Source organism: Lonchura striata, chromosome 28 (genome assembly GCF_046129695.1).
Source record: "Lonchura striata isolate bLonStr1 chromosome 28, bLonStr1.mat, whole genome shotgun sequence".
Lineage (NCBI taxonomy): Eukaryota > Metazoa > Chordata > Aves > Passeriformes > Estrildidae > Lonchura > Lonchura striata.
Genome location: NC_134630.1, coordinates 972,415 through 1,028,411, shown reverse-complemented (window position 1 = coordinate 1,028,411; position 55,997 = coordinate 972,415). Strand labels below are relative to the sequence as shown.

General features: G+C 45.9%; 2 protein-coding genes across 2 annotated transcripts; both read right to left on the bottom strand.

Moving 5' to 3' along the window:
* Positions 1-10,062: 10,062 nt before the first annotated feature.
* Positions 10,063-29,584, bottom strand: LOC110484435 (uncharacterized). Its single transcript, XM_077788718.1, is given in 7 exon segments — positions 10,063-12,656; positions 12,659-13,295; positions 15,182-15,233; positions 17,655-17,728; positions 18,552-19,217; positions 27,835-27,908; positions 29,494-29,584. Coding segments are annotated over 6 exon segments (1,590 nt in total). The 5' UTR covers positions 27,853-27,908; positions 29,494-29,584; the 3' UTR covers positions 10,063-12,513.
* Positions 29,585-32,778: 3,194 nt separating this feature from the next.
* Positions 32,779-35,718, bottom strand: LOC144247577 (uncharacterized). The gene is made up of 3 exons (XM_077788717.1): positions 34,965-35,718; positions 33,756-34,352; positions 32,779-33,053 (listed from the first exon to the last, which is right to left on the bottom strand). The coding sequence occupies exons 1-3, from the start codon at positions 35,716-35,718 to the stop codon at positions 32,779-32,781; spliced, it is 1,626 nt and encodes a 541-aa protein (XP_077644843.1).
* Between the last annotated feature and the right edge of the window lie 20,279 nt (positions 35,719-55,997).

Sequence of the window (55,997 nt, the reverse complement as noted above, 5' to 3'; positions counted from 1 at the left end):
TAATATATATTGGATTATTTTATTTGTAACATTGATTAATAATTAATTAATATTAGATTGGTTTCTTTGTAATAATAATAATAAATAATTAATAGTATAGGATTGATTTCCTTGTAATATTGATTAATAATCAATAATGAATAATATAGAATTAATTTATCTGTAATAAAGATTATTAATAGTGATAAATAATAATTAATACTGGATAGATTTCTTTGTAATATTGATTAATTAATCCTTAATAATTAATAATAGATCAATTTCTTTTTAGTGTTGATTAATTAATAATAATTGATATTAGGTTTATTTCTTTGTAATGCTGGTAATAATAAATAATAATGAATATTGGATTTATTTCTCTGTAATATAGATTAATTAATTATCAATTATTAATTGATATTGAATAAATGTCTTTGTAATGGTTATTAATTAATAATCAATAATCTATATCTAATATTGGATTGATTTCTTTGTAATATTGTGAAAAATGCTGATTGAATTATGCACTGCTATTGATTATTGATAACTCACTATTGATTATTGATAACTCCCTGCTGTGGATTATTGATAATCTACTATTGATTATTGATAATCTGCTATTGATTACTTATAACTCACTGCTATTGAATATTGATAACTCAGTGCTATTGAATTGGATGTGGGGAGATGAAGGAACAATGAGGGGGAAATCTCCTTTTTTTTCCCCTTTTTTTCCCTTTTTTCCCCCCTTTATTTTCTTTTTTTTTTCCCTTTCTTTCCTTTTTTTTTTTTTATATTTCCTCCTTTTTCTGCCCCTCTCTCTCCCGTGACAAAATCAAAGATTTAATGAAAAATCGATAAAATGGGAAACGGAACTTTTCTAAAATTGCTTTTTAAAAAAAAATTCAGTGAACAATCGGAGCTGGGTAATTGGTTCTTCAATGACTTTAAATTCGTGCTTTGGGTTTTTTTAATCAATGCTTTAAAAAAGAACCTTAAAATCCAAACTGGAACAAACTCCTCCAGTGCCACCAACCCCACCGGTGTCCCCAGTGTCCCCAAATGTTCCCAAATTCCCCAAATGTCCCCAAAGTCCCCAACATCCCAAAATCTCCCCAAATGTCCCCAAACTCTCCAAATGTCCCCAAATGTCCCCAAACCTCCCCAAATGTCCCCAGACCTCCCCAGATGTCTCCAAATGTCCCCGATCCCCACTCAGGACACATCAGTTTTGGGGGGATTGTCACCCCCCGCCAGTTTATTTTGGAAATATTTGGGGACATTGGGGACATTTGGTGACACTGGGGACATTGGGGAAGTTTGGGGAGCTTGGGGACATTTGTGGTTGGGAACATTTTTGGGGGGGTTGGGGACATTTTTGGGGGTTTGGGGACATCGGAGCTGTCACATGAAGAGCCCCCTGGAGTGAGAGAGAAGAGGAGGGGACACCTGGGAACATTGGGGACACCTGGGGACATTGGGGACACCTGGGACATGGGGACACGGAGATGAAGGGGGACACTGGGGACACCGGTGTCACCTCCCCGCCGAGGGCCACAGGCGCAGGCTGAGCCCCCCGATGACGAAGGCCACCAGGGCCATCCCCACCATGTCCTCCACGCTGGGCATGGTGGCACCTGTGGGGACATTGGGGATGCGTCACCGACACCCCTGGGTGGCACCGAGCCCGTCCTGGTGGCACCAGCCACCCCCCAATGTCCCCAGATCTGCTTCTGATGTCGCTTAGGTGATCCCAGTCCTGTCCCCAGCCCCATCCCCAGTGTCCCAAACTGCATCCCAGCTGTCCCCAACCCCATCCCAGGTGTCCCCAGCCCTGTTCCAGATGTCCCCAACCCCGTCCCAGCTGTCCCCAGGCCCTTCCCTGTGTCCCCAACCCTGTCCCCAGTGTCCCCAGGCATCCCTGGTGTCCCAAGATACTCCAAACCCCATTCCCGATGTCCCCAGCTGTCCCCAACTCCATTCCTGATGTCCCCAACTCTGTCCTGGTGTCCCCAACTCTATCCTAAATGTCCCCAACCCCATCCCAGGTGTTCCCAGCTCCACTCCTGGTGTCCCAAGACCCTCCAAACCCTGGTCCCAGTGTCCCCAGCCTTGCTCCTGTGTCCCCAACCCCATCCCAGGTGTCACCAACCCCATCCCTGATGTTCCCAGGTGTCCCCAGCCTTGCTCCTCTGTCCCCAACTCCATCCCAGGTGTCCCCAACCCCGTCCCTAATGTTCTCAAGTGTCCTAAACTCCGTTCCCAATGTCCCCAGCTGTGCCCAAACCCTGTCCCTGATGTCCCCAGGTGTCCCCAAACCCTGTCCCTGATGTCCCCAGCTGTGCCCAAACCCCATCCCTGATGTCTCCAGGTGTCCCCAAACCTAGCGGATCTCCACGTCCAGCGGGAAGAAGCCGACGGTGTCTCAGCGCAGCTCGGCCGGGAGCCCCGGGGACAGCCGGGACGGCAGCAGGGACACCCGGGGAGGGGCTGGGACACGGGACAGTGAGCTGGGGATACTGGGAGGGACTGGGACATACTGGGAGCCCCGGCCCCGCCCATTCCCGGCACTGACCAATCAGGCGCAGCCGCAGCACCTGCTGCACCTGCCCTGGGGCGCGCTCACGGAGCAAACGAAGGCGCCGTCGTCCGACACCGAGAGCGGCAGCAGCTGCAGCGACACCTCCCTGGCGCCCCCCGGCGGCTGGGGGCACCGAGGAAACGTTCGGCCTCAGTGGCACCCCCCGGCGGCTGGGAGGATCGTGGCCGTTCTGTGCCCAACATCCCACCAGAACCCCCCCAAAAAAACCCCCCAAATACTCCCTAAACCCCACAAAAATCACCCCCTAAACCCTTCCAGAAACACACAAAAAAAGTCCTTAGAAATCACCCCCAAAACTCCCCCAAAAAAAACGCAAAAAATGCCCCCAAAACCCCCAAAAATCACCCACCAAACCCCTCCAGGACCTCCCAAAAAACCCCAAAAAATGCTCCCAAAACCTTCCAAAAAAACATTCAATGCCCACAGCGCCCCCTAGCGGCTATGAGGACCGAGGCTGTTCCGTGCCAGTAGCGCCCCCTGGTGGCCGGGAGGACCAAAACCACCCACTGCCAGTGGCGCCCCCTAGCGGCTGGGAGGACCAAAGCAGTTCCATGCCTGCAGCGCCCCCAGGTGGCCGGGAGGACCAAGGCTGTCCATTGGCGCCTCCCAGTGGCCAGGAGGACTGAGGCCACCCACTCCCAGCAGCGCCCCCTGGCGGCCAGGAGGACCCGACACCCCCCTGCTCAGTGGCGCCCCCGACTGTCCCCGCAGGGCTCCGCAGCCCCTCCCCTCCCCTCACCTGCACGGTGCCGGGGGGGCTCCCCTGGCCCCCCAGGAACAGCAGCACCCCCGGCACGGCCTCGGTGCGGTGCGCAGCGGCCGAGCCGAAGGCCAGCAGGCGCCACGTGGCACCGTGGCGGTGCCACATCCACTGCAGCGTGAAGGGCCCGGCTGGGGGCGCGAAGGTGCAATGCAGCTGCCCCGGCGCCCCCAGCAGCGCCCGCGTCTGCGGCGTCCGCGTGGACACCAACAGGGACACTGCGGGGTGGGACAGGGCGTCAGGGGTGTGGGGACATTGGGGACAACGGGGGGACATTTGGGATGTGGGGACATCAGGGATGTGGGGGGACACTGGGGACATCGGGGACAATGGGGATGTGGGGGACATCAGGGATGTGGGAACATCAGGGACATCAGGGATGTGGGGACAACAGAGAGACACTGGGGACATGGGGACAGTGCGGGAGCATAGGAGACATTGGGGGACATGGGGACAATGTGGGGACATTGGAGACATTGAGATATTTGGGCCAATGGGGAGGGGACACTGGGGACATCAGAGACATCGGGGCTAATGGGTGGACACTGAGGACATGGGGACAATGCAGGAGTATAAGGGACAAAAGGGGGACATCAGGGATGTGGGGATATTTGGGGGGACATCAGGGATAACGGGTGGACATTGGGGACATCAGAGACATTGGGGACATTGGGACAGTGGGGGGACAATGGGGACAATGGGGATGTGGGGTGTCCTGGCTTGTAAGATAGGCTTGTATTCTATTTGCCATCTGTTGGAGGTTGGGCAGTTTTCTTATCTCTTCCAAGAACAATGTCTCCCTCCGGGGAGAGATCTTCTGTTCATGGACCATTGAATGACTCACTGCATGACCAGTAAAGTTACATCATCCCAGTGTGAGATGCTCCACCCAGAGGGAGGAGCCAAGCATTCCTACCTGCATAAAATCAGCACTTTTTGAGACACTGGCAGCCCCTTCGCTGGATTCCCCGAGGAGCATCTTCTTCTCTGCTGGATTCCCAGAGGAAGACCAGGCCCAACTACTACCAGACCTTCAGAGAAAACTCCACCCTTCTAGAGATCACCACTTCAGCAGCATTTCATCAGCCACTCCAGGAGGAGCAGCCACCATTTAACTGGACTATTACCAACACCCTGACTCCTCAGGGTGTCAGGTTTCTGACTCTATCACTATTTTGTTTGTACTAATTGCATTTTTTTAAATTTAGTTTTTTTCCTAGTAAAGAACTGTTATTCCCATTCCCATATCTTTGCTTGAGAGCCTTTTAATTTTGAAATTGTGGTAATTCGGAGGGAGGGGGGTTTACCTTTTCCATTTCACAGGAGGGTCTTGCCTTCCTACACAGACTCCTGTCTTTTCAAACCAAGACATTGCATCAGCCCGTTCAGGGAAAACGGCTAAAGATGTCTCTAGAACTTCACTGCTGCTTTTGTAACTCTGGGTATACCACCTGAAGTAAAGGCAATGGCCCAGCTTATACTTCCTGCTGAGTTGCTACCTTTTTTGCCTTTGGGGAATTATGCACAAAACAGGTATTCCTCATTCCTCAAAAGGCCAATCTGTCACTGAACGGGCTCATGGCTCCCTCAAGCGTCTCCTGGTACAATAGAAAGGGGGGTCAGAGAGGACAACCCTTCCGAGAGACTGCAGAAAGCCTTTTATGTGTTCAACTTCTTTAAATGATCTTTGATGGACCCCAACCCCTGATTGTTTGACATTTTAATTGTAATTCACAATTGCAACAAAAGGAAAAATCCCTTGCCTTAGTGAAGGATCCAGGATCTGGTAAGGTATTGGGGCTTTATCCTTAGGTCACCTGATGTCACCTGGTGTCACCACTGAGTCAGGAACAAGAGTCAGGCGACACAAAATCTAACTCTCTCCAGGAGACTAATACTAATTTTATTAGGAACACATTTCTTTTTATACACTGCTCCAACACTGGTAGACCTGACTGGTCCTTTAATCAACACACCTCACGTGATTGGCTAATTAAGGAAACACCCTTTATTAAACATCTTATAAGAAAACAACTGTTCAAAACACCAGCTGCAAGATTGCTTTAATTCTTTCTCTCAGCCTTTTCAAAACTCCCCAGAACAATACCTAGGAAAGTTTACCTGGCTTTCTCTCTGACCAGGCTGGGGTAGAGGTTTTGCTTGCATGTCCACAGAGAATGGTTCCAAGTGGATTCCAGCAAACAATGTGAAGGCGTTTTGAGATTCTTTGACTGCATCACTTGAAGATTCACCTTGGACATCAACATTGGAGGAGAACCCTTGTGAACAGGACCTCGCCACCACATCAGCACCTATTTAACCTCTAACAGACTTATGCCCTTGGGAAAATGGTTATGATTACCCAGTGGTATCAGGGCTTACAGGGCTAGATCAGCTTCTGGGGGATTGGAGACTTGGTGGATGGATAAGAAATTTAGTTAAAATAGGCTTATATGTATTAGGATTATATTATGTATTGTTATGCTTATTCCTTGTATTTTATATTGTGTGAAAAAATTAATAGACAAATCACTTAAGAGTGTATTTTTGTTTGAACAGATAGGGGGAGGTATGGGGAATAAAACAGAGAGTACAGTGGAACTGATAAAGAGGCCTGATATCTTCTTCTTCTGCCTGATTGAGCAGAAACCATGGGAGAGACAGACACAGAGAAAGTCTCTCTGGGCAAGAAGTGACCAAGAAACATATTGTGAGACATAGTGATAAAATAATGTTACCAGGTGATGTGATGTCATAAAGAAGTGTAACCAATGGGAAATTGTTACCAAAAATAGAGCCCTATATAAGCACCATACAAGTGAAACTCTATATAATAAACACCTGGTACACTCAATAAAATTGGCTTCTGATCCCAACTCAGATGCCCCCGACTCTCCATCATTGATAACCCCTGGTCTGGGTGATCCCTGTTGGGTGGGGGGAAAGTGTTGTAGAGATTTCTTTCCCCTCTCCTGCTGTGATTTGGATGGTAATAAATTCCCTCCCTGTACCCAGGCTGGGACTGTTTTGCCAGTGCTGGTGCTCGGGGCGGGATCTCTCCCGATCCTTTTCCTACTCCCGCCTTCCCTCAGCCAATCAGAGACAGCGCGGCTGATGACTCACCAGTTTCTGGGCAGACCCGCAGCAGCCAGCGGTCCCTGCCGGACCCCGCCCCGCCACGGCCCAAATCCTCCCAAATCCTCCCCAAATCCTCCCCGAATCCTCCCAAATCCTCCCTGCCCCATCACAGGGGGTCCTGTGCAAGGCCACGGGGCGGGGCTGCGGCTGCCGCTGGCTCAGGAGCTCTGTGGGCAGGAAAGGGGGTGACACTGGGACCGGGGGTACTCGCAGGGCTTCCCTTAATGGCGCCTCCTTTGGTGTTGGGTCAAGAGAGAGCTTCTGGAGAATCTCTCCCCACACACAGGACACTCACTGGGCCTCTCCCCGGTGTGGATGTGCCTGTGGGTGACGAGGCTGGAGTTGTGCTTGAAGCCCTTCCCACACTCAGGGCAGCAGAAGGGCCTCTCCTGTGTGTGAATCCACTGATGCACTGAAGCATAGACAGACGACTCCTCAACTAATTAAAGCTGGAAAGAAGGGTATTTTATTGCAGTGTTGGACACGTGGAATCATTTCCAAGTACATGTGCAAGGAGTTGCAGACTCCTGCTTTCTATTTATACAGAAAAGGTTTTACATATCTAAGCTGTTTCTAAGGACACATAATACATAATCATTACCTGCCCGCTTAGTATTATAATCAGCTGAATATCCATTACGGTTGCGCAATTGTGCTTCCTTAACTGGGTCTTTGGGATTTTGAAATAAGGGAGTGGGTGTAAGGGAGGAAGAAAGCTGTCTTCCTCAAGGTAAACTCTTCACCCATGGCCAGTTTGCAGGACTTTTTGATCTGCTGGTCACGGTAGCCTCTCCTAACTGCTGATTATTCTTAAGGCAAGATATTTCTATTTTCTCTGCTCCTTCACAATTCCTACATCTATCCCTGTCACTCCTAGCTTTACTTTTCTAATATATTTGCTACTCTTTAACTAAGGCATGTGATTTTTGCTAGCTAACTTGGCTTCTTAACTAATTTTAAAATCTTAACTAAAATATGTAATCTTCTACTATCTCAGTTATATTCCCAGCTGTCCCCTTGACTCATCCACAGTTTTCAATTATCCTAAATACTTTTCCAGCTGACCCCTCGGCTCATTACGATGAGATTGGAGCTTCTCAGAGACCACTTCCTACACTTGGGACACTCATAGGGCCTCTCCCTAGTGTGAATCTTGTGATGATTGATGAACTTGGAGATCCACCCAAAGCCCTTCCCACACTCCCCACATATGTAGGACTGATTGATTCCCCATCTGGATCACCTGGTGCCAGATCAGGTCTGATCTCTGGAGCTCCAGCTGAAGCCCTTCCCACATTCCAAGCACTTGTGGGGCTTCTGCCCGCCATGAATCGTCTCCACCATCTCTGAGTGCCAAATGGATCTTTGGCTGACTTCTAGGCGCAGAGGGGCTCTTACCTCCTCACAACTCCCAGGGCTGGGTTTGCAGCCCCTCCTTGTGTGGGATCCCCAGGGCTTTTCCTCCCTATTGGGTTCCCATGCTGTGGAGCTGCTCAAAACAGAGGTTCTGCAGCAGCGATTTGTCCTCCCAGGTCTCTGTCTGCAGCTCAGTGCCTGGGGTAAGGAAAGAATAGGAAGGAATGTGGAAGGAAGAAGGATAGAATAAGAAGAGGAAGGAGGGTGGACAAGGAGAGGATGGGATTTGCCTCCATGCCAGAGGGAAGGGGAAGGAGATCCCACCAATTCATCCCTGGCAGGACAGCGTTGGCAGCAGCGCTGTCCTGCAGCCAGGGGCAATGTTGGGCTGATAGGTGGAGCAGAGGGGGAAAGGGGCAGTGAGTTCCTCCTCACCTGCCTCAGTGTTCCATGCTATCTTCCTTTTCCTCACAGCCTTCACCAGCTCCACCTGCACAAAGGTTGGGATGGACAAATCCTGGCTTGGGGGAAAAACAAAGGGTGGGCACCTTGGTCCTGCTGCCCAAGTCCAGCTTGAGAAGTCACCACCCTGTTCACAGTTGGATGGGCCCAGACTCTGCTCATCTCCAGAGTCCCCCACTCCTCCAGGCTGCTGGGATCCCCCAGCTCCAGGATTGGCCATTGCTGCTCTCTCCACTCCGATGCCAATTGGAACCCCAAAACCAATGTCCCCCCCAAACTGTTACCACTGCCCCAGCCAGTACAGAGATCGCTACAGGAACCCTTCACAAGTCTCCAAAGGGGCATCTGCGTCTCACCTTTGGGGCAATGCAGGATCCAAATATCCCTTTCCCTGCAAAAAAAACTCCCAGAAATCCCCCAATGGATTTGGGGCAAGCTCCCCCTCCCCACTTACCTGCAGGATCTGGGGCAGTCAGTGCTGCCATGACCAGGGGAGCTGCAGACTCAGCAGATGAGCAGGCAAATCGTGTGGATCTGCTGCGGTTCCTCCTCCGGTTCCTGCTCCTTTATTTCCCTAACCTCCTCCTCATCTCTCTCTCCTCTTCCTATTGCTCCTCTCCCTGACCACCCCAGATCCCCCTTTCCTACCCACCTCTCCCCCATGGCTGCGGCACCAGCGTTTGGGTAGAGGGAACCTCCCATGAGCCCCCCAGGTATGGGCAGGGGGCTTGGGGACCCACCCAGTGCAGATCCATTCCCCGCTCCCAGAGCCTCACAGAAATCACTCCAGGGATCAAGTGATGGGGACACTAAGGGATCCCCATGGAAGCACCCATTTTTGATCCCATCCCCACCCTTGCCTCCCCACTCCCATTGTTCCCCCAACCCAAAGACCCCTCCCAACTCAATCTGAGGGTCCCAATCCTCTCCTGCTCAGAATCCTCTTTTCCCCTGCTCTCCCACCCCTTCCCCATTGTCCCTCCAGCTCTACCTTTCACCCCTGGGCTTGGATTTGGGGATCCAGGCCCCTCCTGTTCAGTTTGGGGATCACATCCCCCCTTTCCCTCAATTCAGGCAGCTCCTGGCAGGTTTTCCTGGGAGGAATCCCTGAGTTTTGGGACTTCTAGGATGTAGCTTAGGAGGAGAACAGCTCTGTCGGGCTTTCCCCTCCCTGTTGTGGCCCCTCAGCTGTCCCCAACACCCTGGGGGTGTCGGGATTTCCCTCCTAGGGACAAGGACGTTCATCCCCTTCCAGGAGCCCAGTGCCCAGCTGGGGCTCCAGGTCAGGGGTCCTTGAGCAGCTGCCCCAGAACCTCCACCAGAGTCTCCCAGCGCAGCTGGAGCCGCTCGGCCTGGGCTCCCCAAAGGCCTCAGCAAGGTCCAAGTCCTGCCCAGGAACCCTCAATTTCTTCAAACCCAGCATCCCCCTCATCCCCTGCAAGTTCCTCCCATGGCACCGGCCATGGTCATGTCCCCACTTGTCACTGCCCATGTCCCACCATGTCCTCACCCATGGCTGTCTCCCCACCATGTTTCCATCCCTGTCACTGTCCCCCATGTCTCCATCCATGCCTGTGTCTCCCCTTGTCCCTAGGGATGGGCCTGTCCCCGTCCATGTCCATGTGTGCCCATGTCACTCTCCATGTCTAATGCTTTTTCTCTTTTTGAGCCTGGTCTTATAAGCTCTCAGAAATAAGCATTATACCCTTGATAGCTCAGCTACCTCAGGTGGCATAAAACAAGCAGGATGGCTCATGTGACAGTGTTGGGAATAAAAAGTTTTAATAAAAGGCAAAAATAAAAAAGCTTTTTACAGAGAAAAGCCAAGTCAGGGCAAGAGGTTCTTGCTCTTGCTAAAACACTTCACAAAAGCAATTAACTTCTTTTGTTCTCTTCTTTTCTAGGGAATTGCTTAGGTGGGACTTTTTGGCTCCTGTCCAATTAGCTACCCTTAAGTTTGAGGTGAAGTCCCAGAGGTCCTATGAGGTGTCTTTTAAATTGAGGAGAGAAACACCTGGCCTTTTGTCCTTTTTAAGGGAACAAAAGGTTAACTTGTTTACTCTGTCAACAGAGGGCACATTCTTACATGTGTCCCACCATGTCTGTGTCCTACCATGACCACATCCACTAACTTAGTTCAATGTCTATTTTTACTTCAATATTGGATATTTTAAAGGGATAAAGAGAAATGAAAACAAAATCAAGGCCAAAAGAAAAAGACTTTCATGTCTATGCCGGCTGAGGATCCACGTGCTTGGGTGGAGGGAAGAACCTTTTGGTGGAGTTTCTACCCCACTGTCTCCAAAATCTTGGTCTTTTCCCCAGTTTTTCCACCATCTGGCTGCAGAAGACACCCTTGGGCAATAGGAAATCAAAATCGTGGTATCCCTGAAGTTGGAAAAAACCTTGTCCTGGTTCAGAGCAAATTTGGGAGAGAACCTCCAAAGGGATTCCTCTGGAAAGCAGATTCAATTGGCTCCTCCCCCAGCCAGTTTGGGAAAAATATCTCCTTGGAGAACAGTGGAAAAAACTGTTTTTTAAAGAATAAAACCTAAACAATATTAAACAATAAAACCTCTTGCTGCTCTAAAAGAGAGACAAACTCAGAAAGTCCCTCCGTGGGTTGTAGCTCAGCTCACTCAGTCTCTTATCAGTCCCTCCAGTGCTGGAAATGCCACAGTCCAGGCCTGGCCTGCTGGGCCACAGGTGTGAGCTGCCGGTGCTCTTTTGGGTGCTCAGGCCAGAGCAGGTTTAAACAGGTCCAAAGAAAAGGGAAAAGCAGCCACAGTCCAGGGAACTTCTCTGCCACAGCTAGCTCAAACTAATTAACAGCAAAGAAGAGCTCTGTACCTCTGTCTGTCCATCTGCAGACAACCTGGCCCAGGAGCAGGAATGTGGAGGAGTGAGTGCAGTTTTTGAAAACATACTCTGCCCTTCTCTCCCTCCTTTGCTCTTGGAACAAGTCTTAAAGCTGCAAAAATTATAATTCACCATAAACAGAACAGACAATTGGAGATACAAGCATCATATAGTCAACCTAGGACATACCTCCAAGACCATTCAGTATTCTTTGATGCCACCAGAAGATAGGATTGAATGCAAAAGATTTTATGGAGTTGAAAGTCAATAAATCTGCTCTTCCCAAGGAATTCCCATTGTTGGTCTGTGCCCCAATGGATGTTCCTGCCACTGGGTTTATCTAGGTGCCCACAGGGAACGAGGAAGATGTGGAGCCTCCCAGCCAAGTGTCTTCCCAACACAGATGACCAGGCCCATAGATCACCAGGGATCTGCCCAGTGAGGGTCACTGAAGATCATCCAACATGGATCCTCCCATGGAGGATGGAGCTGGGAGGAGTGTAAGAAGCTCTTCCCACCCTTGGGGAACTCACAGGGCTTCCCCCCTTAGTGGCGCCTCCTTTGGTGTTTGAACAAGGCTGAGCTCTGTGAGAAGCTCTTCCCACACTTCCCACACTCGTAGGGCCTCTCCCTGGTGTGGATGCACCGATGCTCGGTGAGGTGGGAGTTTATCTTGAAACCCTTCCCACAGTCGGGGCAGCGGTAGGGCCTCACCTCTGTGTGAAATTGCTGATGTACGAGGAGACTAGAGCTGATCTGAAACCTCTTCCCACACTGGGGATACTCGTAGAGCTTCTCCCCGCTGTGGATGCGCTGGTGTTTTCTCAGGTCTGAGCGCCACCCATAGCTCTTCCCACATTCCAAGCAGGTGTAGGGCCGTTCCCCAGTGTGGATCACTGAGGGAAGAGTATGCTCCTCTGCACGGTGGGGGTGTAGGGAGGCAGAGATCTCTGAAGCTTGCTCTTGAGGGGAGAGGTTTATTCAAAGATTCAGGAATGCCCAAGCCTCGTGCTCTCAGGCGTAGCACATGGTCGGGCTTAGGAGGATGGGGGAGGGGAGAGAGAAACGGAGGGTTTAGGAGAGGGGAAGCCCCAGAGGGGGAGGAAGTCCAAGAGGGGAGGAGGGAGGAAGTCCAAGAGGCTGCATGGCCCCTCGGAGCCCCCTTTTCAGGGGCTCCCAGGTGGGCTGGGACAAGGCATGGGCCAATGGGGTTACAGACTCTGTTTTAGGGGCAGGTACAGAGGTGCGGGATGAACCACAATCTCTTGAGGGGTGGGATGGAACAGTCCATTTCACTCCAGGATTCATCCAAGGGTAGAAGTGACATTCGGCTAGCTAAGATAACAATGATATCTATCTATCCTCTGCAACAGATCACCCTGTGCCAAATCAGGGCTGAGCTTTCTCTGAAACTTTTCCCACATTCCCCACACTTGTAGGGCTTTTCCCCAGTATGGATCTCTTTGTGTTCCATAAGCTGGGAGTTCAGGCTGAAGCTCATCCACACATCCCACACTCGTAGGGCTTTTCTCCAGTGTGGATCCTCTCGTGTCTCCTCAGGCCAGAGCTGTGCCTGAAGCTCTTCCCACATTCCCCACACTCATAGGGCTTTTCCCCAGTGTGGATCCTCTGGTGTTGCATCAGGTAGCCCTTCTGGCTGAAGCTCATCCCACATTTCCCACACTCAAAGGGCTTTTCCCCAGTGTGGATTACCGAGTGCTGCATCAGGCAGCTCCTCTGGCTGAAGCTCCTCCCACACTCCCCACACTCAAAGGGCCTCTCCCCGGTGTGGAACCTCTGGTGAAGTCTCAAGCTGGAGCTCCAGCTGAAACGCTTGCCACATTCCCCACACTCATAGGGCTTCTTCCCAGTGTGAATCACCTGGTGATGGATCAGATCCAAGCTCGGCCTGAAACCCTTCCCACATTCCAAGCACTTGTGGGGCTTCTCCCTGTCATGAGGCTTCTCCACCAGCTCCAAGCTCCGGCTAGATCTCCGCCCGCCTTCCTGGCTCAGGGGGGCTCTTTCCTCCCTGCAGCTCCCTGGGCTGGGTTTGATGCCACTCCTTGTGCGGGATCTCCAGGGCTTTTCCTCCTCCTCCATTTCCTCCATTTTCATTCCTCCCTGGGAATGAAAAATCCTGGTTTGGGGAAAAAAAAGAACAGAGCACCTTGGACTGGGAGTTCCTCCTGTCCCCACTTCATCTCACAAAGTCATTGGGCATCATGTGTCTGTAAGAACCTCCAAAACACCAAGTTCAGCATAAAAATCCTCCAAACTTCAAGACACAGATCATAACCTCCCCAAACATCAAGATGCAGCAAAAACTCTCTCCAAAGTATAAAGATTCTGCACCTTAAAAAAAATAAAGCAACAACATTTAACCCAATAAAGCTGAGAAATGTCATGATTCACCCCTGTGAAAATCGTGGAACCCCTCAACAGTCACCTGCTGCATGTGGGGTGGCAATGCTCCTGGGGCTGAGGGGAGGCTATAGATACAAGGAGGGATGGAACCTTGTGGTGATCCCTATTTCTGCTCCTCCTCCTCCTGTATCCCTATTCTTCCCTCACACTCCTCTTCCTCCTGCTACTCTTCCTTTTCCTGCACAATCCCACCTTCTCCTGCCACATCCATTGTTTGACCATTTTGTTCCTCAAGCCTGCTTCTCCCTCCCTTCTCGGATTTTGTGGCATTGCTCAAGACCTTGGAGACAGCTGCTCCCAGGCAACGATATGTAAAGATAGCACAGGGGGCCAAAGAGTTGTTCCTGCCATTTGTTGAGAGGCTTGCAGCTGCTTTGGAGAAGCAGACTGATGATGAGACTTTGAGACAGGTTTTGTGCAAAACTTTGGCAAGGGACAATGCAAATGAGGACTATAGGAAAATTATAGATGCATTGCCAGGCGATCCGTCATTGACAGACATGGTCGAGGCTTGTTCCAAAGCTGGTACAGTGGACCATAAAATGTCTGTTCTGGCAGCATCTTTGCGGGTAGGCCTGTTGTCCTCAGGGACTGGTTGGTGCAAGAAGGGGAAGAAAAAGGGCAAGCAGGGGCAGGGGACAAAAGTTAAGAAGGGGTCAGACTCTAATTTTCTGTGCTCCAGGTGTGGTAAACCAGGTCATTTTGCAAAGGAATGCAAGTCTGCTTAACATGCTAATGGTAAGCATCTGACAGGCTCGGGAAACGGGGGCAGGAGCGCACAGGGGAACTGCGCGCTGACACAAGTGATCCCCCAGAGCGCAGCACCAGTGCAGGGTGCCCCAGTCAACTCGACACAGGCACCCACGGCTCTGCTGGGGTGGATGTACACACCGCAGCAGCAGTCATCTTAGATTCTACTGAGGTGCACAGGGTCCCTCTGAATGCATTTGGGCCTTTAGGTCATGGACTGGGTGCATTGTTGATGGGGCCATCTAACACTACCCTTTTGGGGGTCTTTGTGCACCCGGGTGTCATTGATTCTGATTTTACGGGCTAGACTTGTGCTATGGTTTCCACACCCTCCCCTCCTGTCGTTATTCCAGCAGGAACCCACATTGCTCAACTTGTGCCTTTCCAGTCGTGTGTTCCCAGGGCAGATCAACTGATGCATGGAGATGGTGGCTCCAGATCCACGGGACTGCAGCGAGTCCTCTAGTCTGCGCTCATTTCTGCCAACCGTCCGCAGATGATGTGCTCTGTGATTTTACCAGGTGCCAGCCTGCCTTGGATCCAGCTGCAAGGTTTGATCAACACCGGGGCCGATGTGACAGTCATCTCTGCCTCTGTGTGGCCTCCTAAGTGGCCTTTAGACTCTGTGGGAGTGGCCATTGAAGGCTTGGGGAGTGCAGCACAGACATTTGTGAGCCGGCAGGCTGTGTTGATCAAAAATGCAGAAGGGCAGACAGCTAAGGTTCGGCCCTATGTTACTGCAGCTCCGGTCACTCTTTGGGGGCAGGATGTGCTGGCAGCCTGGGGTGTGCGCATTGGGATGGATTTTTGACAGGGGTCACTGTGTTGAAGTTTGCAGATTACCCTACACTGCCTTTACGGTGGCTGGTGACCTGACCCGTCTGGGAGAACCAGTGGCCCCTGCCATTTGAAAAATTAGTCACCCTTCAGGAGTTAGTTCAGGATCAGCTTTGCCAGGGACACATTGAGTCTTCTACCAGTCCCTGGAACACTCCTGTTTTTGTGATCAAGAAAAAGTTGGGGAAATGGAGGTTGTTACAGGACCTCCGAAAAGTCAATGCAGTCATGGAAAGCATGGGGGCATTGCAGCCTGGTATGCCCTTGCCTACCATGCTCGCTGCAGGTTGGGAAATCTTGATCATTGATTTGAAGGATTGTTTTTTTACGATCCCTCTGCATCCTGATGACAGACCAAAATTTGCTTTTACTGTGCCTTTTGTCAACAATGATCAGTCTGTATGAAGATATCAATGGAAAGTTTTGCCACAGGGCTGCAAGAACAGTCTGACCATTTGTCAATGGTATGTGGCCCAGGCCTTGTCCGGAATCCGCGAGCAGTTCCCTGACGTGTATTGTTATCATTGCATGGATGACATTCTGGTGGTGGCTCCCACTCAGGAGGAACTGCAGAGGGTTTGGCCTCAGTTGTTCTCCGCCTTGCATTCTTATGGACTGCAAGTGGCTCCAGAAAAGGTTCAGAGCTGACCTCCTTGGAAGTATTTGGGGGTCAAGATTCTGGAGCAAACCATTCAGCATCAGAAGGTGCAATTTCCAGAAACTATTGCAACCCTGAATGATTCCCAGAGATTGCTTGGGGTCCTCAATTGGTTACGTCCCTATCTGGGGCTGACCACAGCACAGCTGTCCCCGCTGTTCAAACTTTTAAAGGGGAGACCGAGACCTGAGTTCGCCTCGGAAATTGACTCCTGAAGCGCAGCAAGTGCTGGAGGAGGTTCAAAAGGCTCTGTCTACTCGCCAGGTTTACCGAGTAGACCCTTCGGTTGATATCACTGTTTTCATTACCTATCCAGACAGTCATCCCACGGGTATCATTGGCTAGTGAGATGAAAAATGGCCTGATCCTTTGCACATCTTAGAGTGGGTATTTTACCCCATCAACTCAAAAAGATAGTGTCTTTGCTGATTGATTTGGTTGCCCAGCTGATAATCAAATGCCATTATCGGTGTTTGCAATTGATGGCAGCCGATCCTGCAAGGATCGTCCTTCCAATGGAACGGGACACCTTTGAGTGGGGTCTCATCAACAATGTTCCTTTGCAATGTGCACTGCAAAATTTTTTAGGGCAAATTGTTTACCATCTGCCCAGTCACAAATGTTGCAACTGGCAAAGACAATCAATCTATCCTTGCGACCGAAAAATAGTCAAGTGCCAGTGCGGGAACCCACTCTCTTCACTGACGGTTCAGGGAAAACGGGAAAGGCCATTGTGACCTGGAAGGAGTCTGGATGGCAAGTGCTGGAAGGCCACATGTCCGGCTCAGCCCAGTTGCTTGAGCTGAAAGCCGTTGCTATGGCATTTCAGAGGTTCTCTCAGGTGCCTTTGAATTTGGTCACTGACTCTGCGTATGTTGCAGACATAACCAAGTGGCTGGATTGCTCACTGCTGAAGGAGGTCAACAATGCCGTCTTGTTTCAATTGCTGAGAGCATTGTGGTGTGCAGCTCAGGACCGGGTTCATCCATACTACATCCTGCACATTTGGAGTCACACCACTTTACCAGGTTTTATAACTGAAGGTAATGCCAGGGATGATACGTTGGCTAACCCTGCGTGGATGGCACCGCAGCCTGATAGAACTGCACAAGCCAAGGCGTCACATGATTTTTTCATCAAAGTACACATACTTTGCAAAATAAGTTTGATTTGACAGCAACCGAGGCTCGTGACATTGTCAGCTCTTGTGCTGACTGTCATGGGTTTGCTGCACCTTTACTGGCAGGGGTGAACCCCAGAGGCCTGAAAGCCTTGCAGCTCTGGCAAACAGATGTTACACACATTGCCGAGTTTGGTCGACTCAAGTATGCGCATGTGTCTGTCGACACCTTCTCGTCAGCCATGTGGGCAATTGTTCACATGGGGGAGAAGAGTCGCGACGTGATTGCTCATTGGAGAATGGCTTTTGCAGTTTTGGGGATACTTTCATGCATAAAGACTGACAACGGCCCTGCCTATGCCTCACACAAGGTACGTCAGCTTTTGCGCCTGTGGGGAGTCTCACACAAGTTTGGCACTGCACATTCACCAACACCTCAAGCCATTGTTGGATGCACGCATGGCACTTTAAAGTGTGTTCTGGAGAAACAAAAAGGGGGAATGCCAGGAGAGACTCCACACAGTCAGTTGGAGAAAGCTTTGTACACAATCAACCATTTAACTGTGCCAAAGAATTCAGAGGTTCCTGTTATTTTGAATCATTTTCTCTCACTGCATTCAGCAGGTGAGAAGCACCTGCCCCAAGCGAAGGTCTGGGTGTGGGACCTTGTCACCAATAGGTGGGAGGGCCCATGAAACCTCATTACTTGGGCCGCAGGTATGCATGTGTCTCCACAGGTATCGGGGTACGATGGATACCTGTGAAGTGTGTTCGCCCTGACTTGAGACAGCAGAAACAGAATGTGGTCAACAGACAGCCTGTGAACGGTGACCATGGTGCTGACCATCCATCACAATCTTCAGATGATGTTCAAGACACCGACCATCAGTCAGCCGGCCCCTCCACAAGGGGAAAATGAACATTTGATTTGCTTTGCTTTTGGACATGGACTGGTGACGAGTTAGACTGCCAGCATTACAAGCAGACTAACAATGTTTTAGTGTTGGTGATGGAGTTTTAGATTTAACAGTTAAATTTGTAAAGAGTTATGGTGTAAGTCAAAATCTCTTTGACTGTTCTGAGTCATCATCCAATGGGGGTTTTGAATTATCAACTAGTGAACCTCGGAGTTGTATTTGTCCTCTTCTTTGCAAGGTGTTCTGACAAACCCCACCTCCTTCTTTAAACAAAAAGGGGGAAATGTGGGTCTCAGATTCAGTCAAATAAAGAAACTGAGAGTTTCTAGCCAGGCAAAAAGCCTGGGAAAGAGCTGGGAAAGAATGTAAATAATTCTTTATCTCTCTTGTTTATCACATTCTTTATAGTTAAGTTCTATCACTATGCGTCAAGCACTCTGCACCAATGCTGTAGGTTGTTTTCACTTCAGAACCAAAGGATTTGATCCTTGTGAAGCTCTGTATAAAAGAGCAGTGTATTTTGAATAAATCGGAGTTTTACTCTCAGCACCTTTCTGAATCAGAGTCTGAATCATTCTCGATCTGCCTAGAGAGAGATAATACAAGCTCTTCCCTTTCTTCCCTCACTCCAAGCTTTTCCCTCACTCGGGGTACTCACAGGGCTTCCCTTAGTGGCACCTCCGTTGGTGCTGGGTCAAGGCTGAGCTCTGTGAGAAGCTCTTCCCACACTTCCTACACTCGTAGGGCCTCTCCCCAGTGTGGATGCGCCGGTGCACGGTGAGGCTGGAGTTGTGCTTGAAGCCCTTCCCACAGTCGGGGCAGCGGTAGGGCCTCTCCTCTGTGTGAATCCGCTCATGTACGAGAAGAGTGGAGCTGCTCTGAAACCTCTTCCCACACTGGGGACACTCATAGGGCCTCTCCCCTGTGTGGATCCGCTGGTGTTTTCTCAGGTCTGAGCTCCACCCAAAGCTCTTCCCACATTCCAAGCATTCATAGGGCCTCTCCCCGGTGTGGATCACCATGTGCCGGACCAGGTCCGAGCTGTCTCTGAGACTCTTCCCACACTCTCCACACTTGCAGGGCCTCTCTCCAGTGTGGATTCTCTGGTGCCGGATCAGGGTGCAGCTCCAGCTGAAACCCTTCCCACATTCCAAGCACTTGTGGGGCTTCTCCCTGCCATGAGGCTTCTCCACCAGCTCCGAGCTCTGCCTGGATCTCCGCCCGCCTTCCTGGCTCAGGGGGGCTCTTTCCTCCCCGCAGCTCCCTGAGCTGGGTTTGCAGCTCCTCCTCCTGCAGCATCTCTGGGGCTTTTCCTCCTCCTCCATCCAGCCACGCCCCAGGAATGACAAATCCTGGTTTGGGGAAAAAACAAGAGGAGGGCACATTGGACTGGATGTTCCTCCTTGCCCAAGTTCATCTCAGGAAGTCATTGGGAATCTTGTGTCTGTAAGAATCTCCAAAACACCAAGATTCAGCCCAAAAATCCCACAAACTTCAAGACACAGAACAAAAACTCCCTAAACATCACAACTCATCAAAAGCCTCCTCCAAAACATAAAGATTCAGTTGCCACATAAAACCAAAGCACCAACATTTAGCCAAAGAAAGCTCAGAAACACCAAGATTCACCCCGTGAAAATCGTGGATCCATTTCCATAGTCACCTGCTGCATGTGGGGGGAGCAGCGCTCCTGGGGCTGGAAGGAGGCTGCAGACACAGGGAGGGGTGGAACCTTCTGCTGTTTCCTCTTTCTGCTCCTTCTCCTCCTCCTCTTGTGTATCTCGTCTTCCTCACACTCCTCTTCCTCCTTTATTTCTCCTTCTCCTGCTCAATCCCACCTTCTCCTGCCACCTGCATCATTTGACCATTCTGTTCCTCAAGCCTGCTTCTCCTTCCCTTCTCCTCCTGCCCCCAGGCCCAGCACCCACTGCCGGCTCCCTCTTCCCCCCACACCCACAGCATCCCAGCGCAGGGGCAGGGATGGACCTGGGGCAGGTCGGGCTGGGGCAGCGCTGGGCTCTCGGCCGCTCCCGCCCGCACTCGGTCCCCACTGCAGCTGCTCCCGCCAGGACAGCGCGGGGGGGCCCGGCCTTGGCGCTGCCCCACTCCCACCTCCCCAAATTCCCCTCGCGGGGGCCCATGGGGCCGAGGGGGGGGCGCAGGTGGGTCCAGGTGGGGAACGCGGGGAGCTGCGAGTCTGCCTGGCAACTGGTGAGTCATCAGCGCCGCGGGCTCTGATTGGCTGAGCTCGGCCTGAGCCCTGGGGCTGCAGCACAGAGGGGACACCCTGCTCCAGGGGGGATGTCCCACAAACGGGGGACCCCATGGAAGGAACCACAGGAAAGTGTCTTTACAAACAGATGCTGTGAATCTGCTCGGAGATAGGGTCAGCAACCTGTACATAAAGGAAGTGACAGGAAAAGCCATCAGTTTCAGAAAATGTTATCAGTTGATGACACAGACTGCTGCTCAGCCAAGGTCCTGCTCAGTTCATGAACTTCCAGAAGAACAGCAAAGACATAACAGAGCCATGAATATCCTTTGCGATATAAAAGCAGGGAGCATATTAAGGGGGTCTGTAGTAGCTGGATTGGGGAGTCTGTACCTGTCAAGTACTTCAGCTAATGGGGAAAGCAGAGGGAGATGTGGCCAGGAAATTTTGGATGAAAAAGAGGCTGTGTCCTCCAACAATTGGAGAGATCCCATGGGGAATGTCCCATGGCCTCTCCCATTTTTAGAAATGAAATTACTTTTACAGAACTCCTCTGTTTGCTTTGTGGACAGAATTCTCTGCTGATGTCAATTTTTCCGCACACCCTGGGGCTCATCCCCAATTCCTTCCACTCTCGGGGGCAGTGGGCAGGGAGTGCAGCTGAAGGTGCCTCACCCACTTTGGGTGATCGGCTCCCTTGGCTGGCAGCACCGGGGATTGATTGGGGACCCGGGAGTGACCAGGAGACAGACCAGTAACACATCAGGGGGGTCTGTGAAGAGTCAGCAGGGAGAGACCACTGAAAATCTCATCAGTGAGTGCCCTGGGATCTTTGGGGAGTGAACATGGCAGGGCACCCATGGAGGGGAGAAAAGGGAAAGGCAGGGAGGGGTCCTGGCCAAAGGGATAATGACCCCAAAATGTCTCTGAAGGGTCCCTTGGGAGAATGCTGAGGAAGTGGAGAAGGGATTTGTACAACAGGGGATGGATGGTGTTGGTGTGCTGGGAAGGAATCAGGTGAAGGGGAGTGTGCAGCAATATGGTTCAGGCAAGAAGCAGCAGGAGGAATCTATGTGGTAAGAAAAAGGATGATGGAAAAGAGGAGGAACAGAAAAATACTCTGGATTGGGATGTTTTTCCACAGAGTCTTAACCTCACAATTTGCCAGCTGATATTTTGAATTCCCAGTTGCCCAAGACAGGAAAAGAAGGAGGTCAGGATGCCAGGGGTTTCTCTGCGGTGGCAGCGGCAGCACCGGGCGCAGAGGTGCGGCACCGGGAGCACGGGCTGGGGGCCTGTGGGGAGCTGCGGGGCCGGGCCAGGGCTGTGGGGCAGCCGGGGCTCAGCGCCGGGCGCTGCCTGACCCCACCAGCCCCGGGCAGGGCCGGCAGTGGCCCCCGGCCCCCAGGAGGCTGCGGGACGCCCCGGCCGCTGCCCGGCCCCGGGGAGCTGCCGGCCCTGCCCGCCGGGGGGGCCGCCTTTGGACACTGCGGCAGGACAGGCACCGGCTCTGCCACACGGGCTGGGCAGGGACCCTGAGCACAAGGGGGAAAACAAAGGAACAGCTGGGAAATGCAGAGTGCACATGGAAGGATCAGGATTTTCTGTTCACGATTTCGTTTGGGTCCCTGCAGAAAGGAAAGGTTTTGCAGAAAGCTCAGCAGCTCTCACAGGATGAGCACCCACAGGCAGTGACCGGGCTGCAGGAGTGGCACAAGAAGGCCCTGCAGCACTTGGGCACAAGGGCACAGCAGCTGAAGGCAAGAAGGGATGAGCAAAAGGCCAAGCTGAAGGCAAAGGCCATGGCAGAGTTCCTACAGCCCCTGAGGGATCAACCCCAGGGCCCAAGGGGGCCCCAGCACCCAGGGCATGACAGGGTCGGCCACAAGCGCCTGGCAGAGGCATTGCCCTCCTGGCCAGGGCAGAGCCCACCCAAACAGCCCCTGGGAAGGAGTCAGGGCTCCAGCTGCAGCCCACAAGGACACTGCAAGCACAGACAGCAGCACCCTCAGCAGGAGCAAGTCCACCCCTGCATGGACATGGATTGTCAGGGCTCTCTGAGCTCCCATCCCACCGGGGACCCACCACACTGGAGCCCTGGAGAACATTCAGGCTGGGCCTGCATCCAGAGGAGGCCTCTCCTGATGGACACAGGGGCCTCTCCATCCACTCTGAATCTTACACCTAAAGGGGGAAAATTGTAAAGGAATGTTTTCATTATTAAGGGAATAAATGGGAAAGCTGAGCTGGTGTCATTTGTTCAATCACTATTAGGAGCTGTGGGGGATAGATTTGAAATAATTTCTTTTTCTTCCTACTCTGATTGTAATTGACTAGGAAGGAATCTGATGGTGGCATTGTAATATTGTAAAAGGTGATACAGAGGTTATTGCTGCTGTACCTTTGTGTCAAATGTCTGGCAAGGCTTGTGCTGAAGTTGAAATGTAAACTTTAAGGAATTTAGAGATTTTAGAGGAGCTAAGATTTTAGTTAGAAATAAGCTTTACTAGAGTTAATTAAAATAATAATAATAAATGAGTAGACTTGATGAAGTCAGGAGTTAGTAGTTAACTAATATTTTATTGCTTGTCAGCACAATGTTTAGTTAGCTGGGTTTATAATGAAGAATATAGAAACTGATAAATAGCTTTTAGGAACATAAGACAATTGTGGGCCTCCTCTGTTCTGAAACTAATTGAAGACAAGGAATGGGAGTTCTACCAAGAGTTCATTTGTCATATTTGCATTGAGAAGGTAGAAAGGTCAGAACGAGGAAGACTTCATTTACTTCCTCCTTTTAAGACCTCTCCCCATGAAAGGGACCACAGACCCATTTCAAGGGACAAACTAAGCATGCTTAATAGCTTTTGGAGTGATTAGAATACGAAGCGGGTAATGGGATGTACCAAAATTATGAATATGTATTTGTATTTTGTGTACTCAATACTTGTATGGATAAAAATACACTGTAATCACCTGCAAGGTGTGGTGTGTATTTGGGAGCGATCCCGCACGATGCCCAGCGTCGAATAAACACACACTTTCTAACTTTAACCTGTTAGAGAGGTTTTTGTCCATCACAGTTCGATATCAGTACTAGATCAATACCCATATTTTTTCAATAAATCAAAGTGAACCCAGAGGTGTGGACAGACCCAAAGGGAAAATTTGATGTGGAGCCTCTCCAAATTACTTGGAAGCAAACAGGACAAGTGGTGTCTAAAAGCAACACTCTGTTCCAGGGGAGGGAAGGAAGGGCTCACAGCCTGGTATGGAGTCCCTGCTAAAGGCAGGGCTCTTGGAGCCAGGGATGTCTCCCTACAGCACTCCTATCCTGCCAGTCAGGGAATCAGATGGCTCCAATGAGGAGGACAAGAACAAGTGGTAGACAAAGACCCTGTGAAATGGCTGAATTTTCTGGCTATAAACATCTTTTGTGTATCTGAAAAAAAAAAAAAAGTGCAAATGGTGGAGAAAAAGGTTAAATATTAGGGATATATTTTGCTAAAAGTTTGTTGTGGTTTGACACAAAGAGGGTCTGGGCAACCTCAGAAGTAACACTTCCCAGGACGAAAAGGGAGCTGCAAAAATTCTGAGGATTAACAGGGAATAACACAACCTGGACTGAGGATTCTCTGTTCCAGCCAGAACATTGTAGGACTTTCTAACCCCAGACAGCTTCCATGCTGTGGTATGGACAGGAGAAAGTGAACAAAACTTGAGAAAATGAAAACCCAAAAATATTGATGCCTTAGCTGTGACTCTTCCAGACTCAGAAAAGAAATTGGAATTGTAGGGGAATGTTAAACAGGGCCATGCCAAAGGAATTCTTGGGCCAAAATGTTTCACCCAGTGGCCAGAGTGGCCTCATTGCCTGCAGAATTGTGCAGCCACAGCTTCAGCGGAAACCCAGGCCCAAAACCTGATGACAACAGGATCTCCAACTGTTCCAGTCTGCCATCAAGTTCAAGCTTTGATCTCCAAAGGAGCCTCGCAATGGATGAGCAGTGCTCGGTTATTACAGTGTGAAACTTGTTCAGTGGCACAGGAGGATTCAGAACTGAGGACAGGGGAAGGGTTTAACCCAGCCTCCTGTTTGAACAGCCCACAGAGGGGCTGGGAAGAAACCCAGCACTGCATTCAAGTGACACAGCTCCAGACCCAGCCTGGGGGAGATTCAGGAGACATTGCCTGGCCTGAGGCAGAAAATGTCTTTGTGGATGGCTCTTCAAGGGCAGCAGAAGGGAAAAGAGTTCCAACACACGCTGTTATTGAGGAAAGGGAATCAGACAAAGCACAGGTTACCCCCCATGGTCAGCTCAACCGGCACAGCTGTGTGTGCTTGTAAGAGCCTGGCACTGAAATGCCCTGAGCAGGAAGGCTTCAATATCTTCTGGTGACACCATCTCACCTAACAGGGGGGCAAAAGCAATTCTGATTGCTCAGCAACCACTGGATCACTTACTAAGGCATTTCTAAAAGACATAATTCCAATAAAAGGGATTGTGGAAGCAACAGACTCAGAGAGCAGAACTCATTTTACAGGAAAGATCCTCCAGGGGGTTATGGCAGCTTTAGGAATACAATGGGACCTCCAGAACCCCTGGCATCCCCCACAGCTCAGGCTGGGTACAAAGAATGAATGGGGAAAGAAAGAAACACCTTTGGAAGCTGGGGATAGAAACCAAGAGGCCATGGGTACGGCTTTTGCCACTGGCTTGGGCAAGAAGAAGAGCCAGACCTAGGGCAGATATTCAATTATTTCCCCTTGCAATTGATCTCAGGAATCCTTACCTGGTAATTCTGAACCTAGTGCAGGGTGGAGATAAGGGATGCACATTTAAAGCAGTCTGTGGCCAGAATCCTGTCTCTGGTGCAATCTCTCCCCCAGGAAGCTGGGCTGGCACAGAGCCTGCCTTGGCACTTTGCTGTTGCCAACATCCAAGCAGGACATGGGCTCTGCCTAAGGAGTGCAAAGCAGCACCACTGGTGGCCAAGTGGCGTGGCCCATGCCAAGGGGCCCCGAGGCCAGAAACAGCCGCCAGCACAGCTGAACACGGGGGGACCCCTCAGCCTGGGCTCCAGGTCTCTGCAGCCCCGGAGATTTGCACTTCCCGCCTGCAGCAGGAGGATGGGAGGCCCCCCTGAGCCTGCACTGAAGGCAGCGCAGCAGCAGCCAGGGCTCCACAGCGGGGCAAGGCCCTGGGCCTGCCCCACACATCCTCTGCTGAAATCCTCGGCCTGGCCACCCTCCTTGGGCAGCTCCAGCCACCGGGGCCAGCCCTTGCTGACACTGCTGCAGCTTCAGTGCTCTCTGGGCCTGCACTGCCACAGCTGCTGGGGAGACACCGGGACAATTCCACTCTGGCTCTCACTCACACTCACACACTGCCCTGCCTGGCACTGCATCCATGGAAAATAGACCAGCTCATAGACTTGAACATTGTTAACCTTTGATTTCTCTACTCAGGCTTGCTTTGCCTTGGCCTTGGGGAAAGAAATGTTAAAGGTTTTGTTAAGGGATGTTACACCACTCAGTGGAGATGAGTTTAACATCTCAACACACTGGGAATGGCCCAAAAGAGACCCACAAAGATAACGACCAGCAGCAAAACATCAACCCCAGCAGCAAACAGCAACCAACACCTACCCCAGACACTGCCCCAGGCAGGGCTGCAGACACCTGGTCTGCAAAAGGCTGAGAAGGAAATCCAGCACTTCCCACCTCATTAACAGCACAAGCAAAGGAATACTAAAAACTGCACAACTTGAAACTACAGAACATTAAACCAGTGGATTGAGATTGCTTTAGACTGTACCAATTTTGGGAAAACTCAAGTAAAATGCACGTGTCATGGAATGATTTTCTCTGCACACCCGAGCTATGTGGGGATGGAATGATCTCTGTTGCACATCCTGGTCAGAATCAAGTAATGCCTTGACTCTAACACTAAACATATTGGTGGAGGTTTTCTTTTTCCTGCAGTATCAGTGCAAAGTTTAGAGCATTAGAGTATTTTTTGTAATAATCCTACTTCTGTATTTCCGGTTAGGTTTCGGTTAGGGATGTAAGAATGAATTTTTACTCCAAGGAGAAGTAGAAAAAACTGAATTGCCTTGGAATTTTTTTGTGTATGTTTCTGTAAGAGATACCAAAATTTTGGTCTGGGTTTTTCAACACTCACCTTTAGGCTGCACTTTGCAAAACTAGAAGAGATTTAAAGGTGACCCTTTAAGTCACAAATACTAAATGGATTATTTGAAAGAAAAAAAAAAAAGCAGCAGGTTGTGGCGGGGGGCACAACTGAGGCTGCTGAAGGCTGCTGTGGAAGAGAAGCTGCATTCCAGGCACCCAGGAGGAGCTTTAGAAATGCAAATTAACACTGCTGGGGCAAAGTGGGGACAATGTACCTGGCTCTTCTTGCCTGGGGCAGGAACTGGCTGATTCCCTCTGCCCCTCACCCCAAGCTCTGCCTGCTTGCACAGATGGAATCTGCACAGCTGAAGGCAGAGCCCATGCTGAGGATCTCTGACACTGCAACAGAAATGGCTGAAGCTGCAAAGGGAAACAGCAAATGGAGAATGTTGTGAAAACTTCACTAAAATAAGGGGGGGATCATCTCTCTGCCCACTCCAACATCTGCTGTCACTGTCTGTGCTATACAGGGTGTATCAGAGCAGTGGGGTTTTTGCTATAACAAGTTCAGGGAAATCAGTTGGAAATCAAGAATTTGATGATGGAATAACAAAAATGGGGTCAATTGATGCAGCCCCAGCTTGAGGCAGAGCCCAAAAATGGGGAAAAGTTTAACAGCCAACAGAACAAATTCTACATCACCATGGACCAGCCACTGGGAACCCCAACAAATTTGTTAAAAATGCATGTTATATGGCTCTATGCAGATAGTTACTCTATGCATTATATTATATTGATTAGTTGTGCTGTATTAACATTTTAATAGTATAGTAAATGTAGCTTTGCAGATAAAATGAAGCTTTAGTAGTTAAAAGAGAAACTATGTATGTGGAGGAGGGGTTTAAGGAATGAGATACTCACTCAAGGAACACCTAAATTTTCCGGAGAAGAGGAAGTTATGGTTTTCTTACTATAAGAAGCTAATTGTGTATTGTTTTAAGGGTGATTCCTCTAGATCCCAAGGTATGTTCGTCTTGGTTTAAGTGCCTGAGCATCCGGACCTCTGTAATTGTTTTTTTTTATTGTCTTGTAAATGTCCTAACTCTAAATTTTTATTACTCTAAATGTATTACTACTTTTTTTACCATTTTACTATTATTAAACTTTAAAAATTTTAAAAACCAAGTGATTGCGTTTTTCACAAATTCCTATCAGGAGGCAGAGAACCCATTTATCATTTCAATGGCATCATTAGATTACAAGCTGTACTCAGAATAAGAACCAACCAGACAGCTCCAGCTCCTGACCTTTTTCCGACCAAGCCACTGAAATGAGGAACACAACATTTCACCAGGGGATGGGATCAGGTTATCTGTTAGCAGAAAAAATAGGAGTTTGTGGAAAACTAAGTGACTCAAACTGCTGTTGGCAAAGAGATGACAAAGGAAAAGTGCTGAAAAATATAACAAAGGAAACAGGAGAGCAGTTTATGTATTGGTAAGCATGGAAAGGATGGAATGAGACACGCTTTCGTGGCTCCCTGGCACACCAAGGGTTAAACGAATGCTGCTTCTCCTCTTCTGTGCTGCAGCAACTCTCATCTTTTTACCATGCTCCACACCTCGGCAGTGCAGCTCATCCAGCAACTGAGCCAGGGGATGCAGGTGGCAGCCAGGCCTTCTGATCCACAAACACCTACAAAAGGACAGGGAATGAGGGCACCGAGAATAATCCCAAAACCAAAGAGGACACGGGAAGGACAAAACAGAGTCAAGGAGTGAATCTGCCTGGAGATAGGGCTGGGCACTTGTAGATAAGGAAGTAACTTGGCAAAGTGTGTCAGTCAGCTGAGGAACACCAGAAGGCACAACACCTTCAGCACTGACCTGGCCTACAGAGAGAGCAGGGCTCAGCCAGCACAACCAGGAGCAGCAATATTCCTTTTTGCATAATAAAAAACAGGCAGAGCAATATTTTCAGGCTTTCTTTTGCAGAATTCCCTGCCACAGGCAGGTTAAAGCCAGCAAGTCTGTGTTTGCTTAGGATTCAGGGAGTACATTTCACAATCACACTGGTGCAGGACTAAAAAAGGCTGCAGAAAAGTCGGGACTAAAGTAAAACTAGGCTTCTAATTTCACGCACGAGGACTGCACTTGAGCCCCAAAGAAGGCTGGAACTGATCTCTGAGATGGAGAACAGCAACATGACTTCGACCACAGTCACATGGGCCATCGCTGGGGACCACAGTGGCTCCTGCGGTCCCTGCCAGCTGCTGTGCCTTTTTTGTACCCATTTCAAACAGATCACAGAATTATAGGATCAAAGAATCAAACAGATCACAGAATCATTTGGGTTGAAGACTACCACAAAGATGATCCCGTTCCACCCCATGTCGTGGGCAGGGACACTTTCCCATTACCCGGTTGCTCCAAGCCCTGTCCAGCCTGGCCTGGCACTTCCAGGGATCCAGGGGCAGTCACAGCTTCTCTGGCAGACCTGTGCCAGAAATTCACCACCCTCACAAGAGACAATTTCTTTCCATTATCCCATCTAATCCTGCCCTCTTGAAGTGGGAAGCCATTCCCCCCTGTCCTGGCATTCCAGGCCCTTGGAAATAGTGTTTCTTAATCTTTTTTGTTGGCGGGAGAAACCATCAGTTCCAATAAATGTTCCAAATTGACCCAGACAGCTGCTCAAAGTCCCGCTACATTCCCGAACTTCGTGGAGAAGAACAAAGACTTTGCAGAGCCATGAATATCGGCTGTTATACAAAAGGAGGGTGCACATTAACGAGGACAGGCAGCAGGCGCATCGGGAAGTCGGAACCTTCCAAGGAACTCAGCCGGTGGGCAAAGGCAAAGGGAGATACGGCCGGGAAAATGAGGATAAAAAGGAGGCTGCGGACTACAAGCACGGCAGAGAGCGCACGGCAAATGCCCCACGGCCTCTGCCCCTGCTCGGCAATAAAGTCACTTTTACAGGACTCCTCGCTCTCCTCCGGGCACACAAACCTCCGGCGACGGGAATTTCCCCGCCCGCTCCCGGCCGCGGGGCAACCCCTCTGTCCTACCCACAGCAGCCGGGCCGAGCCAGCGCTGCTCCGGCAGCGGCTCCTGCCCGGCCCCGGCGGGAAGGAGACCGCGGGCAGCCGCTCCCGCAGCGCCCTCAGCCCGGGGCCGGCACGGGCCGGACACGGCACCGGCGAGCCGCCGGAGCCCCCTGCCGCCCCCTCCGCCCGCAGCCGGCCCCGAGCCCCCGCAGAGCCCAGCGCGGCTCCCACCTGCGCCGGGGCCGCCTCCGAGCTCCGCCGCCGCCGCCTCACCGCGCTCCGGCCGCTGCCGCCGCGGCCGGGCCCGCACAGCCGCTCGGCCAATGGCGGCGCTGGGCGGCCACGGCCGCCCTCAGCCCGCCGCCGGGGCCGCGCCGCGCCCCGCTCCCACCAATCAGCGCGCCGCAACCGCGACTGACGGCACCGGCGGCCAATGGCAGCGAGCTCGGGGCGGGCTCTGCGCACGGCCCCGACTCGCCCCGCGCTCTCGGCGCCCCCGGGCAGCGTGAGGGGAAAGCCGGAGATGAGGAACAGCCCCGGCACGGGCCCGGGCCCGAGGCGGGATTGAGCTGCCCACTGAAGCGATACGCGGAATAAATAAATTGACTCCACAACTCAATGTAGTTATGAAGTGGGTATGTATGACAGCGCCCGGTACAAGTGAGATAGCTCTCCAAAATCTTGTGCCCCGAGCTGGAGTTTGTCCCACAATTTTATTCACAAAGGTGTTCCATATGCAATACATTACACAACTTTTCTATGCATATTCAACCCCTGGCCCCGCCTGTCTTCGCCTCTCATGCTAAATAGATCCACGCCCTTCTGGGCGTGCGTGGTTTTTTGTGGTGGTCTTTACAGGGGTCTCTGGTGTTCTTCTGAGGCTGAAACCATAGCCTTCTTCTGCATTGAACTTTTGAACTCTTCTCCTCTGCGCATGCGCTTTTGGCTTTCTGCTCTGTTATCTGGGTAAGTTTATCATCCTCGACAGGGGAGCCTCCTTGTCTGAATTCTTTGCATTCCTGGTCTTCTTTGGTATTTGTCTTTTTACAAGAAGCTTTAAAGATTTTTTTTTTTTTCTTTATGTCTTTTGCACTATGGCAGAGGTTTCTTAAAATTCAACACATGATTCTACAAACATGATACATTCATTTTGATACATTCATTTTGATACATTCATTTTTGATACATTCATTTTGTTAGCTCAATTGATCTTTGGAAAATCTCTTATTTCAGTCCCCCCTTTTCTTAAAACATAGTAAATTCTTTTACTAGATTTTACTGTTATGACAGTTTTCTTTCAGCAGGATTCCATGAGTTCTAGAGAGTGAAGTTAGAATGGCCACATGTTGCGACATATTCCAATTCCACAAAAGTGTTAACATAGACATTATTAGACTTATAGTAGCTAATATTAATAAAACAATAATGGGGTGACACAGAGTGTTCATGATCCCCATTGCAGTTGGTGACCATCCAAATAGTGCATCCCACCAGTTATGACTTCCATCTTGTTTTATTCTTTGCAGGACTCTGTTTATTTCAGTTACATCATGATGGACTGTAACTAGAGTTTTCTGCCCATTTTTGTGAATTTCTTCTAAAATTTTGATTAGATCTTGATGTTTCATTAATTGTTTTACCAGGGTTAAATTCATTCCAATAGGTGTGGGTAGTAATTCATTGTAGGTTGTGTAGTTTGATTTTATTAACTGGTGGGATACGACTGGTGCTGAGTATATAAAGTCACACCCAGTAATCTTGATGAAGTTGCAAATATAGAAATTGGAATTATTTTTACTAGATAAGGGGACTTTGTTTTTATCAATTTCAATAACATTTCACACAGTTCTCAAACACACACAGCCATCACCTATATATACTAGTATAGTTTGTTGGTTGGTGTCTGGGTGAATTTCAAAGTGGCAAATGCCCTGATCAGTGTCAAGGCATACGTCTTGAGCACTAATCAGATTACTCTCACAGATGAATCCCTGCTGTTCTTGAGCAATGCAAGGCTCTAGGTTAATGGTTTGCCATTTCCCTTGGTTTTTCCAGGCCCATGCCCTGTGTTCTGAGGGGTATAGTGCTGACTTTTCATGACTCAACCCTAAAGCAACAATGGGGTGAATAGTGTGAACCATGCCATTATGAATAGTGAGCACAAAGGCAGTAGCAGTGTTAGTGGTGGGATCATATGTAAAATTTACCATGGTCCACCAAGACTGGAGGTCTCTCTCAAAGTCTGTAGCACTGTCCCAGACAACTTTTCGTATTTCAGCTGGAAACACACTTTCACTCCCTTCCCTTATGATTAAAGCAGCTGTTGACTGTATCCATAATTGCGCTTGTATACAGCTAAGGGCTCTTGTGCTCCTTCTAACGCATCTACCAGTAAGCTATGGTCCTGATCTTCAAAGTCTCTCCATTTTGGCAGCACTTTTGAGACTTGCCACTGACTATTTCCTAGTGCTAATAGAGGTGACTGTAAAGGCTGTTTTAATTTTGTCACACCGCTAGTTGCTATAGCTAATTTATTCATTAATATTTCGGAGTCAATCCCATTCAAAACTCCCAACCCGGTCCCTAATATCCCAGTTAAATCCCTTTGCATTCTATCTCGGAGGTGTACTTGTTTTTGTAGCCACTTTGTCCATCCTTCGAAGGATGACCTTAGGAAAGGGGAGCAGGCTGGCTGAACTGTCGAGATATTAGCTTGCATTAACAGTTCAACACGTTTAAGGGACCATTCTGGGTTAAATAACAGTTTTTGTTGACCCGTATTCCTTATAACATATGGCCCAATTTCATAAACTCTGGGTTCAAGATTGAATGGTATATTTTGGGTTTGCGCTTGAGTGCTGGAGTGGGTTGTAGTATGTTTGGCTATAGCACTTATTGTAAATTTGAAAGACAGCCCAATAGTGTCATGGGCTCAGAGGCAAACCACATCAACAGTTTGTCTTAATTTGAATTTGTACCAACAGTCTATTTCACTTGGATGATCGCAGATCTTCTGGTGCTTATTCACACTGATTTGGGTTACTTTATTGTGGGTAGTCCCATTAATCATCCGACACCCTATTTCAATTACCTCTCCTATGGTCCCTTGAAGTGACCACAACTTCTGTTTTTGCTACTCTTGTTGTGTATATATTTGGTTACTGTGCATGACCAGAGTTGTTAGATTTAAACCTTTTAAATTGGAAGACTTCCCCATGGATCCAGTGTATTGAGTAAAGGCTTGGGACCAAAGCCATTTAGCATTGTTCTGACTAGGTTTACCTTCTAATTGTTGGAATACAGCTATGATTGTAAACAACATTTCAGCAAGAGTCCCCACCCACCATGATACATTCATTTTGTCCGAGTAAATTTTAGTTTCAGTTCACCATCACCTGGTATTATCTTCCAAGTGTCTTCCGGAGCTTTCTTAACCCGGCTGTGGTGAATCCACGTGTTTTGTTCTTTAATCTTGATTGCAGTGAAGGTAGTAAGGAGTACTTGTTATGGTCCTTCTTACTGTGGTTCCAGGGCTTTCTCTGTAAGAGACTTAACATATACATAGTCTCCAGGTTGTATGTCATGTACCGGTGCGTCCAGCCCCGCACTTCGAGTTCCAGCCACATATTTCTCAATTGCTCTAAGTTGTTTATTTAGAGCGATCATATAGGAGGTTAGTGATACGTCCTGGGCAGACGTTCCCTTCTGCACCCCATATGGTCTCCCATAAAGTAATTCAAAAGGACTCAGTTTTTCTTTGGTCCTGGGTTTGGTTCGAATCCGCAGTAGTGCTAATGGGAGGGATTGAGGCCATGGCAAATTAGCCTCCTGTCCCAATCGTGCAATTTGTTGTTTGATCAAATGATTCATTTTCTCTACTTGACCACTGGATTGTGGGTTATATGGGGTGTGAAGTTCCCAGTCTATGCCCAAGTATTGGCTCACCTGTTGTACTAATTTTGCAATAAAATATGATCCTCTATCTGAGGAGATTGTGGCCAGGACCCCGAATCGTGGTATGATTTCTTGTACCAATACCTTAGTTACCTCCCGAGCTTTAGAAGTCCTGGTGGGGAATGCTTCTGGCCATCCTGAAAAGGTATCTGTTAAAACCAGTAGAAACTTATACCCCCCTTTTCTTGGCAATTCCGTGAAATCAATCTGCCACTGTTGCCCCGGCCCCTGGCCTTTCCCAATCTGGCCAAGTTTTGGTTTGGGAATATTCTTGGGGTTTGTCTGGAGGCAAAGGTCACATTGTCGAGTCACTTGAGTGATAGTGGCTCGTAAATGTCTAGCTATGATTCTTTCATTCAGATATTTATACAGAGCATCAATTCCCCAATGTGTTTTCTGGTGCTCCTCCCTTACTAGGGACCATAATAAATAGGAGGGTATGACTAATTTTCCTTCTATGGTGGCCCATCCCTCTGGGTTATAATCCCCTTTTTGCTCTTGAATCAATTTTGTGTCCAATTTATTGTATTTTGGCTTACCTTCAAGGGAAATTTGCCCATCTGGAATCAGGGCTGCCTCATTTATTACCTCAATTTTTGCTGCTTCTTTTGCTTTCCTATCCGCCAGCTCGTTTCCTTCTTCTAATTCTGAGTTTATCCTCTGATGTGCTTTAATGTGCATAATCGCTACTTTCTCTGGCAACTGAACTGCTTCCAGAAGTTGCAGTATTTCAGATGCATGTTTAATGTTTTTCCCTTGAGAGCTCAGCAGTCCCCTCTCTTTCCAGATGGCTCCATGAGCGTGCACTACTCCAAATGCATACTTTGAGTCCGTATATATATTTATCTGTTTCCCTTTTACCAATTCTAAGGCCCAAGTTAGAGCGACTATCTCGGCCTTTTGTGCAGAGGTATTCGTTGGCAGGGGTCTAGATTCTATTACTTCTTTGTAGGTAGTTACTGCGTACCCGGCGTGCCGTTTTCCACTGATGACATAACTGCTTCTATCAGTAAACCAGACTTCTGCATTCTCAAGAGGGGTGTCCTTCAGGTCAGGGCGGCTGGAATAGGTGGCCTCGATGGTCTCTAGGCAGTCATGTTCCACTGGTTCTCCTTGGTTTCCACTGAGGAAGGAGGCTGGATTGACAATGTTAGTCACCACTATCTCTACATCATCTTACTCTACCATAATAGCTTGGTATTTCAGGAATCGTTGTGGGGAAAGCCAGTGCCCGCCTTTCACCTCCAGTACTGCAGACACCATGTGGGACACTAGCACAGTAATTTTCTGGCCCAGGGTGAATTTACGTGCTTCTTGGATGTTCATTATGACCGCTGCCACAGCCCTGAGGCACCCAGGCCACCCTTTAGCGGCTGTGTCTAATTGCTTAGAGAAATAAGCAACTGCTCTCCGGTATGGGCCGAGGTCCTGTGCTAATATTCCCAAGGCAATTCCTTGCTTCTCATGGGAGAACAAAAGGAAAGGCTTACTCACGTCTGGCAATCCCAGAGCTGGAGCTGACATGAGGGCTTTTTTCAGTTGGTTGAAAGCCTGCGTAGCTTCCTTTGTCCATTGGATGTCCCTGCTTTCGGTTGCAATTAATTCATATAAGGGCTTCACAAACAGTCCATAATTATAGATCCATAATATGCACCACCCCGTCATCCCCAGGAAAGTTCATAATTCCTTTACAGTTTGAGGTTTTGGGGTTTGACATATTGCTTCCTTCCGGCTTTGGCCCAGGCTACGTTGTCCAACACTGACTTCGTAACCCAGATAAATTACTTTCTGTTTGACTACTTGGGCCTTTTTCTTTGATACCTGGTACCCTTGGCGCCCCAGAAAGTTCAAGAGGCTTACTGTCCAGGCCACGCATGCTTCCTTCATTCGTGTGGCTATCAGGATGTCATCTACGTACTGTAGCAGCTTCCCTTCCTCGGGAGGGGCTTTCCAGGTCTCTAATTCCTTTGCAAGTTGCTCTCCAAACAGAGTGGGTGAGTTTTTGTATCCTTGTGGGAGTCTCGTCCACGTAAGTTGGGTCTTTCGCCCACTTTTGGGGCTTTCCCATTCAAATGCAAAAATTTTCTGACTGGCTTCATGGATAGGAAGGCAAAAGAAGGCATCTTTTAAATCTAAAATGGTAAACCAAGTTAATTCGGGTGTTAAGCAAGTTAATAACATGTAGGGATTGGCCACCACAGGATACAGATCTTCAGTTACCTTGTTCACAGCTCGTAGATCTTGTACTAACCGGTATGACCCATCAGGTTTGCTAACTGGTAGGATAGGGGTATTAAAATCAGACTGACATTCCTTTAATATTCCTAGACGCAAAAAGTTCTCAATTACTGGGCTAATCCCTTCCCTATCCTCCCTCTTCAAGGGATACTGTTTAACTCTGACCGGTTGCTTTCCTTCTTTTAGCCGGATCTGTATAGGGGAAGTGTTTTTCGCTTTCCCTGGTACATCAGAGGCCCACACCTCAGGGAATACCTGATCCATTACCTCTTTATCAATTTCAGTTTCTCTCATGACTTCCTTAGTGGTTAATATTAAACTTAATATTTCTACATATTTTTGATCATTTACCTCCAGGGTCACCTCCCCATTTTTAAATGTAATGGTTGCTTGTAATTGTGCTAGTAAATCTCTGCCCAAAAGTGACTCAGGGAAGTTGGGCATATATAGGAATTTGTGGATTCCCCACTGCTTTCCCAGTTTGTATTTGAGTGGCTTGAAGAAAAATGCCTTTTCAGTTTGGCCAGTCGCACCCGTAACTATAGCATAATTATCTCCTATGGGCATCAGAGCTGTATTTAGAACTGAGTATGTTGTCCCAGTGTCAATTAGGAATTTTACTTCCTTCTCCATTTCCCCCAGCTTCAGATTTATAACCAGAGGGCCTGCTGGGGTAGTCTCCTCCGGTCCCCCCTATTTTTCCTGCACATGGGCCACTACTTCCCCCCTTTGATTCCCTTGTCCATTTTGTTTCCATTCTGGACAGTCCCTCTTCCAATGGCCCTGTTTCCGACAGTTTGCACATTGATTTCTGCCCAACCGGGGGGGCCTTGCCTGGATGACCCCTGCCTGCTTCCATGTTTTTCTCTCTGCTCCTCCTGTACTATTGCTACTAAATTTTTCATCCCTCGCTTATATCCTTCTTCCCTGTTGCTAAAGACCCTCCAAGCTTCTCCCTGTAGAGTTTCTAAATTCTGGGCATTTTCTTCTCGAATCTTTTGGAGTTTACGCCTAATATCCCCTGTGGACTGCCCCAAAAATAGATTAACTAGTTGTTGTATCCCCACCTCAGATGCAGGGTCTAGTGGTGTATAGCGCCGCATTGCATTTCTCAAACGGTCTAGGAACTCTGTGGGGGATTCCGAGGGTCCCTGTTTAATAGCATATAGAGCTGACCAATTTATGGTTTTAGGCATTGCTCTTTCCACTCCCAATACCACCCAGTCTTGATATTTCTTTAGCTTTTGTCTCTCTTCTGGTTGGTTTGGGTTCCAGCCTGGGTCTTGAAGTGGAAAATGTTCTCTTAGATCTACTTGTTGCCTAAAGTGATCTGCTACCAGATCTCCTGCTGTTTTTAGAACTAACTGCTTTTCTGTTTCAGTGAATGCATCTAATAACAATTGAATGTCACCCCAGTCTGGGTTGTGTTGCTTCATAATGTATTGTAAACGTTTAACAGTGTTGACTGGGTCATTTTGGTAATCTCCCGCGACCCTTTCCCATGCTTCCAAATCAAGGGTGGAGAATGGTACCTTAACTAGTACCTTTTCTCCCTCTGATGTTACTGTTTCTCATAAAGGAGCTTGCAATATTTGTCCTCTGGTTCGAGATGCAACTGGGCTGCTTATGGGGGTTGGAGCATGTGTTCTTTCTGAAGGAAGAGAAGGGGTAGGTGGAACAGGTGGTGTAGGTGGTATAGGTGGTGCAGGTGATGCAGGTGACGCAGGTGATGCAGGTGATGCAGGTGGTGTGTGTAGTGTAGGTGTTGCAGGTGGTGCAGGTGGTGCTGATGCCTCTCCTAAGTTCTCACCCCTTCCTTCTTGCCTTCCTAAGTGAGGACTAAATAGATTGCTTGGATCTTGTTCTTGTTCTTCTAGTGCTGTGCGATAAACTTTATCTACCCTGGTGCACCTCTGTCCTATACTACAGGCTGAGCAGCACCGTTTAAGTTTCCCCATTTTGCCTCTGTTTTCTTTTTCAAGAGCTAGAACGAGGGGATCAGAGGGGGCTTTGATGCCACAGTCCCTTTGCCAATCAGGGTTATTTCGGAGGGAGAAAAACATATCACAATAAGAAACTTCCTCCCATTTCCCTTCCCTTCGTAAAAATAGCATCAGCTGTAACAAGGTATTATATTCTAATGTACCTGTAGAAGGCCATCTGGCCCTCTCCTCTAGGCGATAGAGTGGCCACCAATGGGAGCAATATTTGATTTAACTCTTTTTATTTTCTACACCCCCTTTGCCTGCAATTTCTTTCCAGTGAGCTAAGATGCATCCTAATGGACTGGCCTTGGATACTTCTGTACTTGGTCTTGCTCCCATTATGTCTCCTTAACTTATTTTAATCACGTATGTAACTTGTTGTTTGCCCCTTCCCGTACAAATTACAAATTCTTACGAGTTTAATCCAGACCACTGGGAAAAAAAGAAATTTTTTTTTTTTTTTTTTTTTTTTGGTTAGTTAGAATTCAGCAGCAGATGCTCTCGATCCTGAATGGCAGTATCACCGCATAACAAACTCTTAGGAACCAGTGATGCTTGTAAATGGTGCTTGCAAGTCCTAACTTGTATTAGCTGTGCTAGTAGCTAACCGTGTTTAAAGCAATTTTATAAACCGCGGCTTGTGCGCACCCACTGCTCTATTGGCCAAACTGGGCTTAGAGCACTTTTGTTAGCTCTGAGCTGCGCTCTCACTCACCGGAGTCAGCCCTTGCCCTGCATGCACGCTGCTTCTCAAGCAGATGTGCCCGTCTGTTCTATCAGATAGTGCTGGCTGAGTGCTGCCTCACCCCCGCGCTTTCCAGCAATATTGCAACGCCGCGCCGCATTCAGTTATCTTAGCACTGCCACGCCTCACCCCCGCGCTTTCCAGCAATATTGCAACGCCACGCTGCGTTCAGGTATCTTAGAACTGCCACGCCTCACACCGCGCTTTCCAGCAATATTGCAACGCTGCGCCGCGTCCAGGTATCTTAGCACCGCCACGTCTCACCCTCTTAAACTCACACAGACACCCACACGTATGCAAGCACGCACATCCGGACGTAACAAACACACCACACTGAAACTGGGATTTCTCCCTTTCCCCAAGCCGCTCTATCGACCACGGGAAAACCTTCCCCCCCCCCCTCCAGCTGCGCAATCAGTTTTTTGTGGGGGTGCAACCTCTTTCCTTCCCCGAGCTGTGCAATCAGCCTCGGGGGGGAACCTCTCCTCCGCCGATCTGCTTGCAAGCCCCTTTGGCAAACCTGCGTGCAAAAACGTCTTAATGCGACTTATCAGTGCCTTTCCTTAACAAAAGAAAATAATACATACCGCTTTTGGTCCGCTTATCGACGGGTCGTGGTCTGCCCTCCGTAGGGTACAGCCGAGGCACAGAGTCCCTCCGGGGAAGTGCCCCGCGGCGCCTGAGGGTGTCTGCCCTCAGCCGGACCCACAGATGAGCAGAGAGGTCCCTTCGTGGTCACCAAATGAAGCGATACGCGGAATAAATAAATAGACTCCACAACTCAATGTAGTTATGAAGTGGGTATGTATGACAGCGCCTGGCACAAGTGAGATAGCTCTCCAAAATCTTGTGCCCCGAGCTGGAGTTTGTCCCACAATTTTATTCACAAAGGTGTTCCATATGCAATACATTACACAACTTTTCTATGCATATTCAACCCCTGGCCCCACCTGTCTTTGCCTCTCATGCTAAATAGATCCACGCCCTTCTGGGCATGCGTGGTTTTTTGTGGTGGTCTTTTCGGGGTCGCTGGTGGTCTTTTGAGGCTGATACCATAGTCTTCCTCTGCATTGAACTTTTGAACTCTTCTCCTCTGCGCATGCGCTTTTAGTCTTCTGCTATCTTATCTGGATAAGTCCATCATCCTTGACAGAGGGGCCTCCTTATCTGAGTTCTTTGCATTCCTGGTCTTCTCCCGTGTCCTGGGTTGTAAGATAAGCTTGTATTCTATTTGCCATCTGTTGAAGATTGGGCAGGTTTGTTATCTTTTCCAAGAACAATGGTTTGTTCCAAAGAGGTAATGGTTTGTTAATGGGCCATTGACTGATTCAATGCAGGGCTGGTAACGTAACACCATCCCATTGTGAGATGTTCCACCCAGAGGGGGAAGCCAAGCACTCTTTTATTGGATAAAAGGGGTACCTTTTGGGGGACAGAGCAGCTCTCTCTTTGCGGGATTCCCAGAGAAGGAGCTCTCTCTCTCTCTTTACGGGATTCCCAGAGAAGCAGCTCTCTCTCTCTTTGCGGGATTTCGTGGAGAAGCAGCTCCTTTGGTGGGACTCCCGAGAGAAGCGGCTGGAGCACGGTGAGGCGGCGGCGGCGGAGCTCAGAGGCAGCCCCGGCACAGAGGAAGACCGGCCCAACTGCCACCAGATCTTCAGAGAAAACTATACCCTTCTAAAGATCAGCACTTCAGCTGCAATTCATCAGCTACTGCAAGAGGAGCAGCTATCATTTCAACCGGACTGCTACCAACACCCCGAATCCTCAGGTTGTGGACTTTATCACTAGTTTTGTTTGTACTGATTGCATTTGCCTTTTTTTTTTTTTTTTTAATTGTTATCTAGTTTTCTCCTAGTAAAGAATTGTTACTCCCATTCCCATATCTTTGCCTGAGAACCTTTTAATTTAAAAATCCTAGTAATTCGGAGGGAGGGGGTTTACCTTCTCCATTGCACAGGAGGCTTTTTGCCCTCCTTCACAGACTCCTGTCTTGTCAAACCAAGACAGATTTGGTATTTGTCTTTTTGCAAGAAGCTTTAAAGAATTTTTTTTTTTCCTATGTCTTTTGCACCATGGCAGAGGTTTCTTAAAATTCAACACATGATTCTACAAACATGATACATTCATTTTTGATACATTCATTTTTGATACATTCATTTTGTTAGCTCAAGTGATCTCTGGAAGATCTCTTATTTCAGTATCACAGGATGAAGTAATATCTGTATAATACTAGACTACCTCTTGCAGCAAATTAGGCCAAAAGCAGTTCTTTGCCCAGTATTATTTATATTTTGAAATCTTATCAATGTGTGAATTTTTTTATCTGGATGTTGATGTTTGTCTCAATGGCTTGTAGGGAGAAGTTCTGTCCCCCAAACACATTTTAGAGGGATTGCTAGCTAATAAGTACAAGAGGAGTGACCTTTAGGGTCACCCGCTCTCTTGTGAAGTACAAGAGAAAAGTATTGCCACTTTGCTGCATTCCAGACCCAGACTAAGTTAAAATGCAATGTTCAACTCATTGAAGGATAGGTAATTCCACTCAGTCCTATGCTTTTTTTCCTAATGGCTGTCATTACTTTTCCTACTTTGGGAAAGCTGTGATATGGAAATAAGCAGCAGTAGTGCAGCATGAAGGAGCAGCAATTCCTGCCCAGCCATTGGTGTCTCTGCTGCCTGGGCGTGCAAGGGGGAGGCCCACTGGCACTGCAAACCACTCCAGTGGTTTAAATCTTGGATCACAGTGGTTTAAACCTTGCGTCAGGTAATAAGACCCCCCTTTTAGTTGAGCTGATTCAATTCTCATGTATGAATGAATGTATGAATGAATGAATGAACAAATGAATGAATACTGTTTTCCTTCCCTGGTTATCACTTCGTTCAATTTTTACATCCCAAACAATCTCCAGCTCTCAAGGATTCATGCCCTTAGCCACTGCTAATTTGTCATAGGAGGGTTGTTTACAGCCCTGGCTCTTTGTGCCTGTCTTTCAAAGTTGCTGCTGTCATCCCATCATTCACGCTGCATTTTTATTTCTCACAAATTAGTTTATTCTACAAAGAACTTGTTCCTACTGCTGATAAGAATATACATTATATGCATTTCACTTTGTAAATGAATTGCTGCCTTCCAACAGCATTGCATCAAATGTAAGAAAGCAATAATTATATTCCTCTAAGTGAAATAATCCTAGAAGTGTGTTCTTCTTCTCCTAAGTGCCCAATTCATTATGCAGCCAGATTTCTTTTGTTCTTTTGTTTTGAGCAGCAAAAACATAGTTTAAAGAAAGAATGAGTTGAAGGTTGCCAGATAGTACAATAACAAAAACAGTCCCTTTCCTTGTTTCCTTCCTTTCCTGAAGGCAGCATTTGCAGACGCCAGAAGGGGACTGTTAACAGTATCTGTTCTTCCTACAGGTCTAACAAACAAATCATCCCCCCCTTCCTTTCATAGTCACGTTATTATGGTGACTTTGAATTCCAGCAGAGAATTAAGAACCAAATAATTGCATGCAGCCAGGGAGGCAGCAGTGTGACTTTGTAAGTAGTTAGACTAAAGAACTGAGCTGGTTTGCTGTTGATCTCCACCCCTCAGCAGTCCAGAGGCTATACCATAGAAGTAGGAGTAGGATAGACTGACAGTACCCTGAAGTATCCTAGATGCTAATGGCTCCAGTGAAAGCAAATTGAATTGCTAACCAATTAAACTGCCAGAATCTATCTTTTAACCTTTTACATGATTCCTCTGTCAATGCTTAGTGTCTTTTTAACTACTCTGTAACTATTTGGTGGAACTTTTAAATTCCCTGTAACAATCCAGGGGCTTGTGCTAGGCTTCCTGGAACAGAGTTAATTTACTTCAATTTACTTCACAGTAGCTGCAATTGTGCCATGTTTTGGATTTGTGGCTAAAACAGTATTGTTAACATTGGAATGCAAATTCTATGAAAAGTAGCAGGAGGTGCACAAGACGCTGTGAAAAGACACGAACAGGACGCTGATCTCAACTGAGCAAAGGGATATTTCACATCATGTGACATCATGCTCAGAAATAAAATCTGGTGGAAAGGAGTAGTAGGGCACAGCCATAGAATTACAACATGTATCTTCCCAAGCAACATTACTTGTCATGGAGCCCTGTGTTCATGGAGATCACCAAATACCTGCCAGCCATCAGGAATTAGTAGAATTCCTTATGTTGCTTTGCTTCTGTGTGCAGCTTTTGCAATAAAATTGTTTTAATCTCGATTTACAAGCTTCTCACTGTTATCCTTCCCATTCTCTTCCTGATCCAGCCTAGGGGAGAGTGAGTGAGGTGCAGAGTGGAGCTCAGCGACCTGTTCTGGTTAGCTCACAACAGTGCTACAACATGAAAATAAATAAAAATCTATCTATATAAATATATGTTAGACTACAGTTGTAATTTGTAATGAACATACAGCTTTCTCTCCAGGATTAACATGACAGCAGGGTATCAAATGGTTGGATTTTTCACACAGTAATAAGTAAGGAACTGCCACTTTCTCAACCTCTCTACAGCACATTTAGGATTTTAATTTGCTTAAGTTTGGAAAGTATCCTGCAGTTTGCTCACTACCTACTTCAAAGTGGACAGGAGTTTCTTTTTGGTTAAAGGTTTGCAGATTAACTATCAGGCTCTTGTCATTCACTTTCCTTCAGACTTGAGTGTGAGACTGGAGCATTGGATTTAGATGTGAGATTTCTTCATCACTGATGAAACTGAATATCTTGTTAAACTAATCTTTGCAGGGAAAAAAATAAACATGTAAAACATTAATATTTCTCTATATGCTTAAGTCTCTAGTTAAGTAGAGACCTTTTTTAATGTCAGCTGTTGGGGAAAGCGGGACAGACACCAAAGCAATATCCACAAACACAGGAAAGCAGAACAAAGTGCCTATGATGCTAAAATACACTTTTCTTGCTGAAATTTTTTAAGCCCTGAGAATTTTTTCTGACTATGCCTAGAACAATGTTCTACAAATTTAACTTCTCTTCTGTACCCTCTACTGCATTGGTATTACTTTATGCAGAAATCTGGGTGAAGGTTAACAGAATTGCTCAGTTGGTGATAACACTCACATCAGTAACTGCCTCTGGATCCTGAGCAGTACTGAAATTATACTATTAACATTGGCTTTAAAGCTTACTTCAGCAGTGGTCACATTGTTCTGTTAGAGAAATAATCAGCAGAAAAACTAATTGGAGATGTATTTGCAGATTTAAAAGGCTTACCCCCTAAAAATCCCATAGCCAGCTGAATTGTGGTCAGATGGAAGAAACTGTGTTGCCCTTGGAGAACCATGAGGTAGTATTTCCAGGTCTGATCTGAAATGTTTAGATTTGTTTTTGTTTTGTTTTTTTCTCAGGAATCCAGTTCTGCTTTATGGAGGAGTGAAAAACAAGTCAGGTTTGCTGCCACATTCACTGCATTTTCTTTTTTGCATTTATTTGTGTAGGACTTAAACAATGCCTGACCATTTATGAAAAGGGCAGTACAGACTGTTTCTGTTCTTGGAGTTCTTTCCTGAAAAAGTAATTGAAATTCTGCAATAAAACAGACTGCTCAGCATCCTTGTTTTTTCTAACTCAATTGCATACCTTCCATAAAAGAAATACCCCTGAATTTCTAAAATATTTTTTGAGGAAAATTTTAGCAGTCATTGACAATTTTAAATTTAAAGAATGTTTTTATCAATGCTCTGATACCAAATACACAACAAGGATATTCACTGTGACAATTGTGATTGGAGAAAAACCTCTTATTTTTTGCTTTAATTTTGGCAGTGAAATCCTGGTCCAGTTGAATACAGTGACAAAATTTCCATTAACCTCAGTAATGCAGAACTTTGTCTGAGGAGTCTCTATTGCCATTATTAATAGAGGTATAAGCATCCAATAATGCAATCAAGGTCTATCAACATCAGATTCTGTGTTGTGCCAAACTAATAATATTCAGGAAGCAGATAACAATCTATAAAACAGTGCAATGTGCTAAGGCTTTTATTCTTTTCACATCTCCATTAAATTATAACAGTAATACATACTTGTTCAGTATGGTAATTCCATTCTTCACTGACAGCATGCAGCTTCACCTTTCAGGTGGTTCAGAATGACTGCATGATCTTTTCACAATGCTTTTCTCATATTCAGATTATGTTCTCACTCCTAACTAATCTAGTTGTGTTCATCAAATTGCAATATGTTTCTGTGTCTGAGTGCTGTGGAAGTAAAATCTATCTTTCAAAATAGAGAATTGGTCTCATTTCTCTCTTAGCCACTGGAATGCTTATAATAAAGCTTAAACTAACTCGCCCTTGACTATATGCACTACTCAAAAGTTATGTCATTCCAGGCAATTATGTGTGAGACTGATTTTAAAGCAGGTGCTCATGTCTTAAAAATAACCATTGTTTTGTTATTTCCTGATTTTTTCTTTCTGAATTAGTGTTCTAATAGGGGATAGAGAATGTACTGAAAGATAAAATAACTAGCTTCAAATAGTAAATTACAACAGAAGGAATCTAAGCCTGAATCTGTGTTTTAGATTAACATTTTAATGATTGTTTCCTTAAATTTCTACCACTCACATTAAATTGTATTATATCACTACAGCATCTCACTCTGTAGTATGTTGACAAAAGGGGTCACAATCCTTATTCTCTAATTGCAAAGAATCCTGCTATAGCACCTCTAAATCTGCAAAGCCATCAAGGGCAGTACATGGTAGATAAGTAAGCAAGCAGAAAACAAATAGTACTGAAAATTGAGTATGACATGATTGATCTTTTTTTTTGAGAAGGTACGTACAAGCAAAATGTGAACAGAAAACAAAGCATCAGTCTAGAGCTTAAAATGAAAGGTAGAGAATTACCTGTTTTTATAAGAATAAATCATCAAATAAGGTAAAGGTAAGCACAAGCTATCAACAAAATATTTGGTGTCAGATAGCAACAGATTTTAATTTCTATAATGAAAATTCTATATACTTGGACAGAACAAGCAAGTTCATTTTCCAGAACAACAGTTTTTATGTAGAGTGAGATTTAGTAGAGATTTTGTTTCTTTAGCACATCTGAGACTCCTGGCTGAAGGTCCAAGTGGACACTACTGAATACATTTCTTGTTGAGCAGAGTCTGTACAGGTTTTGACCTGCATGGAAATTAAATAATGGGAGGAGATTGTGCTTGCAACTGACTGCTGTATGGGTCTGTGTATTGGGTTTGCATGGCCAGGTTTTGGTAGTGGTGGGGACTACAGGTGTGACTTCTGTAAGAGGCTGCTGGAAACTTCTCCTACGTCCCACAAAACCCATGCCAGGTGACTCCAAGACAAGCACTTTTCTGGCCAAAGCCAAGGCCATCAGCGACTGTGGTAATATCTTTGGTGTAAAGGTTTTTTTAAGAAGGGGGAAAAATGTACTGCACATCAGCAGCTGTGAGAGAGGAGTGAGAGGAACAGCATTACAGGCACCGAGGTCAGTGAAGAAGGAGGGGGAGGAGGTGCTTCAAGTACTAAAGCAGAGATGCCCCTGCAGCTCATGGGGAGGAAAACTATTCCCATGACACATGGAGGTTCATGGTTTGGCAGAGATCCACCTGCAGCCTTTGGCAGTCCCCACACTGTAGCAGGTTGATATGTCCAGGGTAGGCTGTGATCCCATGGGAACCCCATGCTGGAGCAGGCTTCTGGCAGAACCTGAGGCTCTGTGAAGAGAGCATCCCACTCCAGAGCAGCCTATTCCTGAAAGACTGCACCCTGTGCAAAGGACAGGCTGGAGCACTTTGTGAAGGACTGCAACCCACAGGAAGAACTCACATTCCAGAAGTTCATGGGGAGCTCCATAGGAGACATCCCATGGTGGAGCAGAGGAAGAGTGTGCAGAGGTGTCCTTCTGAGGAATAAGGACAGGCTGAGACAATATATGTTGAACTGACTTCAGCCTCCATTCCCTGACACCAGTTACAGGAGGAGGAGGTAGTTAATTCTGGAGTGAAGGGAAGCCCAGAAATGATGGAGCAGTGGGCAGAAGGTGCTTTTAAAATGTGGGTTTATTTCTCATTTTTCTACTCTGATTTGATTGGTGATAAATTAAACGAATTTCCTTAAGTTGAATTTGTTTTGCCAGTCACAGTACTTTTTGAGTTATCTCTCCCTGTCTATCTGGACCCATGAGCTTTTTGTTATTTTTCTTCCCCTGCTCAGCTGAGAAGGGGAGTGATAGAGCATCCTTGGAGGGTACCTGGCCCCCAGTCAGGGCCACTCCAATATAATATGATACAATGCATTCCTGAGGTAAATGCCAGGAGTCCTATCTCTCTCCAGTTGATGTGATAAATGGAGAGCAAACCTACAGAGCAAAAAAAATAAAAGCAGTGTCCATGATATCTCTCATGAAGCAAGTTTTCTTTTTCATCTTTTTTTTTTTATTATTATTTTAAGGGAAAAGAAAAACTCTGGTACAAAACGGAACTAATAACTTAATTGCTGTGGGTTTTTACTTGCAAATAGTCTGATATGGGTCAAAAAACAGCAAGAGGATTTCTACCCGAAAAGACTAAATAGGTAACAGACATTTTTTAGTATCTTCCCTAGAATATTTTTGCCATATCTTAGGACAGAAAGCAATTTTTTCTCTACACTCTATATAATCTTTTTGAATACTCTGGGCAGATATTTCCTGTTCCCCCCTTCCCCCCCCCCTCCCCCCCATTATTTGAAGTTAATTTTCTGCTTCCTCTGTTCATGTATTCTGTTCTTCTTGGTAGCCAGAGGTGAACAGATAATATTTTGTCATTATTTTTTCCATTCAGATTTTGTTTCCTCATTCAATTCCATTCACATTTTTATGCTCTGTAATGTTTCAATCTCAGCATTCAAAATTAGTTTTGTGACCATCAGCCATCCAATACCCATTAGACCCAGAGAGGAAATATAAAAAGTGCTTCACACCATTGAAGGTGTGAGTATTTACAAAGTGAACACCTCCATTGAAGGCTCATCTGAACTAATGAGTATGGGGATCAGAGTGTTCCAGTTAGCCTAGCCTGAGTATAAGTATTCCCACAGCAAGGCCTTCTACGTGTTGCTGTCCCTGAAGCAATGTACGTGTGTGCCCAGGAGAGCAAAGCCTTGCTACTTTGTGCTGTTGTGCCCTGGGATTTGTTCCTGTGCAGCTGAGTCAAACATGAGAAAAGGTCTTGCTTTGGAAAGGACAGTGCTGTGGCAATCCACACCACTCTTTTACTTCTGAAGACAGTTTCTGGGCTAAACTAAAGGACATCATGACCGGTAATTCATACAAATAGCTAAAATCCAGTGTGCCTAGGGTCAAATAAGCATATAGTAAGGTTGTGAATAGGTATAAATAGCCCACAAGGGCTGCAGTCAGGCCCGGAAGAGAGAGGGTTAATCAAGACGTCACCCACTGGTGTCGTTCACACAAGGTGCCAACAGATGTCGCTATGACAAGAAATGAGCACACAAACGCTTGGGAAGTTCAAAACCCCCCAAAAAAGCCTGTTTTCTTCCAACATCTGGTAAGGTATTTCGAGAATTCAAAAGGTGACCGTGGATTGGAGGATGGAATTACTACCTCTCCAACCACACTGGTCCAAAGACCATTTCTCTCCACCCATAGAGAAAGATATAAACTATACTATTTACACCTGAAATGCTGTGGAAGCTCAGACTCTTAAAGATGAAAACGTTCTCAGAAGGCTCAAGAAGTTTCATGAGAACTTTAAGACTTTCCGATGAACTCTAAAAGAAAACTTAACACTTTTAAAAATCAGGGCAACAACTGGGCTCATACTTTGCGCTCCTTGCAGCAACTGAGAGAAACTAGGATCATGCTGCAACCCAGTTGCAGGACCTGGGAATAAATGGATGCAGGCTGGAGGCAACTGGGATATTCTGGCCATGACTAGGGGATCATACTGGGATAATGAACACCTTACTGGGGCCACTGGTAGTGCCTGGAAATGATTACGAATATTCCGGTGGCAATTGGGATCTACGGGCAGTATCTGTAACCGTAGTTGAGGGACTGGAACCATATCGAGAACAATCAGGACCGTGCAGGGGAGAACAGGGACCAAACTGGGAGCAACCGGGAGTGAGTGGGAACATGCTGGGAGGGACTGGGATCCTTCCATTATTTCACCCTCTCCTTAAAAACAACGTTATCCATAGGTGGAGCACAGATGCTGAAAATCGGCAAAGCTGAGAAGCCTGGCTCAGCTTCAGTCACGTGCAATTCACAGAAGGCGAAAAACGAAGCAGCAGAGAGCAAGGGGCTTCTGTGTGCAGTGAAGGCAATGACAAAGATCCTGCGCAGCTCATTCCTCAGCACAGGAAGCGGTGTAAAGTTCCTGCTTCCTGAAAAATTCAGCGAAGCCCTTCTTTTCTGCAGCTGCCATCGAGTTCTCTGCATCTCGGAGCCTCAGGGGACGAGCACGAATTTCCCAGGAGGGCTGCATCGGGACGAAGTCAAAACTCAGGAAAGTTGTCCTGGAACACCTGCCATAAAGCATGCCAGCAGTGAATTGAAGGCGTAGGGAGCTGCAGCCACCGTCCTCTAGCAGTCCGAAGGCTGTGCACACAAGCTCGGCTCCCTGCGGCTTCGTTTTTCGCCTCTAAGAGGCCACGGCTCCCTCCGGCTCCCGGAGGCGAAGAAGCGGCTGCTTCGCGCACACAACAGCGGAGCTTCGGGCGAAAGACGCCGGGGAGCGGCACTTCCCTCCGATCAGCTCCGGAGAGCTGTAGTCAGCGTCTTTAGTGGACTGCATCATAGCGAAAAGTTTTGCCAGTGTGTCTCGCAGGGAGAAAGCGTAGCAGCGCAGCGCACTTATCCCGCCCTTGCCCAGAAACACGGATTTGCTGCACACTCCAAAAACACTGCTCTTTCCTGGGCAAGCTGCAGGCTGATATCTGATGGCCATGCTCTCTGCCTGCTACTGCCCAGTTCGTTTTTGTAGCGTGCACATGCCATCCTGGCATTCAGCAAACTGAAGAAAGTTTGCAATTTCCATCATAAACTGTATGTATTTAACTTTGGCATTCCCTTTATTAGTCATATCTAGTAAGATTCTGCAAGGACTAGAAATATTAAAAAAAAAGAGCAAAAAACAATTGCTTTAATAAAATACATGTTTTATATATTAAAAAATGTTTACTTATAATTTTCAGTACACTACACAATAATGCTTAGAATTTTAGGATTCTGGGGTTAGTTAGTTCATTAGTTTGTTTGTAAAGTGATTTTGCACAAAGAGATATCTCCTAATTGCCTGAAATCACATTAGTATTTTTTACCACTTCAGAAAAGTCAACCATCCAACCATGGAGAATTTTCTATTATCTAGATGATTACTCCATGCACTTTGAACAACAAAAAAGGAGGTTGTTAAAAAGGGAATTCTTTGTGAACTGGATCAATTAGGCACAGAAAAAGGTCTGATAAAAATACTAATTTAGAAGTAAAGCAATAATAATTAAATAAAAATAATAAACAATAAAAATAAATATTAAAAATATCAAGGGCTGACATTTCCTAAAGACTCCATGTTTTCCAAAAACTGTTGAGGTATAAGTAACAATGCAATTTACCACTATAAGCAGCTCATCATATCATGCAGTAATATGGAAAATGGATCACCCTCCGAAAAGAACCAACTGAGAGTAAGAAAATCCATGTGAAAATGTACAAGGTTATCTGGTGATAATGAGTAGAGATGGAAAAACGAAAGTCTTCCTTTCAGATCCTAGTAACTGAGTAATAAAATCAAAATAACAGTCAGATGTTCTATAAGACATGACCCATCATATAATTTGCATGTGAGATTTTTAATTTATAGTAATATATGTTAAACATTCAGTTAGTCCTTCTCTTCAGGTGACCACCTACTAATTTTACTATATTGAAAACATTTTTTTTTCTTTTTATTTAAAAATCCTATTTTTTTAGCACCTCAGCTAAAAAAATATTGGGAGTCAAGCCAGGTTATATATCCAGGAAATTTAAGAATAAAAGTTGTTTGCTAGAGGGAAATTTACTTCAGATTTTTCTTCAGGGGCTATTTCAGTTGTTTTTTTTTTTTTCTTCCTCCAAAAGAATGAACTCTGTATCTACTCCCAAGTTGCTAATTAACTTTTTTCCCCTTTATTTCTAAATTTAGTAGAAACAAGGTTGCAGAAGCCTTGCAGCTTATCTTCTGGTTCTATGTTATTTGCATCTACCAATATACTTTGTTTTAGTGGTTTTGGCTTGGCTGGAGTTAATTTTCTTCACAGTAGCTGTTATGGGGCCACGTTCTGTATTTGTGCTGAAAACAGCATTGATAACAGGGATGTTTCAGTTCTGTTGAGCAGTATTTGCACAGTGTCAAGGCCTTTTTGGCTCCTCTCAGAACCCCATCAGGTAGGAGGCCAAGCCAGGAGGTTGGGGGTACAGAGGAGCTGGGACAGGCAGGACAACTGACCCCAGCTGACCAAAGGCATATTCCAGACCACATGGCACCATGCTCAGCATACAAAGGTAAGGGGAAAAGGAGAAAGGAAGGAAGTTTGGCATGATGATGTTTGCCTTCTCAAGTCACCATTTTGCGTGATGGAGCCCTGCTCTCCTGGGAATGGTGGAACACCTTCCGGCCTTTGGGAATTTTACTTTGCTTGTGCATGGATTTTTCTTTGCCTTTTAAACTGTGTTTTCCTCAACCCATGAATTTCCCCACTTTTACTCTTCTGATTCTCTTCCCACATCTTACTGAAGGGGTCAGTAAACAAACAGCTGCATTGAGTTTAATGACTTACTGGAGTTAAACCACTGCAAACTTTTAACAGAGATTTGTGCAGTTATTTTAATCTGTTTATTTTATTTTATTTTATTTTATTTTATTTTATTTTATTTTATTTTATTTTATTTTAATTTTGAATTTTTAACAAAGTTGTGATTATTTAATTCTGTACTGGGCCCTCATGTTCCTTAGTTTTCATGCTGTAAAGTAGTGAACCAGTTAGGAATATCATTGTCAACAGCTGAATTAATTTAAGAGCTTCTTATGCAAATTGTGAACAAGAGCACTCTGCCATGTTTAGGTTCAATTAAGAAAATAATATTTTCTTTCCTTTCCATCTTGGGGTGGAAATAGAAAAATATGGATCTATAATAAGTAGGAAATGACAACCCAGCTCTACCCCTGATATACAGAACAAATTTTTAATAGACTGTGAGACTCTGTAGGCATTAAGAAGTATATATGTATATGGCATCACAAATAGCATAGAAGGTTTTGTGATTGCAGGAGAAAATCTGATTTCTATTTGCTTGCAGCATAGATTGATAGTTTTTGTTTGCTCGTTTATTTGTGGTTTTAAAAAACACAATAAATATTGGAGTAAAATTGTAATGGGGCATAATGCTGAAATTGCAGGAATTTACATATTACTGGGTATCTAATTAATAGGAATAAAAGAAATTAAGAAGGTAAGATGAAATCTGTTGAGAGAATGCAATGTGTCCAGAGAAACCTAGAGAGCACTTCCTGCTCCTAAAAGACAAAAAATATAACCAGCTTATTTTTCTGTGAACTTGAGTGGGTGATCACAGAATCAAATAATAAAAACCCTATCATGCTACTATGGAAGATGAACAGTGTCCTCCAGGCAAAACTAATACAAGAAGAAGGGTAGGTTTGATGAGGCAGAAGTGATCACAGATTTCTCCCTCAAACTGTTTTGTCACTAAAAAATCCCCCCCATGCAAGTGAACCTGAATTTCAAAGAAGAAAAATCAAGGAAATGCAGTGTTGAATTAGAAAACATACATGAATAGCACAACCTAAACATCAAGCTTTGCATTAATAATATCTTAAACTCCAAGTGAATAATTATTTCTCATTTTATGGTTATAATTTGTATAATTTTGATTTTTTTTCTTCTATAGATTTTAAGATCAGCTTATTATTATCATTATCACTACCATTATCTTTATTCAGTCCTTTTCCCATGGGAACCAAATAAAAAAGCACTTTTTCTAAGGACAGCATTAAATTATAAATGAATCAATAGTTTATAAAAGATATTTTGCACTGAGAGACATTAGGACAAAACTAAGTGTCCTCTATAATTCTGTATTTTATAGAAATTGTATAACAGCAAAATATCATACAAATTTCTATTTTCAATGGAAACTTTTAATGAATTACCTCAGCTGAGCAGTCTCTGTCTTGGAATAGCTTCATTTCATTTGTTCTGCAAAATTATAGCAAATATTTCAATATTAGTTGTTTAAAATCTGGCAGAGATTGAACCATCTCTGGCTTTCATTTGTTTGGTGTGGTCTTTTTTTTTTTTTGCGCTAATCCATTTTCTTCAGATCTCTATGGATTTTCTACACTTCCAAAATATTTTAAGACATTGTAGAAATAATAATAATAAATTTTTAACTTATGCAGTGTCATTGTGCGGTGTTCTATAAATAAATGTTTTTGCCCATGGACCTAATAGTCTATTTAACAATATTTAACAAAAAAAGAGGAAAATTATTATGTTTAGCAAAAAGGTTAGAGGCTGTAACTAGGATGCTGCAATCATTTAGTTCAATGAATATACATCAATAGTTACAAAAATGTTATAGAAATATTAGAAAACCGAATAGAAATATGAATAAATAAGGAAATGCATAGTTTACAAAGTTTTCTCAAAGGAAAGCAAAAGTATCTTGTGATCAAGAGTCGAGCAAAGTAAATAGAAATTCTCAGAATCTCTTTTCTTCTTAGAGCATCCATCATAAAGGCAGTGCTCTTTCATTAGAATACATACAATTGTTGGTAAGTATGAAAATGGGAATAAGAGGATCCATAGCAATAACAAAAGAATTTAGGTAGTTGCAGATTTTTTTTCCACAGAATACCTGTTCTTTGACAAAACCAGAAATTCCTAACTTCAGAAAATTCTGGGGAAAAAATGCATGCTATGACAATAGATGGAGATCACACTCACACTAACAAATATAAATTTCCATATTTACCTAGAAAGAGATGTGGGCTGAAGTATGGTCTGCAAGAAGAGGTTTCACAGAACTCAGAGGTAGAGAAAGAAATATCTATTCTTATACCTACAGCTGAACTACCCAAAGCTGAAGTAACTGAAACATTTTAGTTGAGCGTTTGCACCAAAAAGTGACAGATGTTTCAGTTCATAAAATTATTTTTGTCTTGAGTGAACAATCCAGCATAGAACACTGCTAATTCTTTCTCTACTACACTCACCTGTACTAGACATAAATTAAAAAAAAAAATTATTGGAAACCAGAGGAAAATAATTTAATATGAATTAATACTTCATTGTAGCTTCAATAAGATATTCTGACACAATCATTGTGTTAGATCTACTGCTGTTTATGAATTCAGAATAATGATCCAAGAATCAGTAAAAAGGTTCTGAATAGATGCAGACCACATTAGGAAATAACAAACCAAAGCAACCTACTGAGTACAATAGAAACTTCTGCTAATTGCATCTGATTTAATTGTTGATTATAATAAATACAAAATTACTTCTAAGTGATTTATATGTAAGAAATTCATTAGAAGATAAGTCTTCCTAGGACTTACAATGCCATAAGGCAAATTAGACCAAAACTGTGGTATTGGTACTACATAATTCAAATAGTGACAGTGATGACCGAGAATGGATTTTTTCATCATTCCCATTAAAGAGTTCAATAAATTTCATTTCATTATTGTGTATAAAGCAGGCTTTTAAGGTTGCATAGCAACCTAATATTTTATGTTGTCACATGACTTTGAAAATAAAAAAGGAGAGAAAAAAGAAAATAAATGCAATTACCTTTGATCAAGAATTTCAGTGCTTTAAATCTTAACAAAACTGCTCCCAGCATTCTTGATTTCTTCAGTAATGCAGTGGAATGGGAAGACATTAAGAAAATTACATCAGAATATTTCAAAACATGGATAGAGGTAATTGAGAAAAGCTATGGTCTTAATGATCCAGAGGATTATTGCTTCAAGTTTGGCACTGGCTGTGATGATCTTGAGAAAGGCATTTAACTACTAAACCACAAACACTTGACGTTGGCTTTTCTGCCTTACATGACTTGTTGCTGAGAATACTCTTAATTTAACTATATGATCATTGAATCTGTTGAGTTAAATAGAAATAGCATTTATCATATTCTATTTCAATATATATAGCCAAAAAGTCAGAATTCATATGTATAATCTTCTATTTTTTTAATGGACAAAACCAAAATATTCTTTCCTGTGCACAATAGGCCCAAGGAGATCTGATACTTGATGCTTAAAATATTGAAAGAAGATGCTTGAAGAATTTATGCGGTTCTTGGTTTGGTCCTTTCTTGTGTCTTGACAATATTGTGCCTCCAGCAAAGCAAGGTCATGCCTTCTGGAAGGAATGGCATATAGAGATATTAATATTTTAATAGTGGGGTACTGCTGTGAGGGTTACATCTACTTTTGAAAAATATCATTTTGAGGTGCCAAAGCAAAGGATGCAGTGTCTTTATTTACTCAGATAAATATTGGATAACTCATTATTAAACAAGTTATGGGCTATAAGAACCCTTCTGGCAGACCTAGCCCAGCCCAGATGTCACTGGAAGCATATCATAAAACATTGTCTGTTGCAGACAAGTAACAGCAGCTACTGGGCCACTGGGCCAAGGTTATGTATTCACTTAGCTCTGCTGTGGAGAACAGAGCTACAAAGTTTTCCTTTCAATTTTCTTTGTTTTCCACCGATTCATCAATTCCCAGGTTTTCTGTCTTACTTTTCCTTAAGTTCAGCCCTTTCCTTGAGACTTTGTTCCTCTCTCTGTCAGATACGGCATACCTGTGCAAAGATGATCCTCTCAGTCTTTGAAACCTGCAGCTGGGATGGGAGACAAAATTGTTTGCAGGGATGATACCACTTCTGATATTTCTCTTGCCCACCTTCCAGTCAGGAAGACCATTTTCTGCCAAAATTTGACAGAATAGTACTTTTGTTCTGAAATAGTAAAAAACTACTTCACTTCCATAGGAAAAAAAAATCCCTAGGACTCATCTGTGCATTAACTGGTCTTAATAACTCAAGCTTTAAGTTCCCTGATGGTCCCTTCCAAACCTCTGAGAATGTATGCAATTATTTGCTTCTTTTCCTTCTTCCTTTGGCAGTCTTCTAGAGTTCAAATCCACATGTTGTGTAAGTGATGTTGAACAACAGAATTAACTAATTGCATTGCAATTCATTATTTCTTTTTCCTAAATTATGGAGAAAATATCACTATATCAAAAATTGACAATTCAGTTTTAATTTTGGTATTTATTTTCCTATAATACATCTTTGACATCGCTATTATTGATGGAATTTAAAAATAGAAATATTTAATTCTTGTGGGAAGTGCACTTATTTTAGAAGACAACTCACAACAGATTCATGTATGAAAATATAGTGAGAAGCATAACAAATAATTCATCACTATATTTCATAAATAACTGGCAGCCGGATGGAAAGGATGATAAAAATGCCAGCTGTTCCCAATTAAATATTTCATATCAGTCAAATTTCTGTTGATTTATTTATTCTGTAATTCACTTTTTTTCTCGAAGTTTTGCAGTAGCAGGAGTTGTAGTCCAACATGAGGAGCAAGGTCTGATTCTGCAATGCAAGGCTTCTTTTATGGCTCTTAACCAGGTACACAGTATGGCTCATAATAGCTATCATCCTGATTAAATTTTAATCCTCCAGCCAGGATCATACCTGA

Bases quoted from the DNA above. Each gene is read 5' to 3' on its own strand.
- LOC144247577 (XM_077788717.1), bottom strand. From the start codon at position 35,718: ATGGATCAGGTATTCCCTGAGGTGTGGGCCTCTGATGTACCAGGGAAA. The intron at 34,353-34,964 runs GTAGCCTGGGCC...TTGTCAATCCAG, and splicing joins CGAAGTCAGTGTTGGACAAC to CCTCCTTCCTCAGTGGAAAC. The intron at 33,054-33,755 runs GTAAGCCAAAAT...CCCTCCCATTAG, and splicing joins TGGGCAAATTTCCCTTGAAG to CACTACTGCGGATTCGAACC.